At 38.5% G+C, this 71,834-nt stretch overlaps 4 protein-coding genes and 3 long non-coding RNA genes across 8 annotated transcripts in view; 4 read left to right on the top strand and 3 right to left on the bottom strand.

Moving 5' to 3' along the window:
• LOC309498495 overlaps positions 1–3,723 on the top strand; it is a 4,165-nt gene extending 442 nt beyond the window's left edge. The window contains exons 1-2 of the long non-coding RNA XR_014205969.1: positions 1–1,561; positions 2,332–3,723. The exon at positions 1–1,561 is cut by the window's left edge and continues 442 nt beyond it. This is a non-coding gene — a long non-coding RNA (uncharacterized lncRNA). The remainder of the gene's footprint in view (positions 1,562–2,331) is intronic.
• On the bottom strand, positions 3,723–5,585 carry LOC309498494. The gene is made up of 3 exons (XR_014205968.1): positions 4,584–5,585; positions 4,442–4,506; positions 3,723–4,269 (listed from the first exon to the last, which is right to left on the bottom strand). It is a non-coding gene; the product is annotated as an uncharacterized lncRNA (long non-coding RNA).
• A 5,650-nt stretch (positions 5,586–11,235) lies between these two features.
• LOC309498282 (uncharacterized protein) lies at positions 11,236–16,490 on the top strand. The gene is made up of 2 exons (XM_082168889.1): positions 11,236–14,479; positions 14,989–16,490. The coding sequence occupies exons 1-2, from the start codon at positions 14,239–14,241 to the stop codon at positions 16,389–16,391; spliced, it is 1,644 nt and encodes a 547-aa protein (XP_082025015.1). The 5' UTR covers positions 11,236–14,238; the 3' UTR covers positions 16,392–16,490.
• A 4,924-nt stretch (positions 16,491–21,414) lies between these two features.
• Positions 21,415–26,177, top strand: sat2b (spermidine/spermine N1-acetyltransferase family member 2b). The gene is made up of 6 exons (XM_082170114.1): positions 21,415–21,626; positions 23,668–23,719; positions 23,831–23,914; positions 24,494–24,595; positions 24,678–24,718; positions 24,898–26,177. Exons 1-6 carry the CDS (start codon positions 21,564–21,566, stop codon positions 25,069–25,071), a joined length of 516 nt encoding a protein of 171 aa, XP_082026240.1. The 5' UTR covers positions 21,415–21,563; the 3' UTR covers positions 25,072–26,177.
• Positions 26,178–26,252: 75 nt separating this feature from the next.
• Positions 26,253–34,093, bottom strand: LOC309498645. 2 transcript variants are annotated; one of them, XR_014206005.1, is made up of 5 exons: positions 33,945–34,092; positions 33,702–33,723; positions 29,628–29,877; positions 29,085–29,249; positions 26,253–27,044 (listed from the first exon to the last, which is right to left on the bottom strand). It is a non-coding gene; the product is annotated as an uncharacterized lncRNA (long non-coding RNA). The 2 variants fall into 2 exon arrangements; XR_014206004.1 differs by having other exon boundaries at positions 33,702–34,093.
• Positions 34,094–38,094: 4,001 nt separating this feature from the next.
• LOC309498805 (uncharacterized protein) lies at positions 38,095–49,664 on the top strand. The gene is made up of 20 exons (XM_082169714.1): positions 38,095–39,137; positions 39,430–39,798; positions 40,048–40,183; positions 40,370–40,441; positions 40,961–41,338; positions 41,621–41,719; positions 41,922–42,154; positions 42,257–42,435; positions 42,566–42,662; positions 42,762–42,871; positions 43,489–43,614; positions 43,756–43,870; positions 44,122–44,184; positions 45,132–45,186; positions 45,363–45,454; positions 45,650–45,767; positions 45,895–46,002; positions 46,090–46,257; positions 46,656–46,820; positions 47,473–49,664. Exons 2-20 carry the CDS (start codon positions 39,703–39,705, stop codon positions 47,673–47,675), a joined length of 2,613 nt encoding a protein of 870 aa, XP_082025840.1. The 5' UTR covers positions 38,095–39,137; positions 39,430–39,702; the 3' UTR covers positions 47,676–49,664.
• A 3,381-nt stretch (positions 49,665–53,045) lies between these two features.
• On the bottom strand, positions 53,046–60,704 carry LOC309499951 (uncharacterized protein). Its single transcript, XM_082171512.1, has 12 exons — positions 60,584–60,704; positions 59,188–59,344; positions 58,871–58,969; positions 58,642–58,728; positions 58,247–58,333; positions 57,036–57,122; positions 56,641–56,727; positions 56,167–56,253; positions 56,037–56,063; positions 55,714–55,796; positions 54,227–54,270; positions 53,046–53,595 (listed from the first exon to the last, which is right to left on the bottom strand). Exons 2-12 carry the CDS (start codon positions 59,273–59,275, stop codon positions 53,559–53,561), a joined length of 813 nt encoding a protein of 270 aa, XP_082027638.1. The 5' UTR covers positions 59,276–59,344; positions 60,584–60,704; the 3' UTR covers positions 53,046–53,558.
• Between the last annotated feature and the right edge of the window lie 11,130 nt (positions 60,705–71,834).

Here is a 71,834-nt window from a genome sequence, read left to right as displayed (position 1 = left end):
TTTGCCTGATTGGGGGCTGCTACTATTTGCTTAAGCTTTTTGAACGTAGAAGTGTGATAAAAGCACGATAGGCTATCAATTTTATGTGGATAAAGGCATATTTTGTACATGACTATACACATGTCCTTCCCAGTGGGCATTTGATGTCAATTTAACATCAATGTGACATCAAACATTGATGTCAAAATTACGTCACGAAATAGGTCAAAAATGAAAGTTATATTGACGTCAAAGTGTCGATGTCAATTTGATGTCAAGATTTTGACCTCTGCTGATGTTATTTTGATGTTATTTTGATTGTCATGCTTTGTTTGTTGGTATTTGATGTCAATTCAACATTTATTTGACGTCAAGACGTCATGATGTTGTAAACTGATTTAACTGATTCTATCTTAAATTGATCAATTGCCATTTCATATTTATACTGTGATCTTATTTCATTTGAGTTCTCTAAAAAAAATACTTTTCTAAAAAATATAATTAATTTAAATGAGTTCACAAAACATCGATTTAATTCAATCCTTTTGCAGATAAGTGTTAGTTAACAACAGCACACATCAATGCATCAACAAGTACACAATCACTGTCTGTTAAGTAAAGCAATATGCAACATAAATAATATCAGTGTTGTTTTGCTCATCCAGAACTGAAGCTCAGGCTCTACTCTTCAGCACAATGGTGACCCACAAAACTCAACAGAAACTCTTTAAAGGTCCCATTGCATGGATTATTTTATTATTTTAGAATGTTTCCTGGGGTGCCCTTATAATGTTAGTATGTTTTTTGTTTAGTTTTTTAGATCAAAAGTTGTTATAATTTAGAAATAAAAGGCATTTTTCCTAGCCTGATTTTAGCCTCTGAACGCTCTGCTTGAAGGGGCGTGTCTGTGTGAGACTTCAGTGTAAACACCCTCTGCTGTGATTGGCTGCTGTGAGACTTCAGTGTAAACGCCCACTGCTGTGATTGGCTGCTGTGAGACTTCAGTGTAAACGCCCACTGCTGTGATTGGCTGACATCCTTGCATATGAAATATTTAGCATTACATGTGAAACTCTCTCGAAAACATTTACTATTATACGTTTTTACTATTACAGCTATCGAGATTAACGAATCGTGAGAAGTTTAAGTATTTAGATCTATTCCCATCACATAAAACGTTGCAGTGATCCCAGTGGGCATTTGATGTCAATTTAACATCAATGTGACATCAAACATTGATGTCAAAATTACGTCAAGAAATAGGTCAAAAATGAAAGTCATATTGACATCAAAGTGTCGATGTCAATTTGATGTCAAGATTTTGACCTCTGCTGATGTCATTTTGATGTTATTTTGTTGTCATGCTTTGTTGGTATTTGATGTCAATTCAACATTTATTTGATGTCAAGATGTCATGATGTTGATCCCAGCAGGCACAGGATATAGACTACAACATCGGTCAGACGTTGGATTTTGGTTGAAAATTTAAGTCGGTTTGATGTCTAAATCCAATGTTTGTTTGACGTCAGGCTCCAACGTTGGGCAGTCGTTGAATTTTGGTTGGAATAAACCAAACAAAAAGGTGAAATGCATGGCCGTACACTTATTACCAGCTTCACTTAAAGCTAACCAGATTTACTTTATTTAATTGCCGGTTTAATCAATAGTTGTATTTTAAAGTCACCATGATGGTGGTTAGCGTTTGCTTTAGTTGGACTCTTGACTCTTGACTTTCTAGTATAACATTTTCTCTGGCTGCTATAATTGTGTGTTTATCAAGCACATTTGTTGTAGCAAAATAAGCCATGCGATCAGGTGAAATTGGCTGATTATTGATGATGATGATGATGATGATGATGATGATATCATTATGTAAATGCCTGAATCCCTGATCTTATTCAGTGTCTAATGTTTTGATTATATAGGACTTGTGTTTGTAATATTGTTTCATAATAGAAGACAACTCACCCTTATCTCCCAGCATGCATTGCGGCTTTAATAAATTATGCAGCTGGAGTTGATCTGATTATCTGGATATTTTGTTTGATTGTCACCATTGTTGAGATTCATATGCTGTTTATTGATGTCTGTGTGTGTCAAAGTACTGCCATAGATTAAAGGTTTTTGTGCACTAAATAGTTTTTAAAAATCAAGTATATTTTTTGATAACACTGTTAGATATGCTGTAGAATCAAATGACTTATATTATGAATAAAACAATGTTAAAACCACAAATCCTATATTTATATAGGATTTGTGGTTTTAACATTGTTTTATTTATACTTGATAGCATTAGACACTAAGTAAGATCAGGGATTCTGGCAATAACATGACATCATCATCTATATACAGCCAACATCACCTGATCTCATTTTCTCTTGGCTTTTTTAGCTATAACAATTGTGCTTTATAAACACACATTTATAGCAGTCAGAGAAAAGTTTAATTTAAAGAGTTAAGGGTCAAGAGCACAACTAAAGCAAACGCTAACCACCATCATGGTGACTTTAAAATACAAAATATTATTTCTTTAAACCGGAAATTAAATAAAAGTAAATCTGGTTAGTTTTAAGTGAAGCTGGTAATAAGTGTACGGCCATGCATTTCACCTTTTTGTTTGGTTTATTCCAACCAAAATTCAACGACTGCCCAACGTTGGAGCCTGACGTCAAACAAACATTGGATTTAGACATCAAACCGACTTAAATTTTCAACCAAAATCCAACGTCTGACCGACGCTGTAGTCTATATCCTGTGCCTGCTAGGCATCTATTTGACAGCAGGATGCCATGATGTTGATGTCATTTTAATGCTATTTTGATATCATTCGATATCAAGCTCCAAAATCAGATTAAATTGACCTTTTATAGTATATGCAATTATAGTGTCTGCTGTCATTTTAAACGTGAACTAAATGTAAATATGCTAGGATTTAAATAAATAAAAACACACATGCAAAATACATAGACCTAGGTCTACAACGTTCAAGATCATTCAGGCTAGGTCTTTTAGATGTTGAAAATGAGTCACATTGATTTACAATGAGTAATAAATATACTTTTTTCAGACATTATAGACATTGTTTTGACATAAATTTCACATCAATTTGACATCTTGTTTCCTGACATCAAATCAACATCGATTTAATGTCAATGATATTGACCTGAGATGTAGGGACCAGAAAAAACATGCCAGATTGATACCTTTGTTAGGCATCTTTACAACCACAAGGAAATAATTACAAAATATAATGAAAATATGCATATTCATGCATGTCATACATGGTGGTCAAAATCTTGACTATTTGTTGATGTCAAATTGACGTCAAGGTGCCCGCTGGGTTATGAGGCCAAGAAAATATGTCGTTTTATCGACATAAGATCTCGTTATTACGAGAAAAAATAATATGTATGTGGTAGCAATGCATCACCGTAATATAAGCCTATTTATTGATTGTTTTTTTCTTCTTCTAACGTTACTCTGGTATAACATTAGTGCTGCATATTATGACCGTTCTAAAAACCTTGGTTTTTATTTGTATAGGCTATATTTACTATTACTTCCGGGTCGCATGGCCAACCTGTCTTTCCTTTAATGTAGATCTTCAAACGGAGAAATAAAATAAATAAAATTAAAATAAATAAAAAATCGGACCGTTATTTGAATTTGGTTTAGTCGTTTTTTGGATTCAGAAACCAAAAACGGCTCTTTTTTACCGTTTCTTTGTTTTTGGTTTGAAACGACTGTAACCCCATCATCTCACAAGGGATGAGGAGAACTCAGAAAGGGCCACAACCACAGTGTGTTTTGTTGCAAAATATAACAAAGTTTATTATACAAGATTCACAAAAAGCACATGGGGTAATCAGAGATGGCAAAGAGAATAAAAAAACAAACAAACAAAATTGTAACCGTTACAGACAACAGGGTTCCCAATCCTATCCAATGGAAATTGCTCTGAAACTATGTGCACACTCACAAGTTCAATAAACACACTTTCACTCCAACCTCCACAAGTGTAAAGTAAATCAAAGCCCTACCATCTATTCCCAAAACCTTACAGAGTAAATCACATACCAGAAAATGGGAACCCCACCGTCAGTTGTAGGTCCACAACAAACAAAACCAAAACAAAATAAAACAAAACCAAACAAAAAACAAACAAAGACAATTAAATCAATCCCTTTGCCACTTCCATACACAAGACCCAATTCAACATTAAAGTCATCTCTTCAGACACCCATTAAGCCTCCAATGCTTTCAATAAAGTAAACGGCAATCATGCATCATCTGTAAAGAAAACAAAGAAAGAATACACATTGATATTTGCCCTATAAAATATTTACAAGGATTAAATAAAACCTTAAAACCACTAAAAAATAAAACACAATTTACAAATATAAAATAAAAATAAAACTTAAAACCAAATCTCCCTATTAAATAATTCAATTAATATCAGTACCTGTATTCTCAAATATATCTGCTTAATTCTCTGAGGCACCAATCAACACCATTTCCATAAGAACACTAAAACAGAAAACAAATACAAACATATTAAAACTAGACAAACTCACTATGGTCTCATAAATCACATCAACCCTTACCTTCCCACTTCAGTTCTATAATCAACTTGGTTTTTCAACTGCTATTACACAGCCTTGAAAGACACCAAACAGCTTTTCCTGTTTGCCACATGGTACCACAAAGAGGAAGTCTAACCAGTTTGGTTTCCCTTTATAGTGTCTTAATTCATGGGATTTGTAGTCCATCCAATTTGTAGTCCTTCTCCTACCCCATTACACGACAAACGAAAAAAAGGTGGTTTCTCGTTATTTTGTTTTGTGGTTGAAACTTGAAACGAAAAAACAAACTATCATAACGTACACGGACCAAAATAACCCCTACCCACGAGTTTCTAATCCGCGCTCTCAGATTTGTAAACCGTGCATGCCTTCAGTTTTTGCAGTCTGTACCCACAAATTCATAAACCGTGCCCACGCTTTCACAATCCGTTCCCACGGGTTTGTAATCTGTAGCCTACTCACGGATTTGTGGCACACTCTCATTTTAGAAGAACACGTTGTTAAAGAATCTTATTGTTTTATTGTGTAATTAGTGGAATAGGCCTAGGCCTACATCAAATTGTCTTAACTGTGTCTGCATGTTTAAAGTGATTCTCAATTGTAGCGGGTATGGGTGGAATATACTATTTAATATGAATGACGTGCATCAAAATCTTTTGTTTATTTGTGATAATCTTAGCACTTTATTATTATTTTCTAACCTGTAGGCTATTATGACTGATATTTGACGAATTGCTTTGTTCCTTTTTTGTACGTTTTGGACAAAAGCGTCTTCCAAATATGTAGCCTAAAATGTAATAATAATAATTATTATTATTATTATTATTATTATTTGAGTTATAAATGAACTATAAACGAGTTCACTAAGTAATACAGTAATATGTTTGTCATCAAATAATTTATCAATGCTTTATTATTATAGGCTATAACCTAACCTTTTACAGTTTTGGATAAAATAGGCCTACATTTTTTGCATAATTTTTGCCTAAAAATAAAACAATTCATAAATTATTTTATGATAAATATATTAATGTCTTAAGTGAACTCATTTATAGTTATTAACTCAAATAATAATAATAATGATTATTATTATTGTTATTATTATTATTATTACATTTTAGGCTACATATTTAGAAGACGCTTTTGTCCTAAACTTACAAAAAAATGAACAAAGCAATTCGTCAAATATCAGTCATAATACAGGTTAGAAAATAATAATAAAGTGCTAAGATTATCACAAATAAACAAAAGATTTTGATGCACGTCATTCCCGCTACAATTGAGAATCACTTTAAGCATGCAGACGCAGTTAAGACAATTTGATGTATTCCCCTTAATATTCAATAAAACAATATACAATAAGATTCGTTAACAACGTGTTCTTCTAAAATGAGAGTGAGCCACAAATAATTGAGTACAGTTTACAAACCCGTGGGAACGGATTGTGAAAGCGTGGGCACGGTTTATGAATTTGTGGGTACAGATTGCAAAAACTGAAGGCACGGTTTACAAATCTGAGAGCGCGGATTAGAAACTCGTGGGTACGGTTTATTAATCTGTGGGCACGATTTGTTAAACCGAGGGAACAGTTTGAGAATTCGTGAGTACGGTTTATAAACTGAGCGGACGGATTGCAAAACCGTCGCCACGGATTGTTTTTTTTTTCTCCCACAGGTGACTTCCCGGGCTCCGTAGTACCTACGGTCCCATTCACTCCGGCGACGAATTTTTTAATTAATTAAACTAAATTCTATTTATAAGGTAAAACTTTTACATTTTTAGGCATTAACTAATTCCAATCCCTAATGCCAAAATGTTTTCTTTGTTCACCAAGTAATTTACTGGGGTGCGTTTCCCGAAAGCAGCCTACTATGGTCGCAAGTTCCGTCGTTATCAGCATAGTTCAACGATTTGGTGTTTCCGGAAACCATCGTTCCAACGAACGTTCGCAAACAGCATCGCAAACTTGTGTGGTTGGAACGACAGCTCTCGAGCTGTTGCTAGAAGCATATAGTTTCTAGTTTACATGAGATGTAGACTGAATAAATCCTTATCTTTATCAAAATAAGCAAGCTGACATTCAGTACAACCCGTGTTATTTATTTAGAATGTACAAATGTAATTTACGTCTTTAAGTTTGTCAAGAGATTTAAAGCACCGTTTTTGAAGACTGCGCATGTGCGAACGTGCTCTACTATGTAAGAAAGAGCCAAATATTGAGTCTGGTAATAAAGCAAAATAACTGAGAAAAATTAGAAATGGTCTTCAGATGCCATGTCTGTAACTTATATGACAAAATCTAGCGTTAATTCGATCTCAAACAGATTAATTAAAATAAGTTATTAGTCCACCACGTGCGAGACGTCATAAACCAACGTGGTTGAACGATAGCCTACTTTGCGACATACGGTTTCGGGAAACAGTCGTGACTAGTTGATTTCTCCAACGATGCATCGTAGGCTACTATGGTAGTTAAGCAGCGAGCTATATAGTTGTACGGGAAACGCACCCCTGGTCAGGCATTATTGTTAACTCGCAAAACAGTAAGGAGAAAATGACTATTTGATGGATAATTTAAATATATTCTGCAATCACATTTTGGTAATGTATTCATTCCGCCGTCACATCTGAGCGCGAAACGCTGTTTGGGTAGTTTCAAGATATAAAAATAATGAATAATACAATCATAATTTAATTGTTCATAATATATGTTTATTCTTGTTAGAAGATAATTTTTTATTTTTACTGATTATGAACACAAATGAATCACGACAAACCATATTAATTGTAATTGTATTAATTATACCCTTGATGAAAACAAGCTGATACCAAGGTATTTTATGCCTACAATTCTAACATAATTGTAATTATTTATTTTTCGAAAGGTTAAAGCGACACTATGTAACTTTTCAACCTTCATAATATATTTCCAAGATCCTTGTGATGGTACATCGACTTACAATAGGTTGAATGACACGTCTGCCATAGCCTGACAGGGTCTGTATCGCTTTTACTGGCACTATGTAACTTCGGTGTTCGGGTAGTAACCATAGACTGTAAAAAATATGGACAAAGCGTCTGTGACGTCACCCATAGACTTTCTGAAGAACGGGTTTGAAGCAAGCGGGAAGGAAGTCGACCGGAAGTTGAAGCCGGCCGCGTGCCACCATCTTGTAGCAGAACTTCACCTGCTGTTAGCATCCCATTGACTCCCATTCATTTTGGCATCACTTTGACAGCGAATAACTTTACATCTGAGGCGTTTAAAGACTCCATTTGTCCATTATTTATTTCTAAAGAAACACGACAATGTATAAAATGCTCCATTACCTTGTAGCTTACGTTATGGCCCCGTAAAAACAGTTTTTGTAAAAGTAGGCCAGCGATTGCGTCATAACCACGCGACTCTCTGTCGCACAGTAGAGAGATTACCGTATTGACGGGAGGAGAAGCTCGTGGGCAATCGGGGAGACGTGGAGGCAAAATGACAAAATAATTAATCAGAATACCTAGCAAAAGTTTCTCCTGCTCCAAGCTCATGGACACCTCCTACTCACGATCTCCGTCTCTGCAAGATTCGGAAGGGAATGATTCAGATTTCTCATGCCACAGCCACTAGAAGACAGACGGGTTGCTCACGTCACATCTACGTCGTCAAGCTCAGTTTGAGTCTGCGCGTCAGGAACGGAAGTCCTAAAAAATCGCTGAAAACGGGCTTCACTTGCCTCAATTGAGTTCCAATGAGATGACTCTGTCCATTTCTTATACTGTCTATGGTTTGAAGCCGTTTATGGGGGGTATGGGCGGCGCCATCTTGGAAAATCTTGGGAAACCCTAACCCCGCCCACCTTCTGACGCAGCGCGCGTCACTCAGCTCGCTCTGCTACTCCGGTTATCTCTGTGTATATTTTAGGCAACGAAATATGTTATAAAACACCATACTAACTCTTTTCGTTTTCATTTAAAGAAATCTTAAACATTATAGCCACACAAATGTGGTTCAGGCAACGCGTATTGATTATATTCACTGCACATAACGTTTGCCTATTTATAACAAAACGAAATATAAAACACAAACCTGCCTCTTTTCGTTTTAAATATAATATAAAAATATTAAACATTTTAATATGGTCCAGGCAATATGTGCATTTGTACTAAACAACAGATGTTGCAGTAAACAACATTACAGATCATCTTCGTTGTATTAAAATTTAAAATGACAAAACTCAACCCAGTCTCTTTTTGTTAAATTTCAGTTTTATCAATATTAGCTATTATAAAAGTATAAGTAAAAGGTAAAGTTACAATAAGCTATACAAAAGCCAGAGCCGATCAGCCCTATACGCACACTACGCAAAGTGCGTAGGGCCCCGCAAATTACTCAAGGCCCCGCCTCCCCCTCGTGTCAAAGCGCGTCAATCAATGTTTACTATATCGATGAGAAAATGAAGCGGAACTATCCTTCTGGTCACGAAAAGAGAGAGAAAAAAACACCATAAGAGTTCATTGCAGGAACAGTTATCAGGTAGACTTGTGTGCTCTCCTCTCAAATTTCGATGTCAGCAAAGAACAGTAGGCTAAAGTTAAGTTGATGTGAGTTGAATTATTATGTTTAATAAACGACAAAGGACAACGGTGTTTGTTTATAAACTGCAGCTCGGAAAAGATAACCGCGCGTTAACATGCGATCATATCATATGCACGTGCATGAAATGAAACGCACACTTTCCAGCAGAAACATCTGTTGTGAGTTGGGACCAGTACAATATGGGCGTGATGGCACTCCTCATTATAGTTTTAAAACAAGACGATGATTATCTAGTCGCTCAGTCAAGGTTTAGTTACAACTCTGCCCAAATGCAATATGGAAAGCAATGTATTGACATTGACTATTGATAGGCTCCATTGAATTTAAAATGTTGATTGGCTGGAGATTCTGGTCAATATGGATGCACATCCCTCAGTAAATAATAACCATCAAGAATCAAGAGTATCAAGAATTACTTTTATCATTTAAAACACAGTGACATGCTATGGCGCCATTTTAGCTTTTATTCATTCACAGGATAATTATGCATTTTTGATATCAATAATTAAATTTGTACTATTTAAAATGTGAATTCTTGATATTAAGAATGAACTTTTTACTTGTAACAATGTCTTCTGATATCAGGAATTACATTTTCACTATAGTTAAAGGAGGGATTGTAGTGGGAACACTGGGGTGTCAGGTGTGACTGTGTGGCAATGGCAAATGGTTCATGGCTCACGGGTCAGGTATGAGGGCCCCTAAACAGAATTTTGCTTAGGGCCCCAGGGAGGTCAGGATCGGCTCTGACAAAAGCAAACAATTCAGTCAAACATAAAAAGTCATGCGCTCGATCTAGTCTAACCATACAACGGTACAAGTTAAATATAGCTTATAAAGTTATGAAACTTCCCCTCAGCCAAAACGATTGCCCACGAGACCAAAAATCGCCCGTTAGATATAGACAAGACGAATTATATCTCATGTTTAACCACTACAGAGACGCCAGAGTCAGCGGCAAACCTCAAAACGTCTAGCCGATGAAAGGCTGCTCCAGGCGGGGTACATCGCGCCGAGCGCCCGGTCATCGCTGGATCTCACAACTGGATACAATTTTCATAAATCTTTATAAATAAACCATTTGAGCTTTAAACAACTACATTCTCGCCTGAAAAACTCTTAAAACTACATTTCATGATACAGAAACAGTAGTATTATATGTCAACTGTATTAAAAAATGGCGCTTCTTATGGTGTCATTCTGCCTTTCAGCTGTCAATCAAGCTGTCAATCAAAGTTAACCACGCCCTTATTGTCATACATTTTATATCTAAATACTATCTAAACTAACGAGTTAGAAAAAAATTCACTACCCTCGCCGTTGTCAGGCACTCGGAACCTATCGAAAAATCCAATAAAAGTCCATGGGACCAACCTGTAAAAACATGATTTTATGCTGTGAAAACGGACATTTTAACATGGGGGCTATGGACATTTGCTCCCTTTTGGGACCTTCCCCCTCGGATTTTCGATGTGTTGCAGTTTTTCGCACTTCCGGGTAGGCTTCATTTTTCAGATCAGAATGTTGCCCCTTGGTAGTAACAAGAGCACAAAAAGAACTACAAAATTCGACTGCTTTACGGCATACGTCACTTCCCCCACCACTTCGTCAAATTTGGACGTGAGAGGCCAACCAGCGTTTGTTTTCGGCTTTCGTGCGTATGTTTTTGTCATGGGGGTTGTTTACACCTGGCCACTTCATGCATTTTCTCAGATCGGATAGCTATCCGATCGTGAAAAGTCCAGGTTTAAATGCCCTCCGAAACGCATTTGAGACGGATTTGAATCCGATCCCTCAAACCACTTCAGGAGGAGATCTGAGACGGATTCCAGACGAAACTGGACAAGTGTAAATGCATATATGGTTGTTGAAACCAACCACATATGTAAATTGTACTCCTCCCAAAAATGCTAAAAAAAATAAAATAAAAAAACGTGTGAGAGCGTTGTATGGCTATTATGTTATATCCAGATATGACGACGCGCTGGAACACGCATCACCGCAGATGAGCAACTGCATCAAGCCAACGTGCAAACTATCGCAAATCAAAGTTAAAGTAAGTCGCAGACGCTTAACACACACAATCTTCATCATTAAAAAAGTAAAGAAACGAAATGATCTTACCAGGGCTGTTACTGCTCTCTCTTATTGCGGTCTTTGATTTTGAAATTTTAGCTGATGATCTATAAAATGCAGCTCATATCTCGGTGACGTGCACTCCATTAAATCTGCATATCCGATTGTTAAGTCTGACGTCACGCGTGACGTTTAGCCTTTTCCGGGTCCGAGCGCTCCTCTCGTCCAGAAATAACAATGGTGGAACCTGTAAATTTATTTACGACCACGTCCTTCTTAGTGAGGCACCCTTGGCGGTCAAAAAGGGTTTAAATTCCTTTAACACCAACAGAGTGGTTAGTGTAGCTCATCATTAATTAAGGGTAGAGTCCAGGCATCAATGAAAAAGAAGATTTACGAGGTTGAAGTGAGTTAGCTCGGGACATGGGACACAGCACTGCGGCATTGTAAAAACACTCAATAATAACCAAAACACTAGCGAAAGCGGTAGGTAGGTAGAGAGGACCTGGACTTTGGACCCGGAAAGAGTATTATCGGAGAGTGGTTACGTCACGACTTAACAACCGAATAGCGCGAGAATTGAAGATCGAATTTAAATCCGTTTCGCAAAAATACATTTATGTGACCAGGTGTAAATGGAATCGTTTTGATAAATCAGATAGCTATGCCTCACGAATTAGTTTGCCAGCTGAACTCAGGTGTTGTGAGGTGTATTTATCACGTTGATTCCTGCGATTATCATGAGAACAGCTTTCAATATCTCACATAAGTATCATAAATAAGCCTAACGTAGAGGTTGTAAATAGTGTAAACGAGCACAATTTGCAAACTATTATGATAAATTGCAATAACCATGTCTAATGACATCATAACGGCCAATGTTATGAAATAATGCGACGTACATTTAACTTAATTTATGTTATCTGGCATTTTGTAATGTTTACATTCCAATAAAAACAACACAAATTAAATTATACAGTAGGCCTAGACTATAGACTATTTACTTGTGATTTAGCTGCAATCATGTAAAAATGTTATAATATAATTTACGACAGTGCAAGTATTCCACAGCGACTCTAGGGGTCGCTGTTTGACAAAAACACAATTTATACTTAGTGTGGCTTTAATGTAAGCAGCTTCTTGCAATACTAAATGCGTAATAAAACCTAAGTGCAAACATTACCGCTTTAATGACCGTCCTTTATTTTTCAGTGCATGCCCCCGAACCCCCCTAGAAGGCCCGAAGTCCACCGACCACAGATCCTGTGAGAAACACTGGTATTGCTATGCCAATGCAGTTTTTAGCTTGTTTTTTGGATGAATCACTGTGGAGTATAGTTCAATTGTATTAATTAATGACAATTTTGCACTTATTTCATCTGTTAACTCTCACTCGTTCCTGCTCGCTCGTTAGTTTTAGGGTGGGTGGCGTTCAAGGACCTGGATATTGGATAGCCCAAAAAAGGTTGAGAACCACTGCTATAGATAGAGAGTGACAATATTGTATTGCAATATGTAGCACTTCAATGTCAATACCAAATCAAAAGTAGTTAGCACATTATTTGTAATTGAAACGGTTTAATGACAAAATATGGTAACTTATACCATTAATCTTACCCAGCATGTAAATGTTAAATACGTTGATCATGAAAAAAAAATCATATTCTGAGAATTGTCAAGTCGCCTTTTTTTACTTATAGGGTTTTATACAGATTGTTTCAAAGCAGCTTTACTGTGAGGAACATAATGATCATGGTGCAAACAGAATTCAATCCTGCTGTAAATAAATTAAAAAAGACATTAGTGTCATTATTCAGCTGAAGTCAGTTGAATCACATTTTCTGAATTGCCTATACTTAGATTAAAAAGGTCTATGACAGCCAGGAATAGCTTACCAGCGTAGCCAATAGTTTATGAATAGGCCTATTACCGATGTCATTAATGTTCCTTCAAACTCTTTTTGAAGGATTTCAAGGATTTCAAAGAAAGATTTTCTTTCTTCCATGGAATGCAAAATGTTATTAAAAAGCTATTACTGTATCATTGTTACTCTTTTGATTGTGGTATCCAACTATTATAATTTTTTTAACATTGTCATTATTTAACTATTGTTGCCTATTTATTTTATTTTGATTTTTGTCTCATTATTATTACCATTATTATTACTGTTTAATTAACATTACTGTTTAATCATCTAAGGAGGGATTGAAAATGTAAAAAAAAAAAAAAAAAAAAAAAATCTCTCTACAAATAGGCCTAATAGCATTTGTCTTTGGAATAAATAAAATAGCTATTAGTAGCTATACTTGTGTGTTATACAACTTTTTCCAAAACCATATGATAGTGGGAAGCAGACTTAAATGTAGCCTAATCATTATTGTGTCAAAAAGAAACTTGGATTTGGGTAGATATTTCCCTATATTATTCCCCTCTATTGCTCAGTGCTGTCTGTTCTTTTTGAACATTCAATTCACTTAGCATATTTACTCTAACAAAAACGTAATATTTAACTTTAGCGTGATTGTGTGCCTAAAACCAGGGACTCTGTCCTTTATAGATGACTTCACTGTCATGGCACAGTGATGCAACAAATCAAATGGCTAAATAAGGTTAAAGTAAATAAACAGATCTATCTATCGATCTATCGATCTATCTATCTGGTGTCCCCAGTTTTAATGCAATTAATAAATGTATTATTTTTGTAGGAGAAGAAATTGAAACTGGCTGAAGCTGAACGCCAAAGCTGCAATTCCAATGCATTTTGGTGACTGTCTGACAGAACATAATAATTTATAGTGTAGGCCTATTCTTTCTGTCTAACTTAAGCCAACTTATTTAATTAATTTCTTGTATTCAATCAAATGAAGTATGAAAATGAAGACAATAAAGTCATTGTCAGGTGACGTCACACTCGTGAAACACGAAATGCATTATGGGTATAGCCGCCATTTGTAAGGTATCAATGCTAGTGTGTTCTATTGGGAGAATTGTGTTGGTCGTAAATGTGGTAAAATGGTACGTTCTTGTTGTGTGATAGGCTGCAATAGTAAGTCTCATGACAGAAAGGGTCACAAACTAAACAGCGGGGAAAGGTTTTTTAGTTTTCCCGCTTTGAAGAAAGGACATGGACAGCTTGTAGTGGACGTAACAAAGAGGCGTCGGATGGCCTGGGTTGGAGCTGTGCGACGCAAAAACATCACCTTTGGAAACATATCTCCGTTTATGTATGTCTGCTCTCGACATTTTCATAAAGGTAAGATATTTAAGTGATTTTGATAAATTTGAAGTATATAACATTTTATCCACGAGTCGTTTTGAATGAATTATCTGGCAAACAACGCACGGATGTAACCGCGATCATGGGAGAAACGGGTTAACATTACTCTTTTATTGTTTATACTGTAAAATGTTATATTTATTTTACTTAACTACAGCACTTTATTATTTTTGGGGTTTGTACCTTACTTTGTACTTTACTCAACTGCAATTTCAACTAAATACATTATTTAGAATGGAAAAAAAGTTAATTTTACAATTTATAAGGCTTGAAAGTTACTTGCTGTGTTTTTGCACAAAAAATGTACTTTCACTTCGGTGTGACTTGCAGTCTGAAAAGTACAGCACTGTTATAATTCTTTTTCTACATTTTAGCTGAATTACTTATGCTCAGTGTCTGTACTAATACTTAAGTATAATCTAAGATTATTGTTAACACTTTTCGTCCCATGTTATGAAGTTAAAACCTTTTTCATGTTATTGCAGGTCAACCTGCATATGAGATGATGGAGACTGACCCAGACTGGGCACCCTCCCTCCATCTGGGTCACACAGAAATCTCTAACACCAACACTACACGCTCTGCAAGACGAAGTAAGAGGGAGCAAAGAAAAAACACACTGCAGCCAGCTGAAGGAGGTGGTGAGCGACACACTGAGGAGACACACAAGGCTGATGGAGATGCTGTGCCACATGCTGAGGAGACACAAGCGACTGGAGATGGTGAGCGACACACTGAGGAGACACACAAGGCTGATGGAGATGTGCCATATGCTGAGGAGACACAAGCGACTGGAGATGGTGAGCGACACACTGAGGAGACACACGAGGCTGATGAAGATGGTGAGCGACACACTGAGGAAGAGACCCACAACACTCAGGGGATGGCAGTGACACAAACAGAATGTAACTTATGTGTGCACAGAGGTGCAGAAGTAAACCGCCTGTTGGAAGAAAACAGACAGCTGCGACGTGAACTTGATGAGCACAGGATGTCTGATAGTTTTTTTGGAGACAATGATGATAAAGTAAAGTACTACACAGGGCTGCCAAACCTGGGAACCTTTATGGCCTTGCTAAGTTTTTTGGTGCCTCTCATGTCAGACCAAAAGAGGAAAGTTCTTAGTCCATTTCAAATGCTTCTCTTAACCTTTATGCGCCTCAGACTGGATCTGCCTGCACAACATCTTGCCCATCTCTTTCGTGTTTCCCCAAAGACAGTATACAGAACATTTCAGGAAATTGTGTCATTCATGTATGCAAACCTGAGCCGTTCCATCATATGGCCAGATAGAGACACTTTACAAAAAATTATGCCTCACCAATTTGTGGAGTCCTTTGGACGCAGAGTAGCAGTGATCATTGACTGTTTTGAGATTTTCACAGAGAAACCATCAAATCTAAAAGCACGTGCTCAAATGTTTTCCAGCTACAAGCACAATCACACTATGAAATATTTGATAGGTATTACACCCAAGGGATCTATTTGTTTTATATCCAAAGGGTGGGGTGGCCGTACAAGTGACAAACACATTACAGAAAATAGTGGTTTTCTTGAAAAATTGTTGCCAGGGGACATTATATTGGCTGATAGAGGTTTCGATATAAAGGAAAGTGTTGGCATGTTGTGTGCAGAGGTCAAACTCCCAGCCTTTACAAAGGGTTACTGTCAGCTAGCTGCAAGAGATGTAGAGGAGACACGAAAAGTAGCTCACCTAAGAATCCATGTTGAAAGAGTGATTGGAAATATTTGTCAAAAATATAACATTTTAACAGGAACCATTCCCATCAACATGATCCTCCCATGTGAAGGTGAGGATATCACATTTTTAGATAAGATTGTCACTGTCTGTTGTGCGCTGACAAACCAATGTCCAACTGTAGTGTAGTACAGTGGTTTTCAACCCTTGGTGCAATCTATTGCAATGTGCTGATGCTTTATCCTGCTTGACCAGCCTTGCATTAACAATAAAACATGTATGACAACATTTTTCATAAATTTGTTTTTATGTTATTCACTTTGACAGCTAAATGAAGTATGAAAACAATACTTGCATATTTTGACAATTACAATATTGATAACTGTGCAAATCAGTGATGCACATGAACAGAATATTATATATTTATTATTATATAGTTTATATATTTGTGAATGCAAGTAATCATTAAATGAATTAACATTAATTAACTTTAAACTTTTAAACTTTAAACATTAAAGTGCAGAAACTAACACTTTAGGTCATGCCTTTTTGTAGCATTGTATGTTCTACAACAAACACGTTTTTGATAACCTGGGTGTTTGTAAATGTGTTTTTGATAAAATGTGTTTGTAACCTGAATGGTGTCAACAAGAGGGGAACAGTTATTATTACTAGAAGTGTCTAGTAATACTTTGACAAAAACCTGAGTGTGTTTGCTTGAAGGAAAACATCTAACATGCGAGACAACAGGCTTATGTGGAACAACGAGAACAGATCCAAATGTCTTCTTTGGCAGGTGCATGTTGTAGGCCCACACAAGTGAGATGAAACCACACAATTGTGCAGTTTTGGTTGTCACAGGCTACCATGTCGTCCTTGCTTTCTGGCCCACGGCAAATGCACCACAACTTCTCAACACTTCTGCTGGTCCTGCCCTTCTTCTGTACTATTTTAGAGGTCTCTTGAGTTTTTTCCCCATCTGGAACAGGAATCTGTTTAAGTGGCATGTGAGTGAAGTAACCACTTACAAGTTCAGGGAGACACACAAACTCAAAAAATTGCTGTGCCTTTTTAAGAACATTATTCCAGAGCTGTGGGTCAGGTGCAACACGCAACACAGTGCAGTCTTTTAAAGTCCACAAAATAAAATCACAGTACTCTGCATCAGCCACAAAAATTTGTGTCTGGACTTGCTTGTAGTATGGACTACCCTCCTTTAGCTTAAGCTCACCACTCACAACTTCTAAACAGAAGTCTTTGTCACAGCTGCTGCATGCTTCCTCCACAGTGCTGTTACGGTACTTATATGGGCACTTTATCTCGATGCAGCCTTTTCCACAGCAGGTACACTGCACCAATCCATCTGGCGATGCTCCAACCTGAGGAAACTTGGGGTTTATGATGAAACCACACTCACTAACTTGCATGTCACAGTGATGTTTCATGGTTTGCAGTTTATACTGTGTCCTCCCATTTTCCTCATTTTGTCTTCCCCATGCAGTAGCAGGACACTGGTTTGTAGAACTACTGTTGGGGTAACAAACTGCTCTCACTGTAGACAGCGCAGGGTTGTCAAAGTCAGACACAAAGACTGAATGCATTTTGGATGCAGTAATTCTCCCAGTGCGCAAGTGAAACCAAGATGAGCATTTGTGCTGCTTTCTAGTCTGTCTTTCAATGAACTCAGCCTGCTCAGGTGTAACATTTACCTTACTTGCTATGGTTTTGCAGTACTGGCGCAAGACAGACAGTTCACTGCCATCCATTTTTTTATCACGTAGACTGCGCAGTGAATCTGGTGCTGAGAACGGCTGTACTGGGTCTGTAAAAGCATCACAATAAACAGGCAAAGTTGACAGAATTGCAGCTTTTGGAGATACTTTCTGCAGTTGTGCAAGATATGATTCCCACTGCTCCTGTGTTGCAGTATTGAACCTACACATGTTCGATGAAGTCCTTAAAGCAGGTATGTTTGCTACCTCACCATCCAGGAGATTATTAAGACACTTTCTTTTTGCTTTTGCAGAAGTAAAGTCTATTCTGTGTCCTACCTCCGCTCTCACTTTTGTAATGTTACTTGGTATCATCCAGTATGCAGGTTGGCCAGTAACTGTTGTTGTCTCTCTGCATCTGACTACTGCTTCCAACTTGAAGAGCAAAGCTGCAACATGTGTGCATGTTTCAGCAATTCCTGCCATACATGTGCAGTGACCAGAAGTTATAGCCCCTGATAAGCTGATGATGACCCAGGGCTTGAGTGGTGTATCATTCAGCCGTTGTGAGTGCAAGATCTGTTGATAACAACTTACTTTGGCTGCAGTTCAGTAATATATCAGACAATTTGTTTCATGATGATGACTTATTTTATTGGAACAATGTTTCTGTTTTATTGTGTTAGGTATTGGTTTGTGTAATTAATACAACTAGATGCGAAAGTTCGTCGAGACAAACTTTAAGTTGGCTTGAGAAAGTTTGGACCAGAACGTTTTTTGCTAGGCGGTTGCTAGGATGTTATGGGTGGTTGCTATGGTGTTGCTAGGGTATTTTGGGAGGTTGCTAGGGTGTTCTGGGTGGTTCCTAGGTGGTTGCTAGGGTGTCCTGGGTGGTTGCTAGGGTCTTTTGGGTGGTTGCTAGGCGGTTGCTAGGGTGTTCTGGGTGGTTGCTAGGGTGTTTTGGGTGGTTGCTAGGGTATTCTGGGTGGTTGCTATGCAGTTGCTAGGATATTTAGGGTGGTTGCTAGGGTCTTTTGGGTGGTTGCTAGGCGGTTGCTAGGGTATTTTTGGTGGTTGCTAGGGTATTCTGGGTGGTTGCTAGGGTATTTTGGGTGGTTGCTAGGCTATTTTGGGTGGTTGCTAGGGTATTCTGGGTGGTTGCTAGGATATTTTGGGTGGTTGCTAGGGTGTTATGGGTGGTTACTAGGATGTTTTGTGTGGTTGCTATGGTGTTGCTAGGGTATTTTGGGTGGTTGCTAGGGTGTTTTGGGTGGTTGCTAGGGTGTTCTGGGTGGTTGCTAGGGTGTTATGGGTGGTTACCAGGATGTTTTGTGTGGTTGCTATGGTGTTGCTAGGGTATTTTGGGTGGTTGCTAGGGTCTTTTGGGTGGTTGCTATGGTGTTGCTAGGGTATTTTGGGTGGTTGCTAGGGTATTTTGGGTGGTTGCTAGGCGGTTGCTAGGGTGGTTGCTAGGTGGTTGCTAGGGTGTCCTGGGTGGTTGCTAGGATATTTTGAGTGGTTGATATGGTGTTACTAGGTTGGTTGGTAGTTGTCACAGATGGTTACTATGGAGTTTTTATAGAGTTCTTACTTAACTAATCGCTATTAGCATGTAGCTATTCACTGCTAGCATGTGTAGCATGTTGAAAGTGCTGTTTGCTAGCATGAGTCAAAAGAGCCAAACCTCATCTCTATACGGTGTTCTGATACAGAGATATAGGTCTTGCAAAACGGTTGCTAGGGTACTCAAGTTTGGTTGCTATGGCGTTGCTTTGGAGCTGGTATATTTAAATTAAGAAGTTGAAAGTGGTTTGAAGTTTAAAGTGGTTTGAAGTTTAAAGTAGTTTAAAGTAGTTTGAAGTTTATGATAGATAGATAGATAGATAGATAGATAGATAGATAGATAGGTTAGATTGATAGACAGACAGACACACACACACTAACTCGCTCACACACTCACTCAGACACACACGCACACTCAGAGTTTATGAGTTTAGAGTTTATAAGTATAAATTGATGAGTTTATAAGTGTACGAGTTTTTGAGTTTAGAGTTTATAAGTTTAAATGAGTTTACAGTTTATAAGTTTGAGTTTAAGAGTTCAGAGTTTATACATTTATGAGTTTAAGAGTTCATAAGTCTATGAATTCATGAGTTTACAAGTTAATTAGTTTATAAGTGTATGAGTTTAGAGTTTATAAGTTTAAATGAAGTAAATTTAGTAGTTTGAAGTTTAATTTAGTTTGAAGTTTAATTTAGTTTGAAGTAGATAGATGAGTTTATTAGTTTAAATGAAGTAAATTTAGTAGTTTGAAGTTTAAATTAGTTTAAAGTTTAAATTAGTTTGAAGTTTAATTTAGTTTGAAGTTTAATTTAGTTTGAAGTTTAATTTAGTTTGAAGTTTAATTTAGTTTGAAGTAGATAGATAGATGAGTTTATTAGTTTAAATGAGTCTCAATGGCTCATATAGTATATAGAACGGCAGTTTGGTTTAGTCTTCAAGGGATTTAGATTTGAATTTTTGTCGGTTGGTCAGTTTGAAAAAGTCAATGGGAGTTTTTCCGAGTTTTGATCGTCATTTTTAGGAAAACCGTAAGTCCGATCAGTTAGAAAAGATATAGCATACCGAGTCAGAATAGTCGGAAGGTCTGAGCCGAGTTTGGAGTATGTAGAGTTAAAGCTCTAGGCTGTATTAAAGTTATATTTTTTTAGTCTCAGAAGAAGAATAATAATATTAAGTTTAAGTACAATATCAGTAAGTTGGCTCTCTCAAGCCAACTTAATAAAGAAAAAAATGCATGAAAGAGGGTATAGTATAACAATTTATTTGTAACAATTTATTTGTAACAATTTATTTGACATGTTCAAACTAAAACTAAACAAACCATCCTTAATCAGGCACTGATGATATACAGTTAACATGACATTATCATCATCATCATCATTACAGCAAACATACCTTTGCTGTTACTACTATGTTGTCGCAGTCCTTCGGTCGGAATGTAAATAAATCCTGTACCCAGCCATTGGTGAAATGTCCGTGGGCTTCCAGAGATTTATAGTTTTTAAATTGTTCACTGGTATATGCGCTTATACCATAAACAAGATAATTTACAATGTCTAAGTATGAGGATGGAGGTAGCAATGCGGGGTCAGCACTCCAACTTACTGCAGTCAGCTCGTATGGATCTATGTTCTGAATGGATGACAATTTCTCCAAATAACGGTCCCTGGCATCTTTATTGAGTTTATCTCGGTACGGCCTTTTCTCAATTTTCTTTTGCTTCTCCAGGTTTGCGAGTTATATTTACTTATATTTACTTATTATCTAGATTATTTAACTAAATAGTTATTTTATTTACTTCTATTCTTGTAATCGCTCAGTCAGTAGCGATAGTATGGTTGTTTCAGTCAGTAGCGATACCTCAAAAATGGCGCCGCGGTGACGTCACCCACAACAAAACCACGTGTCTGACAAAGACCGATAGAGGCTGCGCAGTTTTTGTGATAATGACGCTCTTGAACACATTTTACACACGTCTCGCTGCTCTCTGCTGTGCTGGACGAACGCGTGTAGTTTTCAGTCGGCTTTTTAGTCACTGGTCAAAGGTGGTGCAGGAAATCAGAAAAAGCTGTTTGCCTTGTGCAAAATGAAGATTACAATACGTCCAGCCAAACCTGAAGACTGCAAAGATATAGAACGCATGATTATGGTGAGCAAACACCATGCACAGTTTGTTACGTGTGTGTTTAAAAGACAGCTCTCTTGCTGCATAGGTCGTGAATCAGTAGACCTATATCACGAATTGTGTACACGAATTCGGGCACTGGTAAGGACATTAGTAGGACCAGAGCCCGTCTACGGAGAGCCTTGGCACTCCCTATTTAGCCCCATTGTATTGATTTTGGTTGCAGTACCATTAGAATTCCACTGGGGGTGATCGCGGGCGAGTGCAGATTGAATGGGAGTTAATGGGGCTAGATGGCTAAATGTGTCTCTTTCACCCGATTGCCGTTGAGAAATCTCAGATTTTATTGTAGGTTTTGCAAGTTCAACATAGGTTATAGGTCGAAAGTTGAATGAACCAGTACTTATGTCCTTTCGATTTCTTACAGGTTGGGCCGTTGTTGGCCGGAACAAGCTAGCATTCTGCTAATGAATGACGTCATCACATTTTTGAACGCTTTTTTAGAGCAGATAAGTGAACTTAAAAATGCAATTTTCAGCTGAGTGTATTATCTTAGCCCCCCCTTTCGAATACAACATTTAAATTACTAGAAAAAAAATTATATCCTGAGAAAAGTGGGTTTTGAGGGGTATTTCGCCATAGACCTCCATTCATTCTGCACTCGCCCGCGAGCGCCCTCGCATGGATAGAGACGTGTTACTGCAACCAGTCCAGAACCCGGAAGTAAGCAGAGAGTGCCAATTCTCTTTATATTAGACATTCTCTGGTAGGACCCTGGCTTACTGGTGATTCTATTTCCGGTGTCACCGTCCTCATTGTACATTAGAACAGGGATTTATGAACAACAGCAATATCTTCCTGGATTTATAATTTTTTTTATTTGAAGTACATTATGATAAATAAATAGCCTACTTGGTTTGTTATTGCACAACATGCATGTATTTTGTGTCCAAGTGCGTAATTTCCTTTTAAAATAATTTGATAAATTCATGGCATGTATTACTTATAACCTATTTCGTTTTAATTCATTTTCAGTCAAATAATACATATTATATTTTGGTATCTTAAATCTTAAAATGGCTGAAAACTAAATTATGAATAGTATACAATATACAATATATGAATATTGTATACAATACAATATACTGAATGCATTTACTAATGATTTTTACAAAGGAAATGAATCAACACAACTTACTTAAACTGGACAATGACTTTCTTGACTTTCCTGTACAGCCAAAACAATTTTTGTTGCATTAATTTCCTGTTCTTTAAGCTGCAACCAGTAAACAACCAGTATTGTAAAAAGTGTAAAAAAATAAAATAAATAAATAAATAAAGGTGGCTTGACTTGACTGGTATACTTGTATGATTAAAAGTCTTTTAAAAGTAAAATCAGATGCTAAAGATTCTAAATATAAGGCCACTTGAATGCAATCATTATAAATTAATATGAATGAAATACACAACCACAAAATAATAACGTGTTAGGCACTGTAGACACTCTAAGGGTCTATACTAAGGCTAAAATATTTCACTTATAAATACAATTATGTTAACTATTGAAGCTTGTTGAAACACATTTTTCCTGACTCAAAAATAAGCCTTACATCAATAAAAAAATAAAAAAAAATTTTTTTTTTTAAGCTTTATTTGTCATTGACCCACATATATGTGCAACATTTCAGCTGTAAATAAATTATAAATGTTACCTAGATTATGTTCATTATGTTCATTTGTGATGTATAATGCTAAATGCTAAAATATAATTAAATAATGTGTGGCAGTGATTGTGTAGTGATTATGCTCATGTGAATTATGATTTGCACTCCAGAACTTCAGTTAAGTCGATGGTCTCTGGTTTTCACGGTGCATCGTGGGACTTTTTAGGTAGCGAATGTTTCAGTGCACTGGTAGGATTTTGCGATTGAGACAGCCAACAGACCGACATGGCCGACATACATGATAAGTTCCCTGAATACTGAATGAGGGAGCTGATTGATACGCACCCAATGATTGTTAAATGCAGAATGAGTTGCGATTATCTGTGTATGTTTTATTGTAGGAATTGGCTGTTTATGAAAAGATGCCTGACCAAGTGAAGATATCCCATAAAGGTTTTTTTCAAAAAGCTGACCCATTATTTTATTGTTATACAGCCAAAATGAAGCCACATGCTGCTTACTAATTAAAGTCTGGTTCTACTGGTTTTCTTTGTTTTCTGTTAGAGTTGGAGAGGGATGGATTTGGCCCCAATCCTTTTTACCAGTGTCTTGTAGCTGAGGTACCTGAGGAGCACATGTCTAAAGATGGTAATAATGACTCCTAAAAGACCAAAAATGACAATGTTCAGAGAAAACAGGGTAGGAATATATGGAAAACAATTACTTAAAATCTTTGGTTTATCTGATATAACCTATTACATTAAATGTAGTTTATATGTTTATGTTATTTTATCAATAGATATTTCAGTTGTATTTAATTTAGACAGAAAGATCTCTCATCACATTTACATTTATTAATTTAGCAGCGACTTACAGTCGAGGACAAGTACTACAAGGAATTAATCATAAGGTAATAAACACGAGAAGTGCCAGTAATACAAAGTTTCAGTCATCGTTCAAAATAGTACAAGCTAGAGCAGGGAGGGATTAAAGAATAATGAGAGCATAGACAAAGGAATAGTAAAAGCATAAATATATATATATATATTTTTTTTTTTTTTTTTTTATCAGGATGCATTACACTGTAATAATTAGTCTTAGTTACTATGACAAAGCTCAAAAGTCGTAACCCCCCTCACAGAGTGAGTGGAGTACAATGACATTTTAGGATTTTTATTTATTTATATAGTCTTCATAAGTATTCTTACTGTAGCCGGCTTTCCACAGGACAGACTAAGGTTGGCTATGCTCTCTTCTTCTATACGTACAGCACATGGAAAGGAAGGACTGTGTATATGGAGGATCTGTATGTGATGCCAGAGTACAGAGGTGTGTATATATTCTCAGTAACCCAGAGTTTGATCCAAAATGCAGAACTGTGTGTTGACACTCATCTCTGGTTATGCTACAGGTAAAGGCATTGGAAAGGCTTTAATGGCAACTGTTGCCAAAGTGAGTTTTTTAAAATATTTTTTATATTTAATTATATATTATCTGGATAACTTTTTGCATCATGGTATTACTTTTTTATCGTACATATTTTGTGGTTAAACAAACTTTGTTGTCTCAGTGATTGAGCAGTGTGTTTTTAATGTAAAAGAGTAAATGCAGTTTTGTTTTTTACTGTATAGGTGGCCAAAGAGAAGCATTGTGTACGTTTACAGTTATCTGTACTGGATTGGAACAAGCCCTCTTTAGACTTTTATTTAGCTAAAGGTGCAGAGGACCTCACAGCTAAGGAGGGCTGGCATTTTCTCCGCTTTCATGGAATAGCTCTGGATAATCTAGCACAGGAAGCACCTTAAAAAACATTAAGACATCTGTTTAGTTTAGTTTAGTTAATGTCACTAGCAAGGGCGTAGATTTGGTTTGAACATTGGGGGGGGTTGAAGTTTGGGTATGCCTCCTGATATTGTGATCATGGTATAAATATTGGGGGGGTTGTAATGCATAGATTCAAATATCGGGGGGGGGGGGGGGGGGCTACAAACTACGCCCCTGGTCACTAGGAATACTTAGTGTATATTTTTGGTTTGTGTCTTTTAATGCAATATATTCAGTGTTAAAATAAAAGATTTGAAAAAAGAAGAAAAACTAAATAATGTATGAAAATATTTTTTTGTGCCACTGTTCAATGCAAACTCATCTTTAAAATACATTTAGTGATAATTAATCTCTTGCAAGTAGTTTTTGTCGTAATTAGCCCTCTATGGTATTCATTATGTTCTAACCATGAAATCTTTTTTTCAATTAAGTTTTTATTACATGTGTTACGAACTTTTAGAGTCTAAGGAATGTACCGTAACATTTACATTATTAACGTACTGCTGGATATGAAATGAGGTGGAAAAACATGACAGACAATCTTGGAAAGAGAAAAATACTGCACGTTTATTCACAAAAAGCCGAAGCCACTAGATCCAGTAAAATAACAATAATAATGTGTACTATGTACAATGTGATAATATAAACAAACAAACAAATAATAAATGGGAAAAGAACAAAAGCGGCGCCAAACCCATACAGAAATGTAATATATGTCAATATATGTAAATTACATGTATAATGTCAGTGCCCATGTATGTCTGCTGCCTATATGAGAATATATGCAAAATTCATATATGTAAAACACATACATATGAAACATATTTCAAAATATAGCAAAAATGGCCGTTTTCATGTAAGTGCCATATATTTTCCCGTATATGCACATAAATGTGAAATATATGTAAGACGCATATGTATACATGCGTATATGACGCATATATGTACATGCATATATGTACTTATTTCTATAGTACATACTTTCACTTATATTAGGGATACAAATCTTATATATGAATGCATTGTAATTAAATGCCTATAGTTGGAGATTGTGTCTATTGTGTGAATACCAAATATAGTATTTTAATACAGTAATGCAGTGTTTTCTTTGTCATTTTTGACAAATACATCCACAAAGTGCCATAACCATATGCCACAGCTTTAAAAATGCATCAGTATCACATGCATGTACACTGTAAAACTTCTCACTGTAAATTTACAGTAAAATACTGGCAGCTGGGTTGCCATCCACATACTGTATTTTTACAACACTAGTACAGTAAACAACATTTACAGTACTCCACTGTAATTACCAAATACAGTATATACCACATACTTTTACAATATTAAACTTGTCTACAGCAATAAATTGTATTTTACAGGGAATAATGCTTTTATTACTACATAATTAAAATATTATACTTTAAGGTTTCATAAGAGTAGCCACACTAGGAAAAAGAAAACATTTTCTGGGTTTTAAAACATTTATTTAGGTTAAAAGCAAAGATCAGAAAATTGCCTTCTGTGAACATGTTGGCTGAATTATTTTTTAAACATAAAATGCAATTTTAACACTTAACAACAAACAGGTAACACTTAGCACTTAATTAAAGGAATAGTTCACCCAAAATGTTTTATTAGCACATGATTTACTCACCCTCAAGTCATCCTAGGTCTATATGACATTCTGCTTTCAGACGAATACAATGGGAGATATATTAATAAATGTCCTGGCTCTTCCAAGCTTTATAATGGCAGTGAATTGCTGTTTCTGTTTTGAAGCCCATAAAGTGCAAACGAAATCCCATTCAAAGTCTGCAAGTTTTCGCAGAAGTGAGGAAACCTGTAGGCTGCAGTGGTGGTCTTGTTTTGCACAACTTGGCCAGTTTTCTTTGAAGTTACTTGTCCTTTCTTTGTTTTTGATCCACGTTCAGGATTGATGTCAAGAAAGCGTCTAAAAGGCAGAAAAAACAATTAAATATTATGGACTGAGTTTATATATTTTGACAGAGAGAGACAGCACAAAAGATGTGTAAAAAGAAACCAGATACCGGTTTTAACGACTAGTTTGTTTGGATAAAACTGAACAACATGAAAAAAAAATGCAATGTTGGATGTTGTGATCAATAACTGATATTTTTTCTGCCCTGGTTAAAATACATCAACTCAATGTGTCTGTTTACATGCGCACTGTCAACTAACTAAACTTTTGAAAGTGGGGTTGCCAGATTTAAAGTTTTATTCTACTACTTTTGTCTACTCATAACCCAGCTCATTAACAATATCATCCCCTCATCAGGTCCCATCAGAGTATCAGTGGAAAGGCAGCCATAGACTCTGTTTATATAGAGCACACACTGCCAGAATCCAGCCCAAACCTTTGTGACAGAAATAATTTAACTTATTGCAAGCCTTGCAATGTTTATTGCATATATGACTACACGATAATGTTAAACATGACATTTACCAGACTAAAATGCATGTTTGCACCCAAAAATGTAAATTATGTCATTATTACTCACCCTTTCGTTTATCTTCGCAACACAAATTAAGATATTTTTGATGAAATCTGAGAGGTTTCTGTCCTTCCATTGATATCAATGTCATTGCAACTGTCAAAGCCCAGAAAGGTGGTAAAAACATCAGTAAATAGTACATATAACTACAGTGGTTCAACCTAAATATGAAGTGACAAGAATACTTTTTGTGCGCAAAATAACCCCAAAATAACGACATTGTTGAATAATCTCTTCTTTTCCATGTCATTCTCCAACACTGTTGACGTAGTGTAAACAGTGCAGCGCTTATGGGTTCTACATCAGAACGTAGGCTCACTATTGGCTAGCTCCTGGGTCATCACACACGACCAGAGTCGGCCAATAATAAGCATACATTCTGACGTAGAACCCAGAAGCGCTGCACTGGCTTTTTCTACCTGAGGCAAACTTTTGTTTAAAACCATAATTAGAATGGAAACGCCACTTTTAAGTTTGACCGTATTTTCGTTTTTGGTCAAATTGCCTTTTGAATGGGAGTGCTTGTGGCACTTCTATGATAGCATCAAAACTCACTATTTTTAAAACACTAAGAAGGCTCGACACAACATGAAACTGTGCTTGAAGTATCACCAGAGGCTCTACACATGAACTCCAGCATTGAGAACATTGTGTACACAGAGTTTAATAGAAAGATTTTGAACAACTCACTGAAGCTGTGTCCGCCGGCATTTAGTCAATTAGCAATAGTCGATCTAATAACTTTATTGTAGAGCTGCTGTAAAGCCTAACAATCTATGCTACTGTAATCTCCTATTATCTCTGTAAAGCTGAAACAGTCTATATTGTTAAAAGCGGTATATAAATGAAGGTGACTTGACACTGTTTACACTACGTTAACAGCGTAGGAGAATGACGTGAAAGAGGAGATTGTTGCATAATGTCGTTATTTTGGGGTTTTTTTGTGTACAAAAAATATTCTCGTCGCTTCATAATATTAAGGTTGAACCACTGTAGTCACATGGATTATTTAAACAATGTTTTTACTAGCTTTCTGGGCCTTAAAAGTTGCAAAGACGTTGCTGTCTATGGGTGGTTCAGAAACCTCTCAGATTTCATCAAAAATATCTTCATTTGTGTTCTGAAGATGAACAAAGGTCTTACAGGTTTGGAACGACATGAGGGAGAGTAATTAATGACAGAATTTTCACTAATCATTTAATTGAAAACAACTTGCACTGACATCTTAAAATATGTGACTGCCACTGTTTTGTCTCAAGATGCACACCAGTAATGTTTTTTATTTATTTATTTATTTATAAAAGCTGCTTAAATACCCTAATTTTATTAAGGCCTAGACCTGGCTTAAGCTAAGCCCTGTGTGGAAACCAGGGCCATATTGTTCATACCAGTAGCCAGCAATAAATACTGTCAAGTCAAGGTTAATGACACAATTCAGTCTAATATATATATGAATGGCAAATATGCCAATGACTAACCTCTGAACAAACTCAAGGTGCTGCCTCTTCCTGGTACTGCAAGCTGAAGTTATAGGAGGAGGCAAACAGCGCTGCCAGGTCAGTGATGAAGTTAGGCTGTGATCCTTTCACACACACCTTGACTTTCCAAACTTAATATCCAGCACTGGTTGCTTAGAGATTAACCTGTAATGGAATAAAAAATAATATTAATAATTAAAATAACTACTGTGGGTTCCACTGTGGTTCGATGTAGTTGTCTATTGATAGTTCTATGAATTAAAATGTTCAACTAAAAATTAAAATTGGTTAGGGTTAGAATGCTAAAATGCACTGGCATATAATTTTGTTTGTTTTAAGCATAAACTCACTTCATTTTGACTTATTCTTTCAAAATAATTTTTACTTGTCTATTAAATGCTTCTTCATGTAAGAATTTTAGATATCTGGACTGGAAACAAGATAAAAACACTAATTAAGAAAAACATATTTTGCAGTGGGGTGAGCAAATGATGGCTTTTCATTTTAGGTTTAAACTAGCCTACCCCTTTAATGTTTACATACCTGGAAAAAAGGCGTGGACTCTCTGGCAAATGCAGATTGCTGGACATCAGAGTTGCAAATTCCTGAAACAATATTTAAAAAGGACAGCACAACCATGATCAACAGAACCAAAACATAAAACTTATTACAGATTAATGAGATTTGCTGAATAATCTCTATTTATCTGCTTGAAGGATAACACCGTCTAACTTCTCTTTGAATTGTGGGAGTTAACGTTAGTTGTAGGACCATGACATTGCAATCAGGAATACTACATTTGAAAACAACATTAGGAACATGGATTTTCATGTGCTAGCAAAGTTCTGACAACGATTCAAAAGCACAATCACATAACTGACAGCATTTGATAGTTGTTTTTTTTTTACCACATAGACTATAACTGTAACACTACTTAAAAGCACTTACATTTACATTTACATTTAGTCATTTAGCAGACGCCCTTATCCAAAGCGACTTACAAATTAGGACTAAGTTCAGCGAGTCATCATAAAGAGGCAAAAGCAACAACAACGCAGGAAGTGCTCAAAATACGAAGTTCAGGTATTATTCAGAGTAGCATAAGCCTGATAAGTGATGTTTCAAAGGGAAAGGATTTTTTTTCTTTTTTTTTTTTTTTTTTTCTATAAGGTTAAGTGCTCACGGAAGAGATTGGTTTTCAGCTGTTTTTTGAATGTTGTCAGGGATTCTGCATTCCGGATGAGGGTGGGGAGAGCGTCCCACCAGCATGGAACTGTAAATGAGAATGTTCTGGAAAGTGATTTTGTGGCTTTCTGTGATGGAACCACGAGACGTCGCTCGTTGACCGATCGTAGGTGTCTGGTAGGGATGTAGACTCGTAGGAGTGAGTGAAAGTAGGAGGGAGCTGAGCCTGTGATAGTTCTGTAAGCAAGCGTCAGTGCCTTGAACTTGATGCGAGCAGCTAGAGGTAGCCAGTGCAGAGAGATGAACAGAGGAGTGACGTGGGCCCTCTTGGGCTCGTTGAAGACAAGACGAGCTGCAGCATTCTGGATCATCTGTAGGGGTTTGGTCGCACATGCTGGGAGTCCAGCCAGAAGGGCATTGCAGTAGTCAAGCCTAGAGATGACCAGGGCCTGGACGATAAGTTGTGTTGCATGCTCAGTTAGGAAAGGCCGGATCTTCCTGATGTTGTGCAGTGCAAACCTGCATGATCGAGCTGTCTTTGAAATGTGATCTGTGAAGGTCAGCTGGTCATCAAACGTTACTCCAAGATTTCTGACCGATCTTGATGGGGTGATTAATGATGACTCTAGCTGGATGGTGAAGTCGTGCTGTAGAGACGGATTGGCAGGGAGGACGAGAAGCTCAGTCTTTGCCAGGTTGAGCTGCAGGTGGTGTTCCTTCATCCATGTGGAGATGTCCGCCAGACAGCTTGAGACCCGTGCAGCTACTGTGGGATCATCTGGTTGAAAGGAGAGGAAGAGCTGTGTGTCATCAGCATAGCAGTGGTAGGAAAAACCGTGTGCCTGTATGATGTGTCCCAGTGATGTGGTGTAGATGGAGAAGAGGAGGGGACCAAGAACTGAACCCTGGGGAACCCCTGTGGTCAGCTGATGTGCTCTGGATACCTCGCCTCTCCATGCGACCTTGAAGGACCTACCTGTGAGATAGGACTCAAACCAGTGGAGTGAAGTTCCTGTGATGCCCAGTGATGAGAGGGTGGACAGAAGGATCTGATGATTCACTGTGTCGAAGGCAGCAGACAGATCCAGGAGAATGAGGACTGAAGATTTGGAAGCAGCTTTTGCGATCCGTAGGGCTTCTGTGACTGACAGTAATGCAGTCTCAGTTGAATGTCCTTTCTTGAAGCCAGATTGGTTGACATCCAGCTGGTTGTTTAGAGACAAGAAGGATGTTAGTTGGTTGAAGACAGCTCTTTCAAGTGTCTTCGCAATGAATGGTAGGAGAGAGATAGGTCTGTAATTCTCTACCAATGATGTGTTTAGCGTTGGTTTTTTGAGCAGGACAGAGGAGAGAGTTGAATGTCTTGAAGAGTAATCGTGTGTTGGAGGAGCTGTTGATCTTGTTGTGGAAGTATGAAGATTTTGCAGCATGAACATCAACAGAAAAGGAGGAGAGGAGAGATTGATACATACTCAGGTCAGATGCGTCTTTTGATTTGTGCCATTTCCTCTCCGCTGCCCTGAGTTTGGTCCGGTGTTCCCGAAGAACCTCAGATAACCAGGGGTTAGAGGGAGTAGTGCGTGCTGGCCTGGAGGAGAGAGGGCAGATAATGTCTAGAGAAGAGATTAGAGTGGAGCATAAGGTGTCCGTTGCGGTATTCACATCCAGAGATGAGAATTGTGAGGGTGGGGGAAGAGAGGATGACACGGCAGAGGAGAGATGGGAGGGGGAAAGTGAGCGCAGGTTTCGTCTGAAAGTGACTGGTGGTGGGGGTGGTGGTGCAGGGGTAGAGAGTTGTAGACTGAAAGTAATGAGGAAATGATCTGAAACGTGGAGAGGTGTCACCAGGATGTTTTCTGTGGTGCAGTTGCGTGTGTAAACCAGGTCCAGTTGGTTGCCTGATTTGTGAGTAGCTGTGGTGATGAGTCGTTTGAGATCGAAAGAGGCTAGGAGAGAGGTGAAGTCTGTTGCATGTGGCTTTTCGAGATGAATGTTGAAGTCACCGAAGACTAGAAGTGGGGTGCCGTCCTCAGGGAAAGTGGACAGCAGCACATCCAGCTCATCTACAAAGTTACCCAGCTGACCTGGGGGGCGATAAATGACTACAATATGGATTTTAATGGGGGTTGTAAGTGTAATAGCATGATATTCAAATGAGTTGTTGTTGCATAGAGAAGAGAGCGTGGAGTATTTGCAATTGTTAGAAACGAGAAGCCCTGTACCCCCACCTCTCCCAGACTGGCGAGGGGAGTGGGAGAAGGAGAAATTGCTAGAGAGAGCAGCAGGGGTTGCTGAGTCTTCTGGACGAATCCAGGTCTCAGTCAGCCCCAAGATACTAGAATGAGATGCAAAGGCTGGAATGAAGTCAGCTTTATTGACTGCTGACTGACAATTCCATAGACCCACGGAAAGAGAGAGAGGAGTATGTGAGGATGTGAGGATGGGACGCAGATTGGCAGTATTGCGCTGCCTATTGCGCGTGATGAAAGGACGGTGCCGAGAGATAACAGGAATGTATTGAAAGCACATGTTGATTAAGGTGAACAATAAGGTAAGTAGAGGGAAGAGAAAGGGAAGAGGAGATACTTAAGTGCCTTTCTGGTGTCCTTGCTCGGTGGAGTCGCGCAGGTAGAGTCGCTGGTCTTTTCCCGAGTCGGTCTTCACACGAGGAGGCTGAACACGAGAGCTGAACGCTTCCGCTGACGCTTCCGCGACAGCGCGCAAATTACACAGATATACGGATAATGCTTTCACCGCTTGAGTGAGTACAGCTGTTTCGGTCGGGCAATTAAGTGTAAATAACGCGAAAATGTGGCAATTCCAACCTGCTAGGAGCAAAGGCTTAAGTGCAAATGTAACAATAATTTTAATTTTCACTCGCGGCTGTTGTTAATTGTGCCAACGCGTCTCTCTAAAATACAGAATTATGTGAAGTTAAAAATACAAAGTAACAATAGGATCGAAGATAGGCTTACCTTGACTAAAAACAACAATGAAATAACAGGGTGAACACAGTATTCTGGCAAAAGCACTTGCGCGTTCTAGCTGTGCCTCTAGTATGCTTGTCGCTGGTCCTGCTGGAATGATCTGAAATGTCTCTATTTAAAGCTATTCTTACAGATGCTGTTTCGGTCGGGCAATTAAGTGTAAATAACGCGAAAATGTGGCAATTCCAACCTGCTAGGAGCAAAGGCTTAAGTGCAAATGTAACAATAATTTTAATTTTCACTCGCGGCTGTTGTTAATTGTGCCAACGCGTCTCTCTAAAATACAGAATTATGTGAAGTTAAAAATACAAAGTAACAATAGGATCAAAGATAGGCTTACCTTGACTAAAAACAACAATGAAATAACAGGGTGAACACAGTATTCTGGCTCTATTCTATTCTGGCTCAGTATTCTATTCTAATGTAAGCACTTACATTAACTTACATTAACACTGGCCATACAAAGCCTGAAACGAAAAAAATATATATCAAAAGCACGTCATGCAAATAGCATGGTAAATGTTGCCTATTATATGTGAAATGTCGAAGTTACTTGATAAACAGGTGGAACAGAGTCAGTGAATCGCTTGCGCGGCCACGTAGTAAACCGCGTTCGCAAAATCAAACCAAATACGTGGAAACAATGTAGAAATGCGAACGCAAAACAAAAACGTATATATTGGCTTACCGTATCACTCAGTTTAATAATTCTCCATCTTCTCAAACTCTAAATCCCACTTATCGTCACGCGCAGGTTAGATTAATTCCGATGACAAATTCTTCATGCACCGTTAACGTCATCCATTTTCTGCTGCGTCACAGGCAACTAATGTTTGAAACACGAACCGAAGCTCACCAAAGCTTAAAAATTGCTCACAGATTCGCAGACATTGTTTATCTTGATAACAGGAATGATTATTCTGTTCAGTTGAATCCCGCTGACAAAACAAGTTTGCCTGTATAGCTACTGTGTGCTCGCGTCACATTTGAACTGAATTGAGCGCGAAAGAAATCAATCCCACAATGCAATGCCTTTACAGTCAGTATGATCATCTCTGGTATGATACTGTATTACGAATTTATCGGGATGAAAACAGAAATTTGCTGTATATTTGCAGCTGTTCTGTAAAATATACAGCCTAATACTGTATTATGGAAATACAGTACAATTCAGTAAGAAATTCGCTGTAAATTTACAGTAAAGGGTTACAGTGTATGTTTACATACATTTATTACATATGTGGAAAACAAATATGTATGTCACATATTTATACTTAATGTTGTCCATATATGCGAGAAACCAATACTTTACTGTAATATATGCAGATATATGGTATCATATATGGAAATACTCAAATATTTTCTTCACATGTTTGGACACATAAATGTTCATATATGTTGCAGGCATGTGTTCTCAGATAAGTCAAATATATATATAGATATATGTCATGCTATTTAAAATATAAGTACATATATGGCCATATATTACATTTTTGTATGGGAAGGAAAGAACAAAATATAACAAAACAATCCTTAATCTAGACCTAATCTAACCAAAGCAAAATGTAGAAAATAAACCGAAATCTTCAGTGCATCCGGCACCTTAATTAAACTACCTAATAAAACAGAAGATACATTAAGTGGCGCTCACTTCTTACCTAGTGTGTCTAGACAATCATCTGCTACTTGTGCAGTGTATATCGCGATATTCATTCGATTCACATGACGTCACTGTAGCTTTGCGCCGCCATTTTTGCGACCGTCGGTCTCAGTAATGCCTGCAATATGTTGTGCAGTTGGCTGCAACAACAGCCGAAAGAGGAACCCCGAATTGTTATTCTGTTATATACCTAAAGAAAAGGATAGAAGAAAGAAGTGGTTAGCTGCCATTCGAAGAGATCATTGGACACCCACATCTCACACCTTACTATGCAATGAACACTTCGTGTCAGGTAAGCCTTCAGCCCATGTGATGCGTTTGTGTTGTATTATTTGCTATTTGTATTAAGGCTCAAAATAGCACCACATTTCAACGGTAGCATAATGGAGGTCCCTACGTGCAAACCGAAGCATTGAGAACTTTGTAAGTGTACAGAAAGTTTATTAAAAAGATAGCTAGATTATAAAGACTGCGTCATATTGAGTCTGCATGTAAACATGTAACTTACGCTACAGTCTTTATAATCTATCTTTTTAATAAACTGTCGGTACACTTACAAAGTTCTCAATGCTTCGGTTTGCATGTAGGGACCCTCATTATGCTACCGATGAAGTGTTGTGCTATTTTGAGCCTTTTTAGTGGTATAAAATAGTGATTTACCAAATGCCCCGTGTTTTGGAAAATTCAGCATTTCTTATAATCATTCGTTTCCAAACTGTTTAATCATATGTTTCTGTGAGGTTTTCTAGCAGCTGAAGGAGGACAGGGAAGCGAGGGCCAATTTAGGCCGTAGATGAAGGCCTTTGGGTGTCTCAGGGACAAAGAACAGTGTGACCTGCACCAGGGGGTAGAAACCAGTCCGAACTAGCTGAAGATAGGGGGTATCTTTCTGGAAATTTACAAGAAACCTGGAAGGAGGAGTTTTTGCCAAGAAACTGTATAAAATGTCTATGTTTTATTATGTCTAATAGGTATTCTATTTCAAAGCTGGGTGGCTGCGGCTTTTGTGAAAAGAATCCTCATTGAAATAAACCTTTTCTCTTTATTACAGTTTTGTCTCTTGAAAGTTTTCTTACACCTCTGATGCTGTTTGATATTAACTTCTGAAAATTGCCATTACACCCCGAAAGCTAGCATTAGCAGCTAATCTCCGGTTTGCATGAAAACAAACATGTCCCAGTGAACCGTCGACTCGGTACACATTATTGACTCCTAGGTTCATTTGGCGTCAGAATTGTCCTTTAAACCTATATTTCACATTTAACACAAATCCTGGAAGTAGGATGATGTCAAAGTTATTTTTTTCAGTCTAGATGCAAGTCCCTTTGTTTAGCCCATGTAGTAACTTCATGAAAAGATTAAAATGAACTAATTATTGAGCTAAACCTAGTAGTTTTAAACATCCCAGTTTCCTTATCTGTCCCTAATTACAACCTACATAGGTTCTAAAAGAGAGAGACTCAGGATGGACAATATCTCACACATGTAATCTTTTTTTTTTTGACTATGCTCTGACTTTCTAGGAGCAAAACAGGACAATCCTTTGAGCCCCGATTTTGTGCCCAGTCTTTTTGCACACACCTCGGCGAGGGAGAGGGATAAGCAACATTATGCCTGCAAAAAGTTTCAGCAGACTCAGCTGATGAAGCGCAAGATACGCGAGACCTGCAGCAGTCGTGCTGACCCTTCAACCTCCGATGTGGCTGACATGGAGGAGCATGAGGTCACTACTTCCACTGACCACAACTACACAAACAACACAAACAACACAGGCCCTGGCATCATAGAACCATGCGTGAATCCATCCTGCCAGGCTAGGTTGTCAGCACTGGGAAGTGAGTGTGCACGGCTCCGAGACGAGGTCCGTGAGTTAAGGGCCAGGGCAGAGGAGCGGTCCTTGAATGAGGAGGCATTCAGGGATAATGACACCATGGTGCTGGAACTCACAGGTCTTCCGTCCTTCGCCAAATTAATTGTTTTGTTTAATTTTCTATCAGAATTTCTTAAAGTTGGACTATCAATCACCCCATTCCAATGTTTGATCCTAACATTAATGAGACTGAGGCTTAATGTGCCGCTTTACTTTTTTGCTTACTTTTTTGGAATATCTAAGTCAACTGTCGTCAGAGTGTTCAAAAGCACATTAGATTTAATGTATTTCAGATTATCAGATCTAATCTTATGGCCACCAAAAGAACAAATTCAAAATAGTCTCCCAATGTGTTTCAAAAATAACTTTAAGAACTGCACCTCCATCATTGATTGTTTCGAAATATTTATAGAAAAGCCAAGTAACCTGAGATGCCGTGCACAGACATACTCGCAGTACAAGCACCACAACACTGCAAAATACCTGATCTCAATAACACCACAAGGTGTTATATCTTATGTGTCAAAAGGATGGGGTGGTCGCACAAGTGACAAGCACATTGTGGAAAATTGTGGCTTTCTTGATAAATTGTCACCAGGAGATGTCATTCTAGCTGATAGAGGCTTCAATGTGAAAGAGACAGTTGGTCTGTATTGTGCTCAATTGAAAATACCAACCTGGTCTCACAGAATTCCGTGAAATGAACACGGCCCCTTAACTCAAAATCCGTGACAGTTTCACGGAATCGCCGAAAATTCCGTGATGTGCCCACGGAAGTGATCCCTATGTAAGTCAATGACAGGCAGCATCCGTGGTCCACACACGGATTCCCTGTTCCAACAATTGCGCTCCCCCAGTTGACGTCGTTTTATAATTTGGAAACGTATGGCTTTAAATATTCTGAGTTTACTTAAAGTACTTCAGTTTAAATGTTTAGTCTCAAAGGGATTTTAACTTGATATTGCACTGTTCTGTCGTCGTTTAATCGCTATGATAGCTTCTGGTCACCTCATTCCGTGACGGTACCACGGAATATTCAGTAGATTGTTTCACCTTCACTGGACGATATTGCCTATTGCTGATTTTGACACTTTAAGTAGGCTATTCAAGTTGTCTGTGTTTGCGATGCAATGTAGCCCAATTAAACTGTGAACCTCTTATCCCCCCCTGATCAGTTTGTATAGCCTTTTGCATATTGTGAAATTCTGTGATGGCACCACGGATTATTCCGTGGTGGACACACGGATAACCGGATCACTTGCGCTCCCCCAATTGACGTCGTTTTATAATTTGGAAACGTATATGGCTTTAAATATTCCGAGTTTACTTAAAGTACTTCACTTGAAATGTTTAGTTTTAAAGGGATTTTAACTTGATATTGCATTGTTTAATCGCTATGATAACTTCTGGTCACCACGTTCCGTGACGGTACCACGGAATATTCAGTAGATTGTTTCACCTTCACTGGACGATATTGCCTATTGCTGATTTTGACACATTAAGTAGGCTATTCAAGTTTGCGATGCAATGTAGCCCAATTAAACTGTGAACCTCTTATCTCCCCTGATCAGTTTGTATAGCCCTTTGCATAACATTCTGTGATGGCACCACGGATTCTTCCGTGGTGGACACACGGATAACCGGATCACTTGCGCTCCCCCAATTGACGTCGTTTTATAATTTGGAAACGTATGGCTTTAAATATTCTGAGTTTACTTAAAGTACTTCAGTTTAAATGTTTAGTCTCAAAGGGATTTTAACTTGATATTGCACTGTTCTGTCGTCGTTTAATCGCTATGATAGCTTCTGGTCACCTCATTCCGTGACGGTACCACGGAATATTCAGTAGATTGTTTCACCTTCACTGGACGATATTGCCTATTGCTGATTTTGACACTTTAAGTAGGCTATTCAAGTTGTCTGTGTTTGCGATGCAATGTAGCCCAATTAAACTGTGAACCTCTTATCCCCCCCTGATCAGTTTTGTATCCCTTTGCATATTGTGAAATTCTGTGATGGCACCACGGATTATTCCGTGGTGGACACACGGATAACCGGATCACTAGAGGCAGGCTTGATCAATCAAACTCCCCACCTCTCCATCCATCAGCCTTAGTTTAAATACTATTTGGACTAATTTACTATTATTATTATTATTATTTATTTTTTTTACTGTTCACGGAATTGACAGATAGGCATATACAAACAACAAAACACGATAAAGATTAATAATAAATGAATGTTAAATCAGATGAGTCTGTTGCCATGACGGCGACACGTCACACTTCCGTACGCGCATCCTAGAATTTCGCGGTTTTTACAGCCATTGCGAGGATCACCTCTACAGATCGGTATGTATCTCAAGCCTGCGTTACGTATTTATTTACATCACCTTTATTGTTTATTGCGTTCACCCTGGGGATTAGTTTGTGTTTGTTGTGTTGCAATAGAACTCACACTGTTGAGCTAAAACGTTTCTCCATAAAGATTAAAATTAAAATTACACCATCATAGAGACAAATGTTCTCTTTGTTTTCTTTTGATTCAAATGTAATTAGTAAATAACTGTAGTCCAATATTTGTGAGTTAATTAATGTCTTTTTTTCTCAGAGATCTAATGATGCTTTCTTGTCTGTTCTACAGATTATTTGCTGTTCTTCATAAACTCTTTTATATAGACTCTTACATAGAAAACAAAGGCACTTTTAAGAGCCACTCTTTCAATCTCTCTGTCTCTCTCACTCTGTTTCTCTCTAGTCTCTCACTCTCACTCAGCCTCCCCTCCCCCTCACACACGCGCACACACACACACACACACACACACACACACACACACACACACACACACACTCATCTTCATATCTGTATTGTGTGTCTATTGTCTGTATTTTTGTATTGTATCTGTGAGTGTGCACCATGTCGGAAAAACACTCAAGAGTCTTTGAAGATCCCAGTGAGGTCAGGGGGCATATGGCTGCCGAAATAAGCAAGGCTCTTCTCCATGAGGCCAGGGTGAGACATTTTTATACACTTACACCCATGTCTTACAAAATTACATATTGTTTGTTTGTTGTAGTTGCTGTTGAGGTATGATGTTCTACACATTTAATGTATATTGGAGTAGTGTAGTATTTTATATTTTGTAGTTTTTGATTTGTGTTTTTTTATTGTTAGTTACTTTGGAAAAAAGCATCCATCAAACATAACCATAAGTTAGTCTGATATTCTAGCAGAAAACATTAATATTTTATTTTCATATAGGCTGCAATGGCAATGGCAATGGAAAGCCATGTCCCTCAAAAAAGAAAGAGGACTATGAAAAAGAAAGCAGTCGCAAGCGCAGCGGCCATAAGTAACAGACGTAAGAAACGTCAAAAAGCAGAACGCCGTGCATTAGGTTTGTTGTTTATAGCACTGTTGTTATAGTTTAATAACGGTAATTATCTAAATGTTGGTGAGTGAAAAGATGGTTTGAGCTCACTGAGCCAGATGTATGATGGAATTTTGTGAATTTTCTGGACTAAAATATATGATGCTTTAAGACCCTGATAGAATAGATAACCAAATGTATTGGCCTTTACAGCTTCCGAAGTTCAATTGAACACAGTGTCTGAGGAAGTCCCTCAGATAGAAGAAGAGATGACTGCAAGTCTTGGTGAGTATGTCTGTGTAATATCCCTAAGACTACATTTCCTATTCCTCCATATAAACAACTTTTCTAATGACCTTGTAAACTTTTCCTTGATTCATTGTTGTTGATGTCTCACACTTCTTCTCCACGCAACTACATTAAAAGTGGTTTGTGTTTCTATTTTGTTGTAGACAGAACATGTGCATTATATTCTGATTTTTGACAATTCTGCACTCAGTGCTTTTGCAGAGGCGTTAATTCTTGCCTAGTTTGGGAAGTGAAGTGATAGACACTCCAACTTTTCATTTCAAACTGGTATATTATCGGAAGCATATTACATGGTTTGTGATACCATGAGCAAGTCCATATACAGTACATTAAACCTACATTGAATGGACACTGTAGTGTATGGCTTGGTCAAAGTCAGATTTTAAGTCATAATTATTGTCGTACCATTCAGTATTAAGTCATTTTGATCCATTGTGCCTTCACTCAATCGAAGGGTTGTTTAACAGTTATTTATTTATTTTCATTTATTTTCAGAAACGCGTCTTCAAGAGTTAAGGGACACTCTTGTTGAGGTTAATGTGGCAGCTGAAAAAACAGCATGGGCACAGCGGCAGCTACACGCTGATACAAGGGCAAAAGCAGCAAGGCCAGTGCTGCTTGATGCTAAACTGTCCGCTGAAAGAGACATCAACCAAAAATGCCACAGGTGCGGCGCTGGAGAGGCAGTAATTAGGTGCCTGGATTGTGTGCCACTGGACATGGAGTTTCTATGTGGAGGATGCGACATGGAGGCTCACAAAAAGAATGTGTTCCACGGCAGGGAGGCACTTTTCCATGGCTACCTGGAGCCTATTCCCCCCACAAAGGCTGTGGGGATGGGTGAAAATGGCCAGCCTCACTTTTGTGAGCAGGGTATGTGTTTAATAACAATTTCTGTTGACTAGTAAAGAGTAATTACACAAATATTCTTTGTTGATAGACTTTGTCAATGGAAAAGGATTAAACTCTTAATTTGAATCTCTCTTTGACTGAAGAAATTGTTTTTGTTTGGCTTTGACTATGAAACGTGCTATTAGTAAGAAAACAGTGATAATGACATATGGTAGAGCTATTTTGTAGATGTTTGTTTTGAATCACTAGTATAGATATACCTTCTCGATTGAGGAAAAATGTAACAACCTCTTTGCATTGCAGTATGTCAGTTGCCCTTGCCCGCACGTAGGGCAATATGCGAGTGCACCCATGAGATTGAGGTCACCTCTGGCAAGCATATTTCTGTGGTCACCATGAATGGTAAGTTTGAAAAGTCCTGCTTTTTGTTTTGTTGTACTGCAGAAGTTAACAATTGCAATCAAGGCAAAGCTTTTCTCATGAATAATATACCAATTACCAAATGCCAATGCCATATCAAATACTACAGTGAATGAATAATGCACAGTTGAGTTGGAAAAAGTTGATTCTTTGAAGCACGTTTAATGTGTCTCTTTTTTCACAGGACGATATGATGTCTGTTTGCCCCGTAAAGTTTGTCCTACCTGCCTTGTGGAATGGACCCCAGGGGTGAAAGAGCTCCTTAGGTATCGTTACTGGCCAAGCACAACAAACTGCCAGACACTATATAGTTTTGACGTCTTCGAAGCATTTGCTCACCTTAAAGTATCGGCTCCTTCGATGTCAAGAAATGCCTTTTTAAAGCTACTGGAGCACCGTTCTGTTCAGGCTGGAAGGGTAGATCTGCTTGAATCATTGTAACACATAATCATATTACTGTATCTGTAATATTGTAATATTTATTTTCTGTAAACACTAATAATTTTTTTTATGTCATAGCCGGGAAATGTCTGTGCAGATACGTTCCAGAAAAGTTTTTTCGAATATTGCTTTTGCAAGCATACAGAAGAGGTGATGTGTGAAGTAAATGACTTTTACTGTCCAGCATGTCACCCAGACATGTTGGCAGTGTGTTGCGATGGCAATCGCAAACATTATCGCTTCAAAAAATCAAGGGGGTATGTTCATATTACACAGGCATTAATGTCAATATCAAAACCACAGCAATGTCATAGAAATAGTTGCATGTAGAGTAATGTTTGGTCAGTTAAAAAAGGATTTTTTTTTGTGATCAATTTTAATGGACAGAAATGAGGAACAGTCTCTGTACAAGGGATTATTTCTTGCCAAAGATGAGGAGGTATCAGCCTTTCTAAACAACGTCAGAGGCAGCAGCATGACAAGAGTATGTGTAATATTGCATATTAAGACAGTATATCTACTGCTTATGTTTGTGTCTTTTCTGTTTTCTATTTGTTAAGACGAGTGATATCTGACTTTACAGGCAGATAACAGTGGAACATGTGGTGTTTCAAGGTTCAGGGCGAGTAAGGAGACGTCAAAAAAATCATCGTCCAAAATAGATGAAGAGGGGATACAAGTGGCAGTCTGCAGGTATGTGAGTAGATCATAAGTGCATAAGCAATTGTACAGATGCCACTTGTCACACGCTGTGGAAACTCAGTTGTGGATATATGTATCAGAGTCGTGTTTAATTTCCTTATGGGAAGTAAAGTCCTTTCCATCCTTCGGATGAGACATTAAACAGAGGTCCTGACTCTCTGTGGTCATTAAAAAATCCCAGGATGTCCTTTGAAAAAAGAGTAGGGGTGACATCCTGGCCAAATTTGCCCCTTGGCCTCTGCCCATCATGGCCTCCTAATCATCCCCATATTGGCTTCATCACTTTAATTATTTAATATTTAATTACACTTGAATTATTATTAAAGTAAATCCCGTTAATATATTTTTTTCCCAAGAACATTGTTTTAAAGCTAAGTTAGTCACATATGTACAGATTGATGGGGAAATGTGTGTGTGGGGGAGAGAGAGAGTGTGTGTGTGTGTGTGTGTGTGTGTGTGTGTGTGTGTGTGTGTGTGTGTGTGTGTGTGTGTGTGTGTGTGTGTGTGAATGGATATAAGCTTTGAATAGAGGGTTTTGATTAGTTTTGCTTTCCACAGGTCTTATTGTGTAAATTGATTATTAACCATATTGCCCTCTTGTGTATCAGACACGGGATATTGCTGCGAGGACTGAACCACTACCGTGGCGAGGTCTTCGCCTACCCAATGTTTTTACAGAGGGAATTGTCAGAGAGGGCCAATGTCACTTTCTTCTGCATGGATGTTGTCTGCAGGTAATTTTTCTATTATCATATTGAAACTCGATCAACCTACTGTACATTAAATGACAAATGCCTGTTTTTTTTTCACTCGTTTTATATTGATGGCCAGGCAAAGTTTTAGTTAATGCCTACTAATGCTGTGCTTCTTTTTAGGTACTGGCCATACCTAAGCAAAGTGACTGAAGAATCATCAGATCTTCAACCGCTGATGGAAATGAGGCCATTTCTCAGTGTGATGCATGCCAAAGCTCATACAGCAAAATGCGAGGTACCTCAAATTGATACTGAAATTCAGATGCGAAAAGTTGAGCAATGATTATTTTTTATTATTTTAACCTGGTATTAGTGGCAATATACTAAATTGTAAGTCTGTGATTATGATATCTTATGTAGTATATTTTGCAGATAAAATATGACACCTTTAATGTGAAAGTGGTTTTAATGTGCACATAATTCATGATTGCATAACATTAGATTTTTAAAGTTATGGTATGAAATTAATCCAACACTATGCTGCAGGTGAGATGGGGTGGCAGGAATCAGGATGGAGCAGGGAACACTGTTGGAGAGGAAGTTGAACAAGTATGTTATTACCGACATTAATTGTAACTATGTAGATATAGGAGACTTCACTGATACATTTATGTGAGAGACAAGCAGAGTGTGAAGGATAAAGTACATCAGGGTATCAAACAAAGATCCATGCTTGCTCGGATGACCATCAGATCACTATCTGAACTGTAGTTGCAACACACATTATGTCTGAGTAAAAAGTGAAGTCAGCAGTGGTGGTTTATGCATGATGCATCACTATTTCAAGCTTCTTTCCCTCTGAGCTGCACTATTTAATTATATACACTCTTTTGATCCTGTTAGGGAAATTCAGTCTCTGCATTTAACCTATCCGTGAATTAGAGACGCACATACACAGCACACAGTGAGGTGGCACAGACTATCTCCTAACCACTTAAAAGCAGTGGTGGACAGTCAGCTGCTGCGGCGCCCGGGGAGCAGTGAAGGGTTTAGTGTCTTGCTCAAGGGAATCTTAGCCGTGGATGTGGACGGGACTGCGATGTTCAACAACTTTCCCCACCAACTTTCACTTTTTACACAACCACTTTCCTCTTGGTCGGCATTCGAACAAGTCGAACGCCCAAGGCACTAACCAGTAGGCAATGGTTGACTTTCCAACCTTTCATGGGATTCTATGAAAATGCCGACTGTCACAGCTCTGGCATGCCATTGTGAGGTTTTAAAATGTAGACCCAATTGGCAAGATCCAGCATTGCTCCCAACTTTGAAAAATTGGGCTCGATCTTTCCAATTTGATGTCTATGGCTATGGCTGAAAGGGTGTGGTTGTTTTAGTTTGCATGGCATTCTAAGGTGGAGAGCTAGTTGACGATAAGATATTACTTAAATATTAAGTATGGCTACATGTTCACATATACATATGTTTTGGTTTATTTGTTGTTGGATTTTTTGGTAATGTTATATAGAAATGCATTCATTTCTTTATTGTTTATCTAGGTAAACAGCTTTCTCTCCAGGGCAGCTCTTGTCACAAAGTACATGACAAAGGCAGGTTGGTATGACACATTACAAACCATACGCTGTGATGAGGTATTTCTGACTTCTAAAATGTCATTTTCCTGTTCTCCTTGCACTAAAGTAATTGTTGTGTTAGGTCGTGTCTAACTGCAATGGTCTTTCTCAAGTAAATTGATCCAATCACGCATGCAGATTTATTTTTTTAATCAGGGAGAGAGAATATGCTCACTCAACAGGCCATGGGGTGGAACAGAAAAAAGACAGAGAATCTTCACAAAGTCTTGGCCTGCAGATACATCAAAGTAAGGACATTTCCTAATGGTCCTCTTGCCTGACACAACATACATTTTAACAACAAACAGCAGAGCTGTAGTCCATCCATCTGTAATGAGCTCATTCATCCATTCATTTATAAACTGTAGGTGAAGGAATTTCTTGATCCCGGTATTGGCTGAAAGCTTGCATGATATTTATTTTTATTTTTGTGTGATTTAAAGATCTCCGAGAGGGCAAAGCTGGAAGTTGCCAGCTTCAGTGATTTCCGCCAGAAGAATAACATCACTGAACAAACAGCAAAGCAGTGGGTGTGTGATGTTCAGCAGTGGGCACTCACAGGTAAATCATGCATAGTGCTCAGACTTTTCACAAATACAACTGTTAATTACTTTGTTCCAATATGAACTACATAAGGTGATCAGAATTTTTTAAATGAAACAATTGCTTAATTGTGTTACCTATTTAGAGCCAGGGAGCACAACAGAACAGGGAGCAACAGAGGACCTCAGGGCTGAGATAGAAAGTATCATAGTGGCCCTGCTACGCAAGAAGCAGGACCTCTATCGTCAGCATGGTTGGTTGACTGATATTCAAATGGTACATTGCAAAAGCAAACAAACAAAAACTGTTTTCCTGATAGTTTTCTTATTTCACTTTGCAGATAGCAACCAGACAAGACAGAGAAAAAGAAGAAAAATAAGAGAATTAAAAAAAAAAATGAAACAAAAGATCCTGCTGTACAATGCTAGTGCAGAGGATACAATTGACGAGGAGTTGGCCTCAAATTTGACAGAGGACTACATCCTGCCTTGGGAGAGACGTGAGGATGGTATGGTAGTCCTGACATGTTCTCTAAAATGTATGCCTGAACATAAACAAAAAAAAAAATAACAGTGAAGTGCGCACACTGCATGCTAGATAGATTTATTAAAAGCACAACGTTTCGACCATCAGGTCTTAATCAGGTGCAAATGATGCAACATTTGCACCTGATTAAGACCTGATGGTCGAAATGTTGTGCTTTTAATAAATTTATCTAGCATGCAGTGTGCGCACTTCACTGTTTTTTTTTATTTATTTTTTTTATGTTATTTTGATGTCCTGCACCTGAGCCCAATTTTGGTGTTTGGGATGTCCATACCAGTTTTGAAATTTTGGCCTTATAACTTAATCATCATAAATACTAAATTACTTTTTCATATTTCCATCAATTCCCTCTACCTAAAGGTCACTCCTTCAGGTTAAAACGGTCTCTTTTTGACCAAATGATGCTTATTAGACGCCTTGAGGAGGAGCAGAGCATCCTGGTGAAGGAGATGTCTCAACACATCACGTCTCTCCGTAAGGAGATAAAGGGAGTGGAGAAACTGAAAGAGAACATCAGAATGGGCTGTAAGTCAAATTTGGATTTTTTTTTTTTTTTCTCACTAACACTATAGTCCCTTTTCTACAGACTGGTACCAGTTCACCTCACCACAACACGACTCTACTCGGTTTGGTTTCAAACATTTCGTTTTCCACTGCATGAAAGTACCATTTCATGTAACTGGTTCCTATAAGTAAACTATCCTAGCATCACCAACGTGGAAAAGATGGTAACAGCAATCACTACAGCAGAACAGATCAAATCAAAAGTATTCTGAATTCATCACAATACACATTTTTGGGGAGATGGCAATATTTACTCTATCAGCGTCCTGTCATGCTAACACTGAGCTGTTGCTGAGGGCATGCTCAGAACGTTAACATTACGATGCTAGCGATAACAATGACCACAGAGCTATCTCCAATATTTACACATCATTGTTGGAACTTCAACAGAAGTGGAACCAAAAGTGCTTGGTACCAGAGTCAAGTGGAGCTGGTACCAGTAGCTATATGCATATGACAATAAAATGGCCTTGAATTCCGTGTTTAAGTTTTCTTGCAACAAATAAACAAAAAACAAAACAAGAAATTGAGTAACATCTTTCTGTCATGTGTGGTTCTACATGCTATAATTTTGGAACAATACTTGTAATTCTTATGTTTATGTATGTTACAGATTTTGGTGACATGTCAGAGGATGCTGCAGCTGGTTTGAAAAGTGTCCTCATGCGGAGGTCCTCTGCACTGGAGAGTTTATGCCAACAAGCTGTGAGCACGTATAGTGCTATAGTTGATGACCTCCAGTTACAGGACACAGAATGCAGAACGGACACTGATGATGAATATGACCTTAGTAGTCCAGAGTCAGAAGAAGATTAGAAAGGAGACCATTCTGTTTTGTTTTTTGTTTTGTTTTGTTTTTAAAATCTGTAAACTTTACATTATCTCTCACCCTCCCTAAATCATAACAACTCCTACCCAGAACAGTGCTTGTTCATTCTTCACACATCAGGCAAAAGATACAGAGGCATCACTAGCAGGAACATTATGATTCAGGGATAGTACCTACCCCAGGTTGCGTGGCCACGCCTTCCTATGCACATCCGCTCGATTATCATCTCCCTACAGTACTAGTTTGGATTTGATTCTGATTCCATTGAGCTGGGCTGAGTTTCACGATAACGTTGTCTCTTAGCGCGCTACGAAAACTCTTAAGGTATAACTTAACTGAAGGTATACCATTTCTAGGCGTGTTCCCCGAACTATACCTTAGGAAGCTGTTTAAGATATACCTTCTTACGTGCGCCGTTACCCGGCTCTGTCCGTGTCGATGGTGCTGAATCTGCTGATATCGATGCCTCGAGAATCAATTATTCTCTCGTGCAGAGGCTGTTTATGTGAGAAAGCGGTGTTCTTTATAAAAGAAGCACTTCAGAAATAGTTGAAATTGCAATTATTAGGGCTCATGGGATATTATAAAAAATAACCCAAACTATAATAGCCTATTATAGCCAAGCCTACATATTTTAAATTGTATCATATATTGCTGCCATAATAACCATTTCAATTATTTATGCGCTTTCTTCTCTTTCCCATTTTTGTTCGCTGAGGTGGAGCTGTGGTGAAATATTGTTCTTGTAAATACTTTCCAGCATTTCAGTAATAAAAGTTTAAATCTAACGTAGCCTACGGTGCTCGGCAGTGATCAAAAATGATTTAAACAGTGGATTTTGAATCTCTTCTTGTAAACTCGGACATGTGGATTCAGACGGCAATTAAATTAACGTACGACCTGTTTGTAAAAAAAACAGTAGGTACTAATTTGGCCAGGGTTTTTTACGCGGGTTGGGTGAGAAAAAACACTGATATTATGGATTCGGACTATAATAACCGACTTACTGTACGAGACCATGAGAAACAATATTAGCGTCCGAATAGGACTTAACTGACAGTAGCCTATGCTTTCACTGGCCTTTAAAAGTGCTCTTTAATTAAAATAAATGTATAGAATTTTATTATATATAATAATATAATTAAAATTCTATTAACAATCAGTGTAATGACAATTTTATTCTTTGCATGAAAACACTTGAATTAGCCTAATTGAACACTGTCTGGGTGTATTAAAACTTCAGAATTATATTCATATAGACCTGCAACAGTGATAAGGTAAAGCTAAGAGTGGTCCAGACCAACCTTACGGAAGTATGACTTACAGAAGGTATGCTTAACTAAGAACGTTTCGGGAAACACGTATTAACGATAAGGTACAGCTTAATGTGTAACTTAAGAACGACGTAGCGTTAAGAAGGTTTCGGGAAACCCAGCCCTGGTTGTCTGGTTGTCTCCGGTGGAAAGGAGTTGTGAACGCTGATTTAGAATGCTATCAGTCAAGGGATGATCCTATCTTTTTAAACTTCAACACCTCCAGCAAGCAATAATTCATCGCTACCGAATGGCCAGACCCAGGCTACCTTTTATTACCAGGCTACCCCCCAGGCTATCAGACACGTAAATATGCACTAACCCTATGATAATTCAGTTATCAACATTAGGTTTTGTTAAATGTGAAACTATTTTGCACTGCAACTTCATGTACTACAATCATGAGTGTGTACACTATATCAATGCAATATCTACTGAATGGATTGGCCCTCTGCATGGACTGTTGGACATGGACTGTTTTATGCATTCTGGACTGTGACTTTTCAACCTCAACTTCAGCACTTAAAGGACAATATGGAGCTCATTAATGCTCTATTGAATTTTCTTGTGTTGGATGTGTGTTGTGGTACATGTGAGCACACAAAGAGAGATTTCTTTCAACTGTGGAAATGGCTACAATAAACTTGAATGTGAATTTGAAAATGTCATAAATTATTTGTGATTGTAATTGAAGTGCATAAAGTACATAATTGCCTAGTAGTCTTCATTGAAAATCTACATTTTACAGTATACTGTCACATAATAAAAACTCTTCAGGATGCTGAAGTGGCACTGGTGAAATACATCAAAATCATTAATTGTCCATGGGACCTGGTGTCACTTGGCAGTATTTAACACGCTGTGATGGACTTGACAGGTTAGAGCTTTGATAAAAAGCCATGAATCTGTTATTCATATATTCAAAACAAATGTATTTAAGCAGGATAGTATTCAAATTAATATGAAAAAAGTGAACCTTTCATTAAGGGTGCTGATAGGTTCAGAGTTGGAAACAGGACAAGATCGTAGCCAGTGTCTGAAAGTATAATAAAGCTGCATGCCAGATGTCCACCACTACTGTTGTCACTCATGGATCCCTATCAGTTTGCTTACAAGGCTGTGGAAAATACCATCAACCTAGCTGTTTACTCTGCTACGAGTCAATTAACACCTATGCATGCATAACTTAGCATAGAACATGATAGATCCTCTCAATCTGTTCTCCAGCCTGCAAGTCATGAGCAGCAATATAGCTCTGTGTCACTTGATACTTGACTATCAGAGGAATATAATTTAATCAATTTTAACAATACGGAAGCATGCCCTCAACACGGATAGGCCACCACAAGGCTGTAAGGAGGCAGTAGGAGCAAAAACTGTATTCTACTGTCGCTGGTGGCTCGTGCCACTCACCTACTGTCCTGTACACTGTCCTGCGCCACTCACTTATTGTCCTGTGCCACTGGTTTATGGTCCCGCACCACTGTCCCGTGAGACTTACAAATTGTTAAAAACCTAACCCTGAACCCTAAACCTAATCCTAGGACAGTGACAAATGACTAGGGACAGTAGGCACATCAGACGAGACGGGACATTGGGTGAGTGCCATGTGAGAGTAGGCAAGTGTCACAAAACAGCATGAGTTGTGTAGGACAGTGCATGGGACAGCAAGTCAGTGGCACAGCTGTGCACAGGACAGGTGGCATAAGACAGTTGATGAGTGGCGCAGCACAGGTCACGAGGCAGTGGATCAGTGGTGCAAACTACCAGCAACTATTGCTCCTACTGCTGGAGGAGAAACGACCAAGATCAAGTTTGCAGGTGATACCCCCATCATCAGTCCCATCAGAGATGAGTCTAAGTGCTCCATGGAGGTGAATTGGGATGTAGAATGGAGTACCAACAGCAAATTTCATCTTGAGAAGGATGCCAAAGTCCCAGTTATTATAGTTGACTATCCCATAACCCTGATACTCTCTGATACTCCCCCTGATGTCTCACATCAGACATAATTAATTGAATTGAAATGGGATATTAACATCCCACCTTATGAACAGGCACAAAAAAAAAAAAAAAAAAAACATTAAACACAACAAACTCTTCTAAAGCCATATATCTTATTCATCACTGCCTGGTATGGAAGGTCTGACAGACAGTCACACTGAATGGAAATGAGAGAGGATTGACACAAAAGTCCCTGTATTTAGAAATAATGTATATATGCATAATTTCCAGTGAATAAAATAAAATTATGAAAGGATATTTAAAGGTCTTCTTGTTGTAACCCCCCTTCCCCCCTAATTAAGTCTAATTTCATTATATATTATTTTGACCCAGCCCTTCCCTGGATACACATCAGCTTAACCACTATCATGCAAGGACAAATTTAATATTTTGGCAGCATTTACACTACCCATGTTAAAGTGTAGATTTGTCTTTGTGTTTTCTATAAAGATGGTCTGCTCAACATCAAGAGAAAAAAGGACATTACACCTGTGACTGAGCAGTAATAACTACCACTATGATGGGGAAACTGATGGGAGTCATGGGACAGGACAGTGAGGACACTGTAGGAAGGATGAATAAGAACCTGGTCACTGTAAAGGATATACACTATTGTCCATGAGGCAGATTCTGTCCATTATGACTGGTATTAGCAAACATCCCTATTTAACAAATGAATGGAGGACATAATCCATATTAATCACATCTAGAGTGCATTCACCTCTAGCAACTACTATAGTGTATTATGGTTAGGAATTAATAGGAAGATTCATTGTATACAACAGCCTGCTTTGTCTTAGTAGATTACTGTAGCCTATGACATTTCATCACATGACCTGGAGCATTTTGCTTTGTTGTTTAAAGTTATTGCAATTCAGCAATGACTGACTGTCATTGAGCTGAGCCCCATTTCATACATAACTTGAACCATGTTTGAGAGACAATGAGCCCTATTTTAACGATCTGAAACGCAAGTATCAAACGTGTAATGCAAGTAACTCTGGGATCTTGGGCGCTATTGCTATTATACCAGCGGGACTCTTGCACCCGACGCAAATCTAAAATGTGTTGGTCTGAAGTAGCTACATTATTCATAGGTGTGGTTTGGGCGTAACGTGAAATAAACCAATCAGAGCGACATCTCACATTCCCTTTAAGAGCAGGCGGGCTTGTTCCATTGATTATAACGGCGGATTTGCCAGACGCGCGCCAGGAGCGGTTCACAGCCGAGGAGACCGACGTTCTCGTCAGGGCCGTAAAAGACGTGACTTTGGGGATGGAGAACACACAGGCGTTTAAACAGGCGTATAAAAATTTGGGTAAATGTGTAAGCTAGATTATGCCTATTTTTTCTCATATTCATGGACACAACAATGATTCCCCTTGTATGTGAATATTTTTTTCTTGTAATAATGTATGGTTTTCTAAAAATGAGAACTGCTGCGTCTGTGTGTAGGCTAGATGAGATAAGCAAAGTGTGCGCGTTGTGCACACTCTACATTGATTGCATTGATGCGCAACGCGCCACTGATTTTAGAATATGTTTTTTTCCTAGTCAGTGGCGAAATTGTTTTCTAAACCTGCATAATAGAACCAGGGAACGTTTGCACCGAAACACGCCTCCTCTTTGCGCTGAACCGCCCCAGGGAGCGCAAGTTCATTCCCTAATTTACCGACGTGCGTCTGTGGAGGAAAAGTCCACTGTGCGCGGGTGCAAAATAGTAATGATACATGTGTCGGTGACGGTGTACAGTCAATTGCGCTGGGTGCAAGATAGGGCCCCGAGTGTCACTTTCTGTCAACTGCCCACAGCCTGGTTGCAGTGTTCTTTTTTTACCTGGCAAAAGAACCGGGCCCCAAGTTCCCATTTTAGAGAATAAAGTAAACGTTTGCTACTTAACAGCCCAGACTCTTCAGCAATGTAACCATTGGTACCACAATGAAGACGTGTGCAAGGTGTGCAACTTGAAAGGGACTATAGTGTGTACCAGTCTTTGACAGCAAGAGGAAGGAATTAAATGAAAAGTAGTTCCAGTACTGACTAAAGACACAGTAGAAATGATCAACATACAAGAGATTAGAAAAAACTAGCATGTGTAATACAAATGGGTCCCCAGTACTATTTACCAACAAGCCCAAATGATGTTAGTATGATGCCTACTAAAGGAAAAGCTTAGTATATTCATTCAAGTCTTCATGTACATCCTAGTATACAAATGACAACAATCTTTGCTAGGTATCACTTACAGTACATGAGTGTGAGTGATGTCTGTTAGACATGACATGGAAAAGCTTAGTAAATACAAATCTTTATTAAATCCATAAAAAACTTACCAAAAATGAACAAATAACATAAAAAACAAAACTTAACATTGTATTTGTGTGTGGGCGTGAGCACCACAGAAATGTTTGTTTTTTTGACAGAAATGTGTGTCTGAACGTTTTCCGAGAGCATGTGAGAAGGACACTTGTGAGGATCAATTAACATATAAGAGCACTGCACTTTTGTGTAGATTTTATGACAGAGCGAGAGAGTGTACGCGTCTGAAAGTATCAATCAGTTTCCCAGGTTGGAGGCCAGGTTTTCCCGCTGAAAAATGACAAGAGATAGGTGGTTAGTGAAAAAGGTATGAATAATGACTTCACATTCAATGCTGTAACGTCTACACTAGTAAACTACACTGCTGTAATACTATTACACAATATTAGAGTATTCAATAGGAGTGATTCTAAGATTAACCATAGGCCTAAAAAAATGAAAATAGCATCTAGAGTTTTCAATAAACAAAGGAAAATATCTAGACAACACCGTTTACAACTGGTAACTGTTTACTCATAACCTAATAAAATTAAGATAGTATACAGTAGTATACAGTAGATTGCAAAGACTTGAGAGTGAGAGTAGGGTTGGTAACGAATAGTATAGAATATAGAGTATAGAATAAAATTATAAGCATCATGATCACAGGCTACGGCTATAGGTCAATAGATGTTATTCAGCAGTTCCCCTTGAATCTAAATGTCAAAGTACACTTGAGACATGTTTATTTTCCTTTGATTTGTTTTTTGGCTCAATGTCATCTGTCAAACACAGTAGTTCTAACCAACTGGTTTAGTTGCCATGCAACGTGTTTTCTTTGAAGTTGCTGGAAGGTTTGTGTTGTGTCAATGTAAAAAATGGGGTATAGTAAGGGTGAAATGTCCAAGCGAGGGTACCATACCATAGATCGCAGGGCATCCAATCATACAGGAGTTCGGTCTTCCCCTGTGGAAGGCAAAAAAAGACATGGAAATGTGCTACATGAAATATTGCACACAGACTTACAATGCAAACTTAAATTGAATGATTTGCAGTGACATTAGGTGATCAGTTTTCAAATAATTTCAGTAATTTAAAATGTATTGTAAGAGGAAAACCCCTTGAGATGTGGCATCTAGTTTTCGAGGGGGCCTCTGATGCATGATTGTTTTAGAGAATGCACAAATAAAAATTTGTTTCCCTCCCTACACAAACAATTTCACACTCACTTTTTAATAATCTAAAAAATGTTTGCCTATCTTCCTTTGTGTGCCAGTTTTCTTTAAAATTCCAAAAACCTTATTACATTTTGTTTTACTTATTTGGAAATGAGACATTTGTACCACTCACTCTGAGACATTTTAAATTTTACTAAACATAATACTCAATGATAATCATTCACATTAAACCATATGTATTCTTGTGTGACTTTTTGGTGTGCATGAGAGAGAGAATGAAATGCAGATTAGGTGAGACTGCATGAGGGGGAGGTCAAATGTTAATTTCCAGCAAGATCCTTTGTCTTATTGAGCAGTGGTCGTTCTTCAACCAGTTTTTCAATTTTTTTTGTCTTACACGATTAAAGATAATAGGAACATGAATATTCCCCAGAACAACACCAATCAGGTCCATATTCTGATTACTTGCAAGCAATAGTCTGTCAGGATAGCAACCATCATATAGTTAACAGGGAAGAGGGTTCCCACCCTTTCTAAGCATCAAATTTAAGGACCTTTCAAGGATAATTCTACACTTTTAAAATGAAAATGTTTAGAGACATAGAGACAAGGCGTAATCTTATCGAAGTGACAACAAAGAATTCTCTGGTGATACAATTGGCACTATTGCTATGGACATGCATTCGAAATTTAGCAATAGGACACACTCCACTGTGACTACAGGAGATTCAGTGTTAGCTTTGCTGACATCTAAGCAGATGATGCGGGTCCCACCAATTATGGTTCGCTTTAGTTTAATTTATGATGCTGAGTAACTTATCACTTAACCCGCTGGGGTACCTGGGCCTTGAGTAGTGTGCCCAAGAAGGCAGTTTTAGGGCGGGCTGAAAGAGAAAACGGTGCATTCCAGCGCGTAACATACGTCACGACCAAGCAGTAGCGATTGGTTGAAGCAGAAAGTATCTACCTACCGGGAAGCAAATATCCCAATGGATAGGTTCCAGGCGCTTTGCACAAAGTGAAATAATGTGAAAGCGTTTGGTGCATCAGGCTAAGAATGGACATCATAAGATGGTCAAACTAAACCATCAAATCTCATGCAAAAACATGAACTGGTAAAAAAATGGCTGATCAAACCAGCTTCAAAACATGCTTAGGCTAGCCAAGATGTATTTTCTGTAGGGAAGGCATCATATCAGATAACACAATCTAACTACCTCTCCAATCCTACCTTTCTCTGCCTTGTCCGGATTATGCCACGGTATGGGTGCACATCCCGATTGTTGTGGGGGCAATCTTTCTGTTTTGTTCTCACTGTACAACATAAGTACATAGAGTAGTGAATGATAAATGATAATCCAAATGCAAATGTAGCCTTGAAAAATACTTGATACTTGAAAAACTTTACGTATCTACAACATGAAGACTGCATACAATTAATATGGAAATTAATTAAACCAATAATATTAGGAAGACCTGCACAACAAATCAATTCATACTCTGTGTTGATAAGGTAAAAAAGGGCAGAATATCAGATGTCAGATTTTAATTCACCTTTCTTTCTCTGATTTTGTCTTGTCCCTATATAAACAAATAGACTTGGTTCAGTACAGTACAGATATTTGAAGCTTAAGCATATTCTTTCAAAGATAAAGAACAGAAATAAAGCTGAAGCGCTTAAGACCTTGTGCTGTAGGAGGTTGGTTAAAATCCTGTTCCTGATCAGCCATAGTCACAGCCCCCTGGTCCATGCATATGGTGGCTACTGAATCTGAGGATGAGTGGAGAGATAGTGTTGTCTATCATAATATACAATTAAGTCATAACAGAGATCTGAGAAAAAAGAGCTTAAAGCGATACTCCAGAGTACATCCAATCATAGCCCTGTTGTTTAAGCTTCCCAAGTGCTGTTGGTAGGAAGAAGAATGTGATAATTTGGTACAACATAGACCACATAGAAAACCATCTGTTTGCGCTAATACAATGACACTATGAGCTCACTTTCAGTTTATTTTCTCATGGTACCATTCAGAGTAAACTTCCTGTTCTCTGTTTGGTCTATGTTGTACCAAATTCTCTCGTTCTTGTTCCTACTGACAACATACAGTGAGCTAAAATAACAGGGCTATGGTTGGAGGTTCTCTGGACACTGTAACACCTTGTCCTGTAGGAGGAGGGCTAAGATTCAATTCTGGACCATCCTCAGTCCCAGCCCCCAGGTCCAAATTCATGCCGGCTGTCAAATCTGAGGATGAGAATGAGTGGAAAGAAGATGTTGTCTCTCAAAAGTGTATACACAGATTACATAATATATAGTACAATTAGGGGCTGTATTCACAAAGAATCTTAGGGATGAAAGTATCTCAACATTTTAGGAGAAAATTTAGTGCTAAAATTTGCCTTAGTGAGGAAATTTTAACGTCATTTAGGAATTCTCTTTGTGCTAAAATTAAATTCTTTGTGAATACGGCCCCAGGTCAAAATAGAGATTTGCTGCTAAAGGACATCTCACAAGGATGTAAAGAACAGAAATAAAGCTGAAGAGCTTAAGACCTTGTGCTGTAGGAGGTTGGTTAAAATCCTGTTCCTGATCAGCCATAGTCCCAGCCCCCTGGTCCATGCATATGGTGGCTACTGAATCTGAGGATGAGTGGAGAGATAGTGTTGTCTATCATAATATACAATTAAGTCATAACAGAGATCTGAGAAAAAAGAGCTTAAAGCGATACTCCAGAGTACATCCAATCATAGCCCTGTTGTTTAAGCTTCCCAAGTGCTGTTGGTAGGAAAAAGAATGTGATAATTTGGTACAACATAGACCACATAGAAAACCATTTGTTTACGCTAATACAATGACACTATGAGCTCACTTTCAGTTTATTTTCACATGGTACCATTCAGAGTAAACTTCCTGTTCTCTATTCGCTCTATGTTGTACCAAATTCTCTCGTTCTTGTTCCTACTGACAACATACAGTGAGCTAAAATAGCAGGGCTATGGTTGGAGGTTAGCCTGGGAAAACCCAGACAAACTTCCCGGCAAATTTAGATTTGCTCTGCAAGTAGTCTGGCAAAGAGCTCATTCAAGCCCATTTGTAATTCGTCAAATCGAGGCACCAATCAGAAACATTAAGGTGTGCTTTACACGATGACGATCACTCTGATTGGTTTTAGGTCTAGCCTATCCAATTGCGCCCAGAGGCATTTGAGCGACCTCCGTTGGTGAAGTGCACCAACTTTTAAATGCATTATTATATTCAAATTGCAAACACATGAGGACAGTCTCCATGAAAGACCCACTGGCAGATGAACGTGCTGCTACATTTCTCTCAGAAACGGTAGGAAATTAAATTAGATTTAATAGAGGATTTTAACTGTGACGAGATGATTGACAGGGCAGTTTACGTGACAGGACGCACGTGACAGATCCGTCCGATAAAGATGAAGTAGTATGTCCCAAAGCTTGCCTACTTTTTTCTACACATTCAAAAGTAAATACCTTTCCTTCACAAAAAGAGTACATACTTTTATGGCGTAGTGTAACTTAGGCGAATTGGGACGCAGCATATGGCTTTACACATGACGATCGCTCTGATTGGTTTTAGGTCTATCCAATCACGCCCAGAGGCATTTGAGCGCATCCGTTGGTGATGCCCCTTTGAAAATGAGTAATTAATGAAGCTTTGCCAGACCAAAACTCAGTTACTACTGAGAATGGTCTGGTTTTAACCAGGCTAGTTGGAGGTACTCTGGACACTGTAACACCTTGTCCTGTAGGAGGAGGGCTAAGATTCAATTCTGGACCATCCTCAGTTTCAGCCCCCCGGTCCAAATTCATGCTGGCTGTCAAATCTGAGGATGAGAATGAGTGGAAAGAAGATGTTGTCTCTCAAAAGTGTATACACAGATTACATAATATATAGTACAATTAGGGGCTGTATTCACAAAGAATCTTAGGGATGAAAGTATCTCAACATTTTAGGGGAAAATTTAGCGCTAAAATTTGCCTTAGTGAGGAAATTTTAACGTCATTTAGGAATTCTCTTTGTGCTAAAATTAAATTCTTTGTGAATACGGCCCCAGGTCAAAATAGAGATTTGCTGCTAAAGGACATCTCACAAGGATGTAAAGAACAGAAATAAAGCTAAAGAGCTTAAGACCTTGTGCTGTAGAAGGTTGGTTAAAATCCTGTTCCTGATCAGCCATAGTCCCAGCCCCCTGGTCCATGCATATGGTGGCTACTGAATCTGAGGATGAGTGGAGAGATAGCATTGTGCCTCATAAAAGTTTAGTTAGGTGCAGTGAAAAGACATCTGCTGCTAAAGCACATTCTCACAAAAATCTCAAGGAAAACACAAAGCGAAGGCACCAAATCTGGGCCAAACGCACCTTGTACTCCTGTTGATGGGTTGGCTATTGTCTCAAAATGCAGAGTGACAGTAGCCTCCTCAGACTCATGGCTACTGTCTGTTGCCTGGTTTGTATTTGCTAGAAGAGTACAAATACAAAAACATTTACAATATGCAATTAGGTCAAAATGTGAAAGCTAAGGCAAAATAAAACAACACCCACAAGCCTCAGATACTCAGAGAAGCAAAGTTGCCCTTACTATTTCCAGTAATTACTCAACACCATCTACCCCTACATACATAATAATCTAAAAAAAATACACAGATAAATTGTATAGTATACAAATATAATCTTACCTTCAACCATCATTTTAAAAATCTCATGTATGTTTTGCACACACGTCTGTGCATTCTTGCCCAACACCAGATCTTTAGGCAAGATCATTTTGGCCTTCTTGTGTGGATATTCCAGAAGGAGCAAAGGCCTCCAGCCGACTGAGTGCAGCTTCTCTATCTAAAGATGGAAAAAAACAAAAAACAAAAAAAAAACAATTACAAGTACTTTGGTGTGGGTGTATATGGATCTTTGTCTGCTTATCAGAATATCACAAAGCTGGGACACAAATGCAGGTCAACACGAAATACTTAGGGTCAAGGCATACTTTTGGAACATTACAAGGAATAGTTGTATTCAAGATCCCAGAAGATCCCAGAAGCCCTTTGCATGGCTGACTAAACAGGCTTGTTCGACTTGGCTGGCTGGCTAGGTGGGTGGGACTTTTTTCGTTGGGCAAAAGTGATATTGCTGAATTTGCATGGGCTTTTGCCCAACAAGTCTCACCCACTTAGCCAGCCAGCCAGCCAAGTCGAACAAGCCCTGCCAGATCTTCTGTGATCTTAAATGCAGCTAGTATATTGACAAATCACAATGACAGAGCAGTGGACAAAGGAAACCCAAGGAAACCCAAGCACATGACAAAACTACAAGACAAGAACAAAAGACCAAAATAGTAAGAGTATGCACATGCATGTGTCATGTTCATCCTTCATAAACATGTAAGTTAGCCTGGATGCCAGCCGAACTTAGCCCGGTCCACAACATTTTTAGGTCGGGAAGTTCGGTCTGGACTCGATCCGTTGAGGAGCTATTATGCTCGAACAAAAATTGTTCTGACCAATCAAATGGTCAGGGCGGGCTTTATACGATGATGGACAGATGAGCAACGTAATCATCCACGTCATCTAAGAGCGCTTGGGTTGAATTCGTTTACAACAAAGATGACTGCCTCTGAAGAATTGTTATTTCACGAGTTCACACTTACAAATAAGTCAGATAGAATAAATGCATGTTTGGCGTGCTGTCCGAGGAGAGGTTCCGGGCTCGGTATTCGGCCCGAACCCAAAGTACTCCCCCCGTATTCCAGGCTGTGGAAGAACAAACCGAGAGTGAGTGGAGGCATGCTGAAAAATGTCAAGGAATGTTAGGTGAGTTGACTGAGTGAATAAATATATGCTTCCTCTCATGCTGATAGTGTAGACCGTAGACGGTCATTGTTTGATGACAAGTTGATTGGATTGATTATTTGAACGTGCTCCTCTCGAACTTTGTTTATAAAACATTATGTGTAGATTCCGCCATCGCGACAGTTATAGATGATATCGACAGCGCATTCGTTTTAAAAAAGAGGAACAGAGAACCACGATCAAGGCATTTGTAGATCAGAAACATGAATGAAAAACATACGTCACTTACTCCGTTGCTCTGATTGGTTGTAGGCAGAGCCGTTGACTATCCAATTGAGTGGAGAGGCATTTTCCTTCCTGGTTCAGTTGAAACGCCCCATAATCAAAGCTCAGTGGAGCAGTATCAGACTCTGAGTATGACGACGTCAGGCAAGTAGCCTGTAGCAATGTAAGTAGCAATGTCGCTTCATATCAAGAACAGTGTTAGTAGTATTACTTTTGGTGAAAACTAAATGCCATTTCGTATGAAATGCAGTCTCACTCACTAACAAGGTCAGATGGTAGCACCATTAGATTTCAGTCTGATATCTAATGCACCTGTGTCTTATTGGCCAAGTTCAGTTCACGTGTCAAATAGCTCACAAAATGTGATGTCAACAGAGCGCCATGTGCTTACATACTGGTGCTTGTTGTGCAAAGGGGAAAGTCAAATGTTCTTCATATGAAGAGCACTGTGAAACATCTTACAGTACTGCATCGCAGGCTATGACCAAAGTGATCCTGAGAGTCTTTGGTCTGTTTGCAATGTTTTTCAATGACAGTAGAGTAGTTAAGATGCTGAAACTGTTGAATAAATAGCCCACATAAAGATGTTAATGCATTATCTTGTCTAAGAATCAGAAAGTCCCCTCAAGTACCCCAAAATAACTGGACTATGGTGACATAGAACAACAAAAGTTACTTACCAAAATGACGGCATCGTCCCATAAGTGTGAGGTCACCTGGTTTTTTTTAGTGTTGGCAACCCATGTCTTTTTTTTTTGCTCAAATTTTTCAATCTTTTTTTTTAGGCGCACATTTTTAGGCTGTGGGGCCTTGCAAATAGGGCACATTTTGAAGCCATTAAAAATTTTATTGTTGCATGCTGTGCAGGTCTTCTTGAGCCCTCCACTTTTTGACATGTTTTGATTCTGTAAACCAGACAGAAGGCATAATGTCTGTTACCATTGTAGAAAACTACAAATTCCTTTATGGTCCAGTAATTTTAAGCCAAAATGGGGGTCAACCTTGAACAAATTGCAACAGAAGCAAACTCAACTGATTTTGTATCCTCAATATGTCCTGAGTAAGGAAAAAAAAAACGAAGAATCCCATTAGGGGAAAGTTTAGAAAAAGACCCAAATATACCCTATTCATACGCCTATGCATTTTTTTTCTCACGTGAATAGGGTAACATTTTTAACCTTTAGATATCACCATGAAAATTACTGAGTTGATTACTTATATCAAGACAAACAAAAAATGTATTACAAGTTTTTATTATTGTTTGTTAACATGGACAAACGGTGCATAATCTAATTACGTATGTGCTAATTTGCATAAATAGCAACAGATCTAAACATTGGGTATAGTTATAGGTGAAAATGTCTTGTTGGATCTTGTTGACATATAACAGTAAAATACTTAATGTTAAGGTCTGAATGGAACCCATTTAGGCTACCCATGAGCATTAATACATAGAGGCAGGAAGAAGTACTTTAAACCAGCCTCTATTAATTATTATTGCAGAGATGGGGTTTGGGGCTGGGTCCGTGGGACTGTTTCTGGGGATTCACTTTTTATTTTACTTACCTTTTGTCTTCTGCATTCTCCTTACCATTGTCTCCTGTTCTTCCCTCAGACTCGTCCCCCAGAAACAATCCCCCAAACCCAATCTCTTAAAAATTAATAAAGGCTGGTTTCTAAAGTACTTCTTCCTGCCTCTATGTATTAATGTTCATGGGTAGCCTAAATGGGTTCCATTCAGACCTTAACATTAAGTATTTTACTGTTTTAAGTCAACAAGATTCAACAAGACATTTTCACCTGGCTTCACCCAATGTTTAGATATGTTGTGGTATTTATGCAAATTAGCACATACAGGCCTTCGTAATTAGATTATGCACCGTTTGTCCATGTTAACAAACAATTAAAAAAAAACTTGTAATACATTTTTTGTTTGTCTTGATATAAGTAATCAACTCAGTGATTTCCATGGTGATATCTAAAGGTTAAAAATTCTACTCTATTCACGTGAGAGAAAGAATGAATAGGCGTATGAATAGGGTATATTTGGGTCTTTTTCGAAACTTTCCCCTAATGGGATTCTTCGGGACTTTTTTTCCCTTACTCAGGACATATTGAGGATACAAAATCAGTTGAGTTTGCTTTTGTTGCAATTTGTTCAACCTTTTTTCATAAAATGACTGGACTATTTTAAGACATTTTAACTAAAAGTTTTAATTTCTGCCCGTTGAGAAACCATTTCATCCTAACCAATAAACATGTGTTTTACAATCCACTTTTGAAACAGTAACGTTGAAACAGTAACGTTAGCCAAAGTTTGCATTATTGCAATTGCAGTGCGGGAATAAACAATAAAGGTGATGTAAATAAATACGTAACGCAGGCTTGAGATACATACCGATCTGTAGAGGTGATCCTCGCAATGGCTGTAAAAACCGCGAAATTCTAGGATGCGCGTACGGAAGTGTGACGTGTCGCCGTCATGGCAACAGACTCATCTGATTTAACATTCATTTATTATTAATCTTTATCGTGTTTTGTTGTTTGTATATGCCTATCTGTCAATTCCGTGAACAGTAAAAAAAATAAATAATAATAATAATAATAGTAAATTAGTCCAAATAGTATTTAAACTAAGGCTGATGGATGGAGAGGTGGGGAGTTTGATTGATCAAGCCTGCCTCTAGTGATCCGGTTATCCGTGTGTCCACCACGGAATAATCCGTGGTGCCATCACAGAATTTCACAATATGCAAAGGGATACAAAACTGATCAGGGGGGGATAAGAGGTTCACAGTTTAATTGGGCTACATTGCATCGCAAACACAGACAACTTGAATAGCCTACTTAAAGTGTCAAAATCAGCAATAGGCAATATCGTCCAGTGAAGGTGAAACAATCTACTGAATATTCCGTGGTACCGTCACGGAATGAGGTGACCAGAAGCTATCATAGCGATTAAACGACGACAGAACAGTGCAATATCAAGTTAAAATCCCTTTGAGACTAAACATTTAAACTGAAGTACTTTAAGTAAACTCAGAATATTTAAAGCCATACGTTTCCAAATTATAAAACGACGTCAATTGGGGGAGCGCAAGTGATCCGGTTATCCGTGTGTCCACCACGGAAGAATCCGTGGTGCCATCACAGAATGTTATGCAAAGGGCTATACAAACTGATCAGGGGAGATAAGAGGTTCACAGTTTAATTGGGCTACATTGCATCGCAAACTTGAATAGCCTACTTAATGTGTCAAAATCAGCAATAGGCAATATCGTCCAGTGAAGGTGAAACAATCTACTGAATATTCCGTGGTACCGTCACGGAACGTGGTGACCAGAAGTTATCATAGCGATTAAACAATGCAATATCAAGTTAAAATCCCTTTAAAACTAAACATTTCAAGTGAAGTACTTTAAGTAAACTCGGAATATTTAAAGCCATATACGTTTCCAAATTATAAAACGACGTCAATTGGGGGAGCGCAAGTGATCCGGTTATCCGTGTGTCCACCACGGAATAATCCGTGGTGCCATCACAGAATTTCACAATATGCAAAAGGCTATACAAACTGATCAGGGGGGGATAAGAGGTTCACAGTTTAATTGGGCTACATTGCATCGCAAACACAGACAACTTGAATAGCCTACTTAAAGTGTCAAAATCAGCAATAGGCAATATCGTCCAGTGAAGGTGAAACAATCTACTGAATATTCCGTGGTACCGTCACGGAATGAGGTGACCAGAAGCTATCATAGCGATTAAACGACGACAGAACAGTGCAATATCAAGTTAAAATCCCTTTGAGACTAAACATTTAAACTGAAGTACTTTAAGTAAACTCAGAATATTTAAAGCCATACGTTTCCAAATTATAAAACGACGTCAACTGGGGGAGCGCAATTGTTGGAACAGGGAATCCGTGTGTGGACCACGGATGCTGCCTGTCATTGACTTACATAGGGATCACTTCCGTGGGCACATCACGGAATTTTCGGCGATTCCGTGAAACTGTCACGGATTTTGAGTTAAGGGGCCGTGTTCATTTCACGGAATTCTGTGAGACCAGGTTGCAATCGCTCCAGCGGCTCGTTACAGTCCAACGGCTTTCGTAACGTTAATAAATCTTCAATATATCATGAGTTTGCTGTTACAGTCTCTAAACCGTGCAGCCGTTTCTCCGCTCACAGCATTGAAGTTCAGTCTCGTCACTGTGTTCATGTTGCCGTTTCCTCAACAGAGTAATGCTTCAAGTTCTCACCCATCATGCGTTGTCTTTTGTTTGGTCTGGTTTCGGGTTGGGAAAAGATCGTATAGCTAATTCTCAAAAGTTCATTGAACTTCACTGAACTTGAATGCAATCAGCTGCGCAATTTACAAACTTAATGGCTGCGAGTAAATCGGTGTTTTCTGCTTGAAGTATTTTGTTTGCCAGATAAGTTTCATTAGGCTACATTTCTAATCAAGCATACATTCATAACTGTAAAATAAAATAAAAATTCAGGGATTGACATTAAGGTTTTCAGCTTATATTGACTTCAATTAATCAGTTCTGTAATGTTATAAGTTAAAGGTATGTAATGATGTCAAGGAGGCAGTTTAACTTTATCAAGCCCTGGTGCCGTCTAACAAAACACATGCATTAAGTTACAGTACAGACAATCTGCAGTCACTGAAACTTTCAGCAGTATTTGTGTATTTATGACAGCATATTTCATTCAATACTTCACTTTGACAGCATTATAAATAAATAGAATGTATAAGTCATTCTTACTCTTAAGGCCTTCAAGAGTTAAGACACATCAAGACGTTGTAAAAGAACTAGCGGGGACGGAAGCTGAATGTGTCGTCGTCTCGTTATTTACGTGCAGCCAGTCAGACTGTTTTCTCTTCTCGATTCAACATGCTCAGTCGGCCAAAAAACAAAAACAAAAGAAAAACAGTAAGTCAGTGTTGCCCATTTAGCGATGTTGTCTTTCCCACCCCTTTCATCAAATCTCACCTAGCGACTTCTTGGACAAACCGTATATAGTTTGTGAAACTCGCTAGTATGATGTCATCTAGCGCCATTTAGCAAGCAGTTTTAGCTACTGTCCATTGAAAGCCGTTCGCATCAGAGCAATGAAGTCTGACTGGTGCTGATTGTTCAGAACTCAATGCAAAAACAGGCGAATGACGCTCAACAACGGCCCGATGTTGGTCAACGGCCGACCGTCAGCTTGGTGTGTCCCGAGCCTTTTAGCATTAAAGGGTAGAAGCTGTCCACTTACAATCCAACATATCATAACAGGGTGGATGTTTTTAGCTAATAGAGCCAATTGCTAGCTAGGAAAGAATGACATGCTAGCAGAAGATTAACATTTAGAAAAAGAATAAATAAATCAATTTCATAAATTATAAAATTAGTAATGTGGTGGCAAACAAAATTATATCACTGAATAAGAGACAAACACACATCTTAAAGATAAAATTTCTTCCACACTAACAAGCACAAAAACACACAACAAATACTAAAACTTCAAATAAAATGAAAATAAAAAAAATAAAAACAGTTTCAAAATAGAAGTAAAAATAATAATAGTATTACGATTCGTCTAGGGTTAATCGTAACAAAAGAATAAAATAAATAAACATGTCTCCCACGCCCAGTCGTCAGACCCAAAGAACTCAAGTGACTTCAAAAATCAAGAAAAAACGATAAACGTTTTATTAAGACAAAAAAAATTGAACTATTTGAAAGTTAAATGTAACCAAATAAAGTAACAAAAAAACAGTAGGTGTTATAGTCTTCAGGAAGACCCAAGGCCCAAAATAACAAACAAAACAGATAATAAATAAAATAAGCAACTAACTTCCCTCAAAGTATCCAAAATCAAAATTACAACAAATTACCCTCCATACTCAAACAAAACAGAACGAACAGGATTTCAAAAGAAAAGGGCAGGTCAACCCTACAAAGAACACCACTAAAAACAAAAAGAAAGTAATTAACATATAAGCTACTACAACAATGGTCTGACGGCTGGAGAGGAGCCAGGAGGAGTGCGACCGGCCCGGAATCGCAACAACTCGTCCTCTCGAAACGGAAGCACGGTCTTAAACCCACGTAAAGGGGTGGAGCCAGCTCACAGCTAATCATCGTAATCCTAAAACAGAGCAGCAAAATAAGCACACACACAAAAAACAACAATAACAAAATAAATACAAATACAAACAATATACAAACTCAAAACATTATACAAAATTACATAATTCCGTAACACCCCCTCCACTAAGAGTTAACATCATTCCTATACAGAGCGTGACAATGCATCTGCTAACACATTCTCTTTTCCTTTCTTATAACAGATGTCAATATTAAACTCTTGTACAATCAATGCCCACCGCATAATGCGCTGATTAGAGTTCTGCATTTTTGCAAGAAAAGTTAGTGGATTATGATCAGTAAAAACTTTAACAGGCAATGAACTCGAACCCACATATACTTCAAAGTGCTGAAGAGACAATAATAGCGCTAAAGCTTCTTTTTCGATAGTGCTATAATGCAGTTGATGTTTTAAAAACTTCTTCGAGAAGTAACACACAGGATGATCCATGCCGTGGTCGTCTTCTTGCAAAAGCACAGCACCAGCTCCATTTGCGCTAGCATCCACCTCAATTTTGAAAGGAACGGAAAAGTTCGGAGCTTTTAACACAGGGGTGCTACATAAAAGACTTTTAACCGAATCAAAAGCTGTTTGACAAAGATCAGACCAAACAAAATCTCGAGATTGACTAAGCAAATTCGTAAGAGGCAGAACAATATCAGAAAAATTTCTGCAGAAACCACGATAATAACCAACCATGCCTAAGAACCGCCTCAATTCTTTCTTAGTTCTTGGCATAGGGAATTCTAGGATAGCTTGCACTTTAGCAGAAACTGGGCAAACTTGTCCCTGACCCACCTGCTTTCCTAGGTAGGTTACCGTAGCTTTACCAAACTCGCATTTTGCGAGATTAACGGTAAGCGAAGCCTCTTGAAAGCGATTAAAGACATCGTGAAGGGTTTTCAAATGATCATCCCAAGTGGAGGAATAAATCACAACATCATCTAAATATGCTTCACAATTAGAAACACCAGCTAATACAGAATTCATAAGGCGCTGAAATGTTGCCGGAGCATTTCGAAGACCGAAAGCCATAACGGTGTATTGTAGTAGATTGTCAGGAGTGACGAACGCAGAAATTTCGGCAGCCCGGGGCGTCAAGGGTACCTGCCAATATCCTTTAAGCAGATCTAATTTTGTAACGAACCTAGCAGAACCAACTTTATCCACGCAGTCCTCCATACGAGGAAGGGGGAACGAATCTGCTTTCGTAACTGCATTAACCCTTCGATAGTCGGTGCAGAAACGAACTGAACCGTCACTCTTGGGAACCAGGAGACATGGTGAACTCCAAGGACTGTAGCTAGGAACAGCAAGACCATTGTCCAGAAGATACTTTATCTCAGATTGCATTAACTCACGTTTGGTGGGATTTAAACGATAAGCATGCTGCTTAATTGGAGTATGATCTCCTACCTCAATGTCATGAAACGCAGCAGTAGTACGTGAAGGCACATCTGAGAACAGAGCATGGTGAGACTGTATTAACTCACTTACATCACTTCGAGACGAATCAGGCAGGTATGACAGAAATGATTCTAAATCTGCAAAAATTTGTGAATTCTGCAATCGCACACCAGTCACAGGGATATTTCGCAGAGTCAGTCCATCTTCATCAGGACAATATGTCATAGACACAGAAACAGAAGCAACCGGGACAATAGGGTTATTTGACTCTTTGTCATCGTCTCGCGTCACATATGGCTTTAACATATTAATATGACATACGCGAGTCTTCCTTTTTCTGTCCGGAGTACATATCACATAATCGGTTTCACTGAGCTTAGACTCGACAACATACGGCCCATGAAAACGTGCTTGCAAAGCACACCCCAAAATTGGTAGTAAAACTAAGACTTTGTCGCCTTTGTCAAAACTGCGAAAAACGGCCTTTTGATCAAAATGGCTTTTCATCTTCGCCTGGGTAGACGATAATGAGATACGAGCCAGATCACATACTTTATGCAACCGCTCACGAAAGGAGCTCACATAATCCAACACATTGGTCGAAGTGGATTCCCATCCACTTTTCTTTCAAAAGCTTAAGTGGACCTCAGACAGTATGCCCAAAAACCAAGTCTGCCGGACTAAAACCCAAAGATTCTTGTGTAGTTTCACGTATAGCAAATAACAGTAATGGTAAGCCTTCGTCCCACTCTTTGGCAGAATCAGCGCAATAGGTACGTAACATAGACTTTAAAGTCTGGTGAAATCTTTCCAAAGCGCCTTGAGACTCTGGATGATAGGCACTAGCCACATGATGTTTTATGTTCAGTTGAGTCAAAACTTGTTTAAACACCCTGGACATAAAATTAGATCCTTGATCGGTCTGTACTATTTTTGGCAAGCCAAAAGTAGAAAAAAATTTAATCAAAGATCGCAACACGACCTTAGTACTCAGAGAACGTAATGGTATAGCCTCTGGGAAACGAGTAGCCGTACACATCAGAGTGAGTAAATATTTATGCCCAGTTTTCGTTTTGGGCAACGGACCAACGCAATCTATTATGAGGTGTTCAAACGGCTCTCCCACAACGGGTATAGGACACAAAGGAGCAGGAGGAATCATCTGGTTTGGCTTTCCAACCAGCTGACAAACATGACAGGATCGACAGTGTTTCACTACATCTGATTTCAACCCAGGCCAGAAAAAAATGTCTTAAAATGCGTTTATAAGTCTTCGTAATACCTAGATGGCCCGAAAAATTATGGTCATGATCCAAAGTCAAAACGTGAGAACGCGAATTCATAGGTACCACGATCTGATAGACTGAATTGCATTCAACTTCACAAACAACTGATGACCACTTGCGCATTAATAATCCATCATCCCAGAAATATGCAACAGGTCTCTTATCTAGATCATCTTTCTCCACTGCTAACATTCGGCAACGAGAAAGAGAAACATCCTGCCGTTGTTCAGTAATTAATGACGCTCTGTCAATGAACAATGACAGGTCAACTTCAGCACTCAAGTGCGTGGACAGCGACTCAGTGCGCTTTAAGCCCTGAACGTCAGAAGTATTAAGAGATTCATCAACAGGTTCAGTCAGATTCAAGAAACTATCAGAAAGACCTGCTACAACTCCGAATTTACGAGCTTGCGCTCGCGTAACTGCGCACGCAGGAAACACAGAAGGAAATTCAGAAGCCAAATATTTTGAATTTTGAAGTTCATAAATCGGATCATTGATAACTTCGGGTAACGGCAAAACTTTTTCTCCGGCAACATCATTACCGAGGATTAACTCAATTCCTCTAATAGGCAACTGCGGACGCACAGCAATTTTAACAGGACCAGAAACTAGGTCAGACTTAATATTCACATAATGCAATGGTACTTCAAGTATTCCCAGTTCAATGCCTTGAACTAAGACAGTTGAATTACATGACGAATCCTTCGAGAATGGTAACACACTATCAAGTATGAACGATTGAGCTGCTCCGGTGTCACGGAGAATCCGAATTGATTTCGTTTCGTTTTTATCAACGAAAGATACTACACCATCACAAATAAACGGATCATATCCTGAATCAACATTTCGTTCATCGAGGTTAATTTTCGATTGCACACGAACGAAACCAACACTTTTAGGATTATCCCTTCTTGGTGACTGATTTTTCCTTTTAAGTACTGGACACACCGCAATCAGATGGCCAAATTCGTGACAGTAGAAGCATTCGCGATTTTCTCCTTGATTTGGAACTACAGTTTTCGTATATTTCACATTTTTACCCACACTATTTTGAGAATTTTCACGACGATTAGGTGGCAAAAAATTATTTTTGTGCGTTAGAACAAATTCATCTGCACAAACAGCGGCCTCCGAAAGTGTGGTCACCTTCTGATCATTTAGATGCACCACAATTCTATCAGATAACGAATTCTTGAAATCTTCAAGTAATACCAATTCACGAAGTTTACCGAAATCACTTACCTTGCTGGATTGACACCACTTATCGAAAAGAGCTCCCTTGTCACGGGCAAACTCCACAAACGTCTGATTGGCACCTTTTAAATGACAACGAAACTTCTGACGATAAGCTTCTGGGACTAACTCATAGGCTCGGAGCACAGACGCCTTTAATGCATCGTAGTCAAGACTGTCTTCAATTGACATAGCAGCACATAGCCTACCTCCTGCGCTTTCCCAACCAACTTGCACTGAAGTAAAAGCGGCCAGATTTCCCTAGGCCAACGCAAGGCAGCGGCTATACGTTCAAACGCATTAAAATAGGAGTCAACCTCACTTTCTCTAAACGTAGGGACTAATCGAATTTGTCTACTGATGTCAAATTCATTTGAATTTATAGGTGACGCATGAGAATCAACATTAGCAGAAGGGGCAGGTGATAAAGGAACTTTAAATGTACTCACCGGCAAACGACGCGCACCTTGGCTTTCCAGATCGTACTGCTTCATCTTCAAAAGCTGTGTACTATGCTCCTGCCGCTTAACTTCTAAATCAAGTTCTTTAAGCCTAACTGCCAGTTTAAGATCTTCTGTGTTTAAACCTACTAGTGGATTAGCCACAGCATTTCTATCCACAGATTCCCCACCAGTGACTTCCGCATCCTGCTGCACACCTGTTTCGGCATTTCGCAACTCTGGACTGGATTCATCAAATTCAAAAACTCCGATCCTCACTAACCTATCACACAAAGTTTCCCAAATTACTTGCTTCGTCCCAGCTCTTGGAATAGGTATATCATAAAAATCAGCTATCAGAAACAAGTCAGATTTACGACATTTCTCTAATGCTTGCAAAGTAGGTGAAAGTCTAAACGCTTCAATGCTAAAGTCCATTATATAACCATTTCCAACTCCCCTGCACAAATAAAAGATGCCAATCAGAAACAACAATACATGCATTTAGCAAATAGCGTACTCACCAGCAAGATTTCCGAAAAACACCCCAGCGAGCAAAAAGTCGTCTAGAAGACGTCTAAAAGACGTCATTCTTAGACATCCAGAAGACGTCCTCACAGGAGCCAGAATGAAAGTTTTTTATACGTCTTTTCTGGACATTGTATAGACGTCAATTAAAGACGTGCTAAAGACGTCATTCTTAGACATCCAGAAGACGTCCTCACAGGAGCCAGAAT

The sequence above is a fragment of the Leuciscus leuciscus genome, assembly GCF_965113295.1.
Source record: "Leuciscus leuciscus genome assembly, chromosome: 5".
In the NCBI taxonomy this organism is placed as follows: Eukaryota; Metazoa; Chordata; class Actinopteri; order Cypriniformes; family Leuciscidae; genus Leuciscus; species Leuciscus leuciscus.
The sequence above is the reverse complement of the archived record's forward strand: the minus strand, read 5'-3'. Positions and strand labels throughout refer to the sequence as shown.

Bases quoted from the DNA above. Each gene is read 5' to 3' on its own strand.
- LOC309498282 (XM_082168889.1), top strand. From the start codon at position 14,239: ATGGTACGTTCTTGTTGTGTGATAGGCTGCAATAGTAAGTCTCATGAC. The intron at 14,480-14,988 runs GTAAGATATTTA...ATGTTATTGCAG, and splicing joins CTCTCGACATTTTCATAAAG to GTCAACCTGCATATGAGATG.
- sat2b (XM_082170114.1), top strand. From the start codon at position 21,564: ATGAAGATTACAATACGTCCAGCCAAACCTGAAGACTGCAAAGATATA. The intron at 23,915-24,493 runs GTAATAATGACT...GGCTTTCCACAG, and splicing joins GGAGCACATGTCTAAAGATG to GACAGACTAAGGTTGGCTAT. The intron at 24,596-24,677 runs GTGTGTATATAT...GTTATGCTACAG, and splicing joins TGTGATGCCAGAGTACAGAG to GTAAAGGCATTGGAAAGGCT.
- LOC309498805 (XM_082169714.1), top strand. From the start codon at position 39,703: ATGTCGGAAAAACACTCAAGAGTCTTTGAAGATCCCAGTGAGGTCAGG. The intron at 40,442-40,960 runs GTGAGTATGTCT...ATTTATTTTCAG, and splicing joins AGAGATGACTGCAAGTCTTG to AAACGCGTCTTCAAGAGTTA. The intron at 44,185-45,131 runs GTATGTTATTAC...TTGTTTATCTAG, and splicing joins TTGGAGAGGAAGTTGAACAA to GTAAACAGCTTTCTCTCCAG.
- LOC309499951 (XM_082171512.1), bottom strand. From the start codon at position 59,275: ATGATCTTGCCTAAAGATCTGGTGTTGGGCAAGAATGCACAGACGTGT. The intron at 58,729-58,870 runs GTGCGTTTGGCC...ACTCATCCTCAG, and splicing joins CCCATCAACAGGAGTACAAG to ATTCAGTAGCCACCATATGC. The intron at 58,334-58,641 runs GTCTTAAGCTCT...TCTCATCCTCAG, and splicing joins CCAACCTTCTACAGCACAAG to ATTTGACAGCCAGCATGAAT.